Source organism: Parasteatoda tepidariorum, chromosome 8 (genome assembly GCF_043381705.1).
Source record: "Parasteatoda tepidariorum isolate YZ-2023 chromosome 8, CAS_Ptep_4.0, whole genome shotgun sequence".
Classification (NCBI taxonomy): domain Eukaryota; kingdom Metazoa; phylum Arthropoda; class Arachnida; order Araneae; family Theridiidae; genus Parasteatoda; species Parasteatoda tepidariorum.
In genome coordinates this window covers 55650142-55722230 of record NC_092211.1, presented here as the reverse complement: position 1 = coordinate 55722230, position 72089 = coordinate 55650142, and the positions used below count along the sequence as shown (strand labels likewise).

Sequence of the window (72089 nt, the reverse complement as noted above, 5' to 3'; positions counted from 1 at the left end):
ACCAACTAAACAGGGAGATAAGATATGACTAATTAATAAGTGAGATTACCATATTTATGGTTTCTTCTCGACAACGCCAAGGGGTGCCTAAAGCGTGAGTCTTTCCTGGAGTGCATCCCGGCTCAAGATATAATTAATAAACGAAATAGAAAAAAAAATAGTCATCATAGTAACAGAAACTGGTTAATGACTTGAGTTAACTAAATGCCTAATGTTTAATGGTTGGTTCTAATGCCATTTGCCACACAGGCAAGCCTGCTTGGTGAAACCGAGCAAATTTAACGCAGAGTGTGCGTTTCTTGTTTTTCAGTGGCGCCATCTATGGCCAAGAATTCGACTTCTGCCGCACCATACGTCGGACCCGTTTATAGGGTGGACCCATTCATACACAGATCGTAATTTTGACCTGAATCAGAGAACGATCGATCCAGTACCCCCAGAGGTCTTGATTTGTTATGGGAACATGGAGGACTTTTGCGACTCTACAGATTTAGCGTACATCAGTCACTTTACTACACGGGGAGTCTTCGGTCTGCGGGGTTCGAACCCATGAACTCTCGGACATGGGCCCAGCACCCTACCGACCAGGCTATCCTGGCCCTAAATAATTGCCTAATGTTTAATGTGTGCTTTATTAAACATTAGGCATAAATGCCTAATGTTTAATCACGCACACTAATGTCAGTATCCTCGCTAGCCAAACTAGCATAACATATTAAAAACATGCTTCTGAATTTCTGAAAAACATAATTAAAATCTTATTTAATAAAGAAACAAACTAACAGAAATAGCAGGACTGGGGTAGCCTGGTTGGTAAGGCGTTAGGCTAATGGAATTCGTGAGTTCGTTTCCCATCGGCAGAAGACTCCTCGTGTACAAAATGGAGACTGGTCCATGCTAAATCTGTCGGGGTCACAAAATCCACCAGGTTTCCATAACAAATTAATACCTCTGGAGGTACTGAATCGGTAAGTGATCGTGCTCTGGTCAAAATTACGATCCGTGGATGGATGGTGTGTGAATATGTCCTCCTTGTAAAACAGGATGTAACGTATGCGTTTGGCAGAAGTCGAATTCTTGGTCATAGATCGAACCACTGGAAAAACAAGAAGCCCACCCCTCCGTCTTTAAATAGGCTTGTCAGTATTGACAAGTGGCATTAGTAGGGGCCGCTGCGCGGCCCAGGTGCCCAATTTTAGCTTAATAAACATAACGTAACAAGTGGCATTAGACAACATAAATAGCCACATATTTTTAATGATTCTGGCATACATTTACTTTTGTAATATATTATACTCAATTATATATAGTTTAACTAAGTAGTAAACCTGAAAACCTGACAACCGAAAGCAATTATTTAAATTCGTGTACGCAAAGTAAACATATTAACAAGCACATTAACTGGACTTAATGTTCGAGATGGTGTTTATAAGCTAATTGAAGAGCTTCTCCTCTGAGTTCTAACTTAATGATATTTTCATAGTTTCTCTTAACGAAATTTAAGTGACATGAAATGTATCTTATAACCACAAAATGAGGAAAATTTGTCCCTTACGTACCCCCACAACATTCATAAAATTTTTATTATTTTTTTGTTTTTGTTTTCTTAGTTTGTTCTCTATTTTAATATCGATGCAAAAGCTTATTATAATATATTTCAAAACAAAAATTTTAACCTAAGAAAGCAATAACAATTTCAGCCATTTTCTTTTTAAAAAAATTTTAAAAAACGTATTTTGCTAAAAGGGGACAGTTTGGAATTATTGTGGATTTGCAATGTCTCTCAAGAAATTAATAACAACGCAATATTATTTGATTAAAAAACTTTATTCGCGTCAAAGCTAAACAGATTGGCAATAACAATCGAGGTGTTTCAAGCACTCAAAAATAAGCACCCGTTTTCAAGACTTACCAAACATGAATAAGAAAATACAAGAGAATTGATTTGAAATATAAAGCTTAAAGTTGCCATTTTTGAGAGCTTAAAAGATGTCAAATGTCATTTCTAATCTGTATATTTTTGAAGCGAATATCATTTTTCAATCAACTAATATTTCCACTTCAGATTCTTGGAATTCTTTATCTAAAAACGCAATATGTTTTAGTTTCAGTTCATTCAACTTACGCTATCTTTCGTAAGATCCTTAAATAGTGTTTTGTTAAGCACTGTTCACAGGTCACCGTTAAGCACTGTTTGATCACTGCTTACCTCTTTGTTAAGCACTCTTTAAGGGTCACTATTAAACACTGTTTGTTCACTATTTAGCAATTACTTTGTTTACCATAGTTAGACCGTTTTATATTACTATCTGTCATTCCAAAAATAGCCAAAGGTTTGAAAATACAATTTAAGTAAAACGGACGGATATCGAATTGTCCGGCTAGCTGCTTACTGCTTAGTGAGCGAGATATTTATCCTCAACAAGTTTCAAAAATAGTTACAGATTTCATGTTCCAAAGACACTGTTAACTGATAAAAACTATAAAGCAATATTTCCTGCTGCAAGCCAGGCTGTTTAAACCGAAATATTTTCACTCAAGATTTTTTTCATATTTGATCGTTTATTACTCTTTACCTTTTTGAAACAGATCATAACAAAATAAGAAAAGTGCTTGTCCCCTTATAATTTATGCTAAAATAGGAAGTTTAAATATAAAATGGTAACGCAAACGTGCTGATAATGATGGCGAATATTTATTTTTTTTTTTTTAAATTTTAAAACAATTATAGATGTGAGGATTTTATCATTTTACTGAACACCAGGTTCAATTCTCAGCGGCGGCTGGTTGATACGAATTCAGCTTCGCAACTAACCACGACGCTGAAGTAAAATATTATCATTGGTAGACGGATCATTGGTTAGAATACCCTAGCCATCGGGCAATCCGTGGAAGGTTTTCGTGGTTTTCACCTCCTTGTTACGCTAATGCGGATTAGTTCCATCAAAAGGTTCTTCCATGAAGTTTAGTTTGTCCTAATGCTTGATCCCTTGCCTTTTGGGTTTTGTTCAAAAGTGCAAGTCTACGGAGTTGAACATTAACAATCGTAAACTCAGAATTGGTATTGTTCGGAAAAAAAAAAAAAAATTTCTTCCAATGCTGTGCAATCCGTCAATTCAGGCATATATAGGGCGATTTTGTTGGCCTCTCTTTCAGGAGCACCATATTTCGTCGCTCCCAGAGTGAGGACAGATAGTACAGAGAAGGAAAGAACATCCATGTCTTGCCCGGGATTCGAACCCAGAACCTTTCCGATGAAAGGACAGTCTCCTGTCCCCTTCACAGGCCGGTCGGCTTGTTCGAAAATGTATTGTTTCTTAACTTGTTTAAATAATGTTTCACTAAAATTTAAAATGTGCATTCGCATGTTTTTTTTTAAAAACTATTTCCTTGTAACTGACTTCAACCATATGATCTAAAGGAGATATAAAATTCTAATACTTATACGCATAAGTGTGTTTTTTTTTTTTTTTTTCTTAGTCGAAAAAGGTTTTCAAACTTGTTTTGTGCCAAATTAAGGAAAAACAATTTTTTTAAAAAAAAAAAAAAACTACAGTGGTGTTCTTTTAATGAAAAAATGAAGTCCAATAAATTTATTGTATCCGAACAATAGTGAAAATTAACTCAACTTACAAAAGAATAATGAAAAGAAAGAAAGATCACAATTTAACGCATTGATTCTTCCTTAGATCCTTCTCTCTAACTCCAATGATTTAAAACAAAATATCTGATTCTCACACAATCCATGATTTTTCCAATAAAAGCGTAAAACAATTAAATCCTCACAAATTCTTTTAGACATGATCAATAAAGAAACTCAATATCAATCAATAAAAAGAAGGAGAGAGAAAAAATATCATCTAAGCATTCTAAATTACTTTTTCTGGAAGCGTATCAGCTATTACAAATACCCTTCAATCACAGTTAAAAAAAAAATAATAACTGGTAAAATTGAAAAAAAAAAAGTAAGGGTGACACACGCATGAAGGGGTGACGCAGTACCCAGATGAAAAGACAAGTTAACTCCCCCCATTGATTCCCGTTATCGCTTGCTATTGACAAAGTCATAGTCAACTCATGAATTAATGCTACCTTCAAAGCTTGATAAGAGATGGCGTCTTTTCTTCTGATTCCGGAAACTCAGAAAGCCTTATCGTCCAGCATCCCCCTATCCGGGCACCCTAACGTCCGGGCATGCTCTTGGTGCTCCCCTCTCTCCTCTGCCTTACGCCGGTCAAGCGTACCCGGACATATGAATCACAGTGAGTTGACCGTCAGGCAAAATGATAAGACCAGTACTTTTTATCGGGTTTGGGTTCTATAGGGGTCGACCAATAGAGAAGTGGGGAGAGAATTAAGAGATACCAGTAATCTCTTTTTTTTTCTTTTTTTTCTCCCTCTTCGTCTTCGGGCAAAGTCTCTTTTATTAGTTAGTGAGGGATAAGATTGGAAGCCGAGTATCTAATTGGCGGCCGATTGGTTAACGGGGTGACTAAACGCTGAGTCGTATAGAGTATCAGCCATGTTTGTCCACGTGCTGTTAATGGAATTACGTATTGTAAAACGAATGCAATGCTTTATACCATTTTTTTTTCAATATTCGCGGTATTGGATGTAAGGAATTGTTACGCATGGATTGTTTTGTATCGAAATACTTTCATTATTAAAATTTGCTTATCAACCTATATGTATTTCTCATATTAAGGCACTATAAATTCGGGTATTCCTCTATCTATTGGCAAAACTATAGTTATTATTAATTTTATTAGATTCGCTCAAGGGATAATTCAAATAGTGTTTAAAAAGTAGATGTACGTTAAGTATCTATTTAGATACCTTTTATTAGGTTGCATTAGGTTATTAGGTTAGGTTTTAGTAGGTCAGTTAGGTTTTGTTAGGCTATTAGGTTTTTTTTGGTAAAGAATTTAGGTAGTGTTTAATCTATACGTTAATTATTCAGAATGATTTTGTATTTTTATAGAAATAAAAAACTTAGAGTAATCATTTAGATTTATTTTTTTAATCTTTTCGAAAATGACTTTTTAAGTATTTAAACAAGCATAAATGATGTTGTGAAGCTATATGTATTATGATGTTATATATATATATATATATATATATATACTCAACTTCATAAATAAAACTAACGTTTATCCTTTAAGCGAAAAGTAACAGCAACTAAACCAAAAAAATTTTAGCTTATTATTAACAGACAGAGAAAGAAAAAATATGTAAGTGTTTAAGTGTTACAAATAAAGGGATATTTTTGTTAAACATTTAATGGCATTATCATAAACATAATTTTGTTTTAAGCCATTAGAGAAATAAGTTTCAAATAGTACTCTAAAAATGTAATTTGCTTTCAACTTTATACAAGTAAATCAATCATAAAAGGCTCAATTTACTCATCAAATTGTTTCAAAAAGACCGTTCTTTTAAAAATAACAACGAAACGACCTTAAACTCGCCCCGAATAAAAAGTAAAATTTGTTTGCCTACGGCCAATTTTAAAAGCTGTTCCCTTAGAAAATTTAACACACAAAATAAATATTTGTCATTAGATAACAACCGGTATTAACATGAGAGGGTTCGCATACTAATTTGCCATAATAAAGTTGTAACGTGTATTACCAAAATTTATAACCCTAATAGAAGAAAACGTATGGCTCGTGTAACTTTTTGATTACATCTAGTCACGTGAAATTATGATCAAGTTGTTTCTCCTGTCTGTTGGACCGTTCGCCGTTTGTCAACAATTTTCTATTCCCTAAGTGCCACAATGGATAATCGTTGGTACAAACAGGCTAAATTAGCTTGAGGTGAAATTGGACATTGTTTGAATTCAAATACAAGCTCTCACGCAATAAGCAGACCAGTTGCTACGGAACATTTTGTTTCAGACTAATATATTTTCGATAAATGACATTGTTGTCAAACTTCAAGACAGAAATATTTTAGATTTCATGTTTGTTGAGCGCGAATGAAAAATTTTTAACGCTTTTAGAAAGGAACTGAAGTTGATTGATTACATAAGAAATTTTGCTTAGCATTTCTAAAAGTGGAAAAATAATTTTTTTTCTTCTTATTTCATGCATTTTATTTTGTAAATTTAGAATGAAACAGCAATAGTCTGATTTACAAAGCCTTTTATTCATTTTTTTTTTCGATTTTTGTAAAATAGGTATATCTCTCTATGTGGAATAGATTCTAAATATTTTTAACAAAATATTTCATGGGAGTTTGCAGTTTGTCAACAATTTATTTATTTCCTTAGTGTCACTATAGATAATAGTTGATCCAAATCGCCTAAATTAGTTTGAGGTGAAATTGAAAAATATTTGATTTCAAAAACAAGCTCACATGCAATAAGTTGACTTGTTTGCTACGGGGCACTTTGTTTCTAACTAACTTAGTAGTCTAACTTTTCGGCGGAAATATTAATGGTTTCATATCTTTTGAGCCGATAGGAAATATTTCGACTCGTTTCAAAAAAAAATAATTGAACTGAAATTCGAAAAACACATTTTATTTAGCATTTCGAAAAATGTCAAGAGCATATTATTTCTCAATTGATTTCTAGTTTTATTTATTTATTGCATATTTAAATAGTAAACTTAGACTGAAACAATGAGAATCTGATTTACAAAATTTAGAATACACATAAAAGGCACGTAAATTAGAATACACATAACACATAATTTAGAATACACATAGTTAATTAGATATTTAATAATCGTGCAATAATTTATTTATTAAATATCTAATTAACTAATACCTTGACGAAAGCTTGATGAAAAAGCAAGAGTCTTTTTGTGGCATTTGAAGTTTACATTAAACTGAAATTACTATTGAATTGATTTCTATGTGTAACTTAAAACAACTTTGACTGAAAAAATAAGAATCTGATATACAATTACACCGTAATATACACCGTGAATTTATTTATTTATTAAATATCTAATTGAACTTGAAATATTTTTCCCAAAATATTCAATGAAATTGGCAACACTGAAAGGATTTGAACACACCTGATGAGAATACCTTGATGCAAAAGTAAGAGCCCTTTTCTGGCATTTGAGGTTTGCATTGAACTGAAAGTACTATTAAATTGATTTTTAAATGTTATCTTTAAAAGTGATTTATATCAAATTTATTTTCAAAATTTATTCCTATGAGATTCTGTTGTATGCTTAAAGCCGACCAGGAAAAGAGACACTAAGATTCAAGGAATTAATTATGCAATTTGTTTTCATTTCGTCAGAATTATATATATATTGATGTAGAATAATGAAACTGATTTAAAATTTTGTTGATTTATGTATTAGCATCTTGATCCGCCAAGAAACAATGATTTTTTTAATATTGATTTTTAAAATTGAAAATTTTTCCAGTCTAATTTCTAAGATAACTGACAGTAAAAAATAGAAGAAGATTGAAAAGATTAAAAAAAAAAAAAATACTGACTTCAGGAACAAAAACTTTTACTAAAACCCTTCTTATTACTGCCCATGTCTAAAGCAAAGCCTTAAAGAGGATTAAAACTGTCATCGTGATTTGACCATGAATAGGATTGGCTGTCAGTACACACGTGATCGATGATGTCTTAATGACCTAATGAGAAATTGGAACACTCTTGATCTCCACAATTTCAATGGAATTCATGTTGCTAAATCCGGCGTTTTAGCATCTTAGCAAACTATTTAAGAAATTTCGGTAATGAGCCATGATAAACACAAAATAGGAAAACTGTTGAATCCATGGGAAAAATATTCAAAGTCAAATGGCGCTTTCCTATTTGAACAAATAGAAAATTTACGTGAAAGCGAAGGATTAAATTGTAAAAAGATGAATAGAATATTCTTTTAGAACTTTCTGGGTGGCTCTTTTCTCATGTTCTTAAATTTGGTGCCAAATTGGAAAAAATGTTTGAAAAGATTAAATGGTTTCAATAATACATTGATTGATTGATGGCAGACTAGATTTTTTTTCCTTTCTACAAGTGCTAGTATGCAGTGTTAAATGGCGCTAAATACACTATTAGAAATATTGAAACGCGCTTAACTATAATTTTCTGTATTAATATTGTTCAAAGTTAAACCATATAATCGGACTTCTTAAACTTATCTTACACCATATCTTTATATAATATAAGAAGAGAGTGAAATGATAACAAATATCCAATCACAGAACACTTGCGGTTAATAATGCACAAAACAGCCAATTAAAATTGAGAACGCATGTGTGTGTGTAAAGGTAATAATTTTTAATAATCCAGTTTTTCCTTATTCATTTCAATATTGTTTTGGATGTCATCAGTATAAAATTAACAAAAGTCGTAAAGGTATTGTTTTCCTTTAAATACTTTTGCATCCCTAATTTAAAGTTATTTTCCAGTACTGCTATTATTAGCGAAAATATTCAATTATGGTTGTGAACTCATCAAATTCGTTTGAACAATATAATGTTATAAGAATATAAATGCTCTTTTAAAAAATGATTACTTCGAAAAATCACTTCTGTTCTATAAGAGATATAAATGTTTATAATACTAATAGATAGTAATATTTGGACATGAGAAGTAGAGGCATAAGTGAATAATTTTAACTTTAGTAGAAAAACTGTTTACTGTCAAGAAAAGACAATTATTGCGAAGCAATCATCGGGGTTGGTCAGCGGCAGCGAACAGGGGACTTAACCCCCTAGTATATATATTGGTATTTCATGTATACAATCAGTTCAACTCCGAAAACTAAAAAATTTGAAGTATTCTTTATTTTGATTTTCTTAGAACTATTATTATCTGTTCTAACGGCACCACTTCCTAATGGCTCATCATTAGTTTTCCAATTGTGAAAAATTTTATTTTTGAATCCTCATATCTGTAGAAATCGTTTCAATGGTTACGGATTTTAGTACGGTTTAGTACAGATTTTAGTCGAAAATTTTATTTTTGAATTATCATATCTGGAGAAATCGTTAATTGGTTATGAATTTTAGTAAACGGATTTAGTACGGTTTGGTATGGAGTTTTGTCGAAAATGAAATTGTAAAAAGATGGATAGGAAAAACCAGAACTTTCTGGGAACGCTTCACTTGCTGCTTTAATATTGTGCTAAGTTAAATCATATTATCGTACTTCTTAAACTTGATTTCACCATATTATGATTAATATTGAACACAAACTCAGATTAACACCATATTAAATTTATAGGAAATTTGAACAGTATTGATTTTTCTGAGAATGTTGGGATTGATACTTACTAATGAAACTACGTAAGTAAAATGAAATAGAAGTAAAGAGTGCTAACTAAATCTGACGCAAGAACAAAACACTATTAAAAGAAAGATAGACGTTACGTAAAGTAAAAAATTACAAAATGTACAAATATATAAATGTAAAAAAAGATTAAAATTGTGCTCGTATTTACGCATCTGGTATTGCTATGCAAACAAGCGAGAGTAAAAAAAAATCATCGAAAACAATGTCTTACTTGTTTAGATAGCAATATCAGATACGTGTTATCACAAATATAACAAATTCTATATAATATATATATATATTATATTATATTATATTATGATTGATTGATGGCAGACTAGATTTTTTTTCCTTTCTACAAGTGCTAGTATGCAGTGTTAAATGGCGCTAAATACACTATTAGAAATATTGAAACGCGCTTAACTATAATTTTCTGTATTAATATTGTTCAAAGTTAAACCATATAATCGGACTTCTTAAACTTATNTTATATATATATTATATATATATTATAGTTATAACAAATTCTACAGTAAAACTTTAACTAGAAAATTGAAGGCATCATTATTTAATGTTCTTAAAAATCTCTTTAAAAAATTCAAAGTACATAAAAACTATTATAAATTTTAAAAATATTTTCTTAGAATTAGAGTTCATTTTTATATCATTTATTTATCTTTGATAAAAACAGATTTTGAAAGCAAACGTTCTTTTTTAAGAACTATAAATATTTCACATTTCCATCGGCATTTAATGACCCTAATGTTACTAAGTTAAATATACATACTTTAACAAAAACACGACGCTTTTGTAAAGAAGTAAAAAGAACATTATTGATATTCTATATTCTTGGTTCATAAATAGAATATTCAACTTCAAAATAGTTTCCCGACCTTAAGTTACGAATTAGGCTTCATAATGATCTTCTTTCCACTCATTACTGAAAATAAACAAAACTTAACCATTAATCGCATTGTTTACAAAGTAAACAAGGAGAGAGCAAAACGATATTATTGCCAAATAAGATAGGAGGGTAAGAAGTGTCGTGTGACGGTAAACTTTTGCGGTCACAGCTAGCCGAGCTCACGCGATGCAAAAATCACCCTATGTATCTTCACGAATTATATGAGTTTACGGCAAAAAAGTCCTGAAAATTCAGGGAAATGAATATTTTGCATTGAAAAAAGGGTAAAAAAGGATGTCATAAATTTTATTATCGCTATTCCACTTTTCTCTCTGGCATTTGTAAGTCGTTTTAAATAGTTGGTAACAGTTTCAAACATAACTTTCACATTTGAAAAGAATTTTTTTTTTTTTTTTAAAAAAAGGGGGGGACGTATATGGGTTATTCTCACAAAATATGACAATTTACTGTCCCTTGTTCCAAGATCTAATACTATAATACTGAAAGAACTTTCTTTTAAAAAAATTAATAAATAGCATTGCTGTTAGCATTTTAAAATGACTTTTGTATAGTTAAAAAATTTAACTGAACTTCAAAATTCATGTTTCTGTCATGTCACAAACAATGCTTCAAATAATAACTACCTTCAAAACTTCCCATAAATTTTCCAATACCTAATTTTTTTTTATCTCAATCGGTGTAAGCATTTCTAAAATATACGCAGAGGGTATTATTTACAAAAACTTCGTTTAAAATAATTTTCTCTGTCAATAATTTGCTTGTCCCATGAAGATCTGTCATTTTCCTGGCTACTTTTATTTAGTGATTTATAACCAAAATAGATAGCGCCAAAAATCAATATCTTATGTTGATAGATTGATTTGATACCCTCCTATATGAACACGTCTTGTTGCATGAATAAAGAACCAATTTTCTGGTTCAAAATATATTTCAAAAAGATTTTCAAGGTGAGTAGGTTTTTGTGTTGTCATTTTCCTGGCTTTTTGAAATCAGTAATAACATGAACTACATAGATTTATCTGAGTTATTTCAAGAAATCCTGTTGTTTTCTGCAGAATATAATCGTCTCAAAATATTAAATTAAAGTAAAGTTATATGTTATAAATGGCGAATTTGTGATTATCCTGGCTTATGAATGCCAAGACATTGAAGTGTTACCAGAATTTTTTTTTAACTGCTAATACTGTAAGGAGGAAAAGCAAATATTAACCTAATACCAAGTTTATGTATAATTGTAATATGCTTGGATGTAATCAAAGTTATTTATTTATTTAATGATTGATTATTATACACAATTTTATTCTGTACGTATCAGCTACAAAACATTTTTTGATTCTTTCTACAGGGGATAAAAGGAATTAATTTAAGCAATTTATGGTCCATCTAACATAAAGCTTTAAGTTGAGTTACTTACTATTAACTTAAAATGACTGTTTTTTAAACTTCTAAAGTAATATGTCATTTTCCTGACATTCAAGATTTGGTGAATTTCTATTTTTTTTTTTTTTCTCGAGCAAATGTCTATAAACTACACTGCTGTCTGTAAGAAGTGTATAAGTAACTAAAGAAGTATACAAAAAAAATTTTAGATTATTTTGAAGAATTTAAATTTGAAGAAATTTTTTGGTCCGAATTGTCATGTTTAAAAGGATAATCTATATATCAGAAATTCATTTCGATTTAAAGATTTTTTTAACTCGTGTGAGTTTCATATTACATACATGGAAACGTAAGTTTCATAATTCGCGAAGAGAAAAAAAAACAACACAAAACGTATTTTCTATGAATAAACATACCTTTTCTTCGACGGATTCAGATTTCTGACCCTCAAAATATATGGGTAGGGGGTAGCCACAATCATGGAAATAAGGTCTCAATAGTTTGGTCATAAGTGCGGTCCTAAGTTTGGTCTTAATGTTGATAGTACTTTTTTGCGTAATTTACCATATCTCGAGAATTGTTTAAGCTAGTTGAAAAACTTTTGCTCGCAATTGGGTATAATATAGCCTACGTCAGGTTGTGTTGTTCCTACTAAATTTAACCCATGAACGGCATTTTCTGCGAGCCTAACTTCAAGCCACAAATAAACAAACGAAGTGTTCGATCGTTTAAATAGCTGCTCGCCAGATTTTATTGCATTATAAAGAAAAGTTATTGAAACCAAATACAACTAAATAAACAACAACAACTAAAACAAATAACAACAACTACTAATAACAATAACTAAATAAACAACAACTAAATTCCATTCGTTTAGCATTGCGTCATATGTTATTCCTACTAAATCGAAGTAGTTGTGTTTTTTTCATATTATACCCAATTATATAATTCATTCATCCATACAAAGTAATAATAATAATTATTATTATCATTTAATTACAGTCGGAAAATTTTAGTTTAAGATGTACTAATTTTTAAATTATTTTAAACGATGTAATTTTCAGAGGCAAAACACAAAATTTGAAGGAAATCGATTAAATAGTTCGTTAAAAACCGAATGTGTAACTTTTTAAATATTAAAAAATTGGATATCAAACGCTTTTTATTTTCACGTAACTGTGACTTTTTTTTTTCTTTTTTGTATTGACGTATTATGACATTTTAATAATTCGCATAGATGGCGACTGTTGAAAATGGACAGAAATTGACCTAGTATTCATGAATATATGTTACAAACTCACAACTGCCATAAACATGTGTTATTTCACATTATTTCATCGAAAAATGCCTAAAAAGTTAGCTTAGGGAAAGGTAGGCATTGTAGTAAATTTTGTAATTGAACTTCAAATAAAGCTAGATTTTCATATTTAAGGCTGTTTTTTGATGGCTTCGTCGTAATACAACATTATGCTTCTTTGCAAATAATATGCTATTTTCATAACTGCTGTGAGTTTGCAACTGTTACTAATGACTGTTAAGACAAGTTAAGCATATCTGAAGCCAGCGCCCTCTATGCTTAGTCTGAAAATGGCGCAAAATGTCAAAAGGTAGAAAAGCCACAGTTTTGTGAAAAACGAAAGCGTCAGTATTTAGTATTTAATCAGTAATTTAGTTTTTGAAAACGTACTCCAATGCTGCGTTATCTCTACTCATAAAATTTTCCAAAAAATGAGAATAAGGTATTGATAGTTTTCATCTCTGTGGGAAAATGTTGCCAATATGGCGATTTCTAAAAAAGTTTTATAACTTCTCAAATATTTAAATTATTTGTCCGTTCTTCACTGCAAGATGGCATCTATAGGTTAAGATTATCGCTTTGCTTCAAGTGTAAGGCACTTGAACTATAGAATTTTTTATTTATTTTCCTTGGAAAAAACCGAAAGCTGATTAAGTCAATAAATACTTTGGACCTATTTAATGTTATTATGTGCTTCTTGGCTAATGAAAAGGGAAACGAATAGCTCGATATAGCTAAACGTTATTTTAACGTTGATAAAAAATTTGAGGTATAAAGGTTGGCTTAATAAATAAAAAGCCAATTTTGGCAACTGATTCCGCTATCATTCTCTTTCCCAAACTTAATTTGGACATATTTGAATTTGATAGTTGTTGCTAACTAAAATTTCTTTAAAACTTGGGACTTTAGTAAATAGGAAAGCTCTTTAGTGATTTTGAGGGGGTTATAAACCTGCAACCTTACTATCACATTCCAGGTCTTTGGTCTCTTGATTACACCAGATTGCAGTATTTTTTTTTTCTCAATAGTCTGGGTCATTTGATTATAATTTCAAGGTATTTTCATAAATTAGTTTACTAGTAATGAAACAAACAAAATTCTTTGTCGTTATTACATATTAATCGTGTCTGATATCATTTCTAAAAAACCTTCCAAAAGTATATTTTGTTATTTAAAATTTAAAAAAAAAATTTATAATACATGCACAATAAAATTATTTTAATTTATTACATTTTTAAGTCCGGTAGAAAAAAAATACAAAATTAAAATGTACAAAGTAAATCTAAATTATACATTAATTCATAAAAACTAATTGAATCCTAAGTTGACATTACTAATATAATTTAAGCTCTAAAACTTGTTACCACTTTTTAATTTGCATTTAAAAAAAAAAGTAACCGATAGATGCTTTGGATCTTAAATGTACCAGAATCACTATAAACTGTGTCCGCGTGGCCTAACGGATAAGGCGTCTGACTTCGAATCAGAAGATTGCAGGTTCGAATCCTGTCGCGGACGTCTGAGATGGTGATATAGACCACTCTTTGTTGTTTTGGACAAAGAGTAAAGATATTTTAATAATGGTAGAATAGTAATTTTGGAAAAGATATTAATTTTTTTATACAATATATTTTGTTTATAGAAAAAACAAAATAATCTGATCAACACTTTAGAATATAATTAGTAATTTTTTAACAAACTTATTTTTTATTAAAGTGTTCCTTAACACATTAAACTAAAATTTGATTATAAATGTAAAGCGTAAAAAATTTTGAACACCAATTATTTTTAATTATAGAGTAAGAAGAATTACATTTTTTGTTCAGATGAGCAAGAAATCAACATTGGTATCAGGTAAGTAAACTTTAATAAAAGCTGCATCTTAACTTCTCTATTTTCTAACTGCTGCATATCAATAAGGAAAGTTAAAGTTTAAAACTGAAATTTTTATTTTACGTGCATTTGTTTACGTTTTTTAAGGCATTTTTAGAGATTTACAGATCGGGACTTTATTTTTGAAAATTTCTTAAGAAAGTCAGTGAAAAAAAAACATTAAAAAATTATATATGCTAATTGTTTTCCTTTTTTTTTATTGAAAGGGTAAATAATTGTTCCGATATTTTTCAACCTTTCGTCACTTTATTATTACTTATATCAACTCAATAGTGTTATATAAATTTAAGAAAAATATTTATAATCTGTTTTCCTTTTTAATAACATTAAGTTTTTATTTTTAAAGGCGTAATAAAATCCTTATTCAAGTATTCATCAGAAATAAGGAAATTTTTATATCTGGACATTGATATATAGAAGGTCAAAGGTTCAAAACCTGTAAAATAACATATATTTTGCTAATTTGAACGTTTTTAGGATAATAAAGTATAATATTTAAAATTCAGTTTAAAAAATTACTTTTCGGCAACTTTAAAATTAACTACCAATTACCATACTTATCAATTCATGCAAGTACACCATTGTTAATTTTCCTCACTTGTAAGCAGAAATACGAAAACTTTTATGTTTGAACATTGTCTTATATAAAAGACCAAGGACTCAAAAACTGTAAAATCATGTGTAGTACTTGGTTGAATTTTAAAGTTTTTAGAATGGCAAAATTAAATGTTTAAAAAATTTAAGTGTCGGCAGCTTCAAAGTTAACTACAAATTACCATACTTATCAGTTCCTGAAATTACCCCCATCGTTAATTTTCTTCACTTGTGACTGCTATGTTATCTATCTTGAGTTCCAACAACCAACACCTATTTACTTTTTCTTGAATAAATGGTTCAGCTGCCTGTGACCTCTACTTCATCAAATAAAAATAAAAAAAACTCGAAAATGGCATAGATTTTGTTGAGTTTTAAAATTTTTAAAATAAAATATATGAAATATTAAAAAAATTTGCTGAAATAAAAAATTTCGTTTCGGCAACTTCAAAGGTGTCTGCAAGCCATACTTATCAGTTCATGAGAGTGCCCCATCGTCCATTTTCTTCACTTTGTGATTGCTATGTCATCTATCTTGAAGTTCTTACAGCCAGCACCTATTTACTTTTCTTTGAATAGATCAGCTGGTTGCAACTACTATAGCAAAGCTGATTTCCAAGAATGAAATACTAGTAAACAGAGGTTTTACTATTTCATTCACAAGAATTGCAAGCTGAGAGGAAATTCATTGTTCATGTCTAGCAGTCACTTGTCAACTTACTATCTAATTACTTCATTTTAAAATATGCCGCATTATGACTACAATACATTATTCTATAGCTATAGAATTTGATGTGAGAAAGAAAAATTTAACCAGAACTACGTGGTTGGTCGAAACAAAATACTTGGTCTTGATTGGTTGTCCAACGTACTTTTCCCCTCTCTTTTTTTTTTTCTATTGAGGAGAATTAGTTTATTTTTTGAATGGATAATTTTAACTTCAAATAATAAAAAAATTTGCAATTTTCTTAAAAAGAGAAGACTTATTTTTTTTTTTATAGAATATGCTTTTTTTTTTCAAACAACTTCTTTGAAGCTGAAGAATAACTTTAATTTTTTCCGAGTGAAACAAATGTTATTTTTAATAAAATTTCATTTTTGAATTTAATTAATTTAAAAATAGATTTTTGAATATTTTTTCGCATTCAACTTTAATAAATTTTTAATGAAGAAGTGTTATAAATAGGAAACAAAAAATTAGAAAAAAAATTACACATTGTTTCAGTGCAACAGCAGAAACTTTACTTTGAATTAACAGGAAAAGGCACTTCAACCTCATCTTCTCATTTCAAATATTTTCCCTACACTGGTACCCTTTTTTACCAACATTCTTACTGGTAAAAAAAATAGCGTAAATGGTACTGGTTTCGTACTGGTAAAAATATTAATGTAAGTGACAGCCGCGGTGGCTCAAAGGATAGAGCGTTCGCCTCACAATGAGGTAAACCGGGTTCGAATCCCAGCGATGACTGGTCGATACGAATTCCGCACCCGTCCCGCACCGCCCACAGTGCTGACGTAAAGTATCCTCATTAGTGCATTTTCCTTGCCATCATGGGTTAGAGTCCCTTGCCATCAGGCTAACCGTGGGAGGTTCTCGTGGTCTTCCTCTCAGTGTAACGCAAATAACGGGTTAGTACCATCAAAAAGTCCTCCGCGAAGGCAAATTTCTCCCGAATATTTAAATCAGGAGTTCCCTTGTTTTCTGTATTTTGTTCAAAATTACAAGGCTACGGAGATGAACATTAGTAGTCGTAAACCCAAAAATTGGGCCGGCTTTTCAACGACGTTTATAAAATAAAATAAAATACAATTCTGCAATCAACTGTTTTTGACAGGTAGTAAAAAGATGTACAGTTATCTGATTTTAGGTCTTTTATAAGTATCTTTGCTTTCATGCAATTAGCATTAAAAGAATTTTGCAGCGTCATCTAAATCGGTTTTCATCAGTTTAAACTGGAATAAAATTATGTATATATATANGTATGCATATATATATATATATATATTAAAGAAAATCTAAAAACTGAAATGAAATCACTACTTTAATTTACTTTCTAAAAACAACAGATCGCATAATTTTATTGCTTTAAAAATGTTGAGGAAAAATTCATAGAAGTTCTGAAAATTATAAAGTGCTAATAGTTTTGGGAAAAATACATTTTTCCCAATCTAATAAGCTGACATCTTTATTTTCTACCTTTTTTTAAAGGTATTGTTCTGATTAACAATACTATTGCACCAAAAGTTTGTTAGGTACAAATATTAGTTTAAAAAAAAAAAAAATTTAAATTAAAAACCTAACCAAAGTTCAAGAGAGCAAAAAGTCTGAGAGGCCTTTCACCTTCCTCATCTTGGATTTTAGGTAAAAATTTTATTTTATGGCTTCTTGATATTTTTTTGTACTTACAAATTTAGTATTAGAGCCGTAGTGGTTCAGGAGATAGCGCGTTCGCCTTCACATTAGGTGAACTGGGTTCGAATCCCAGTGATGGCTGGTCGATATGAATTCAACACCAGGATCGTACAGACCACAGTACTGTCATACAATATCCTCAGTGGTAGATGGAACATGGGTTAGAGTACCCTTGCCGTCAGACTTAACCATGTTAATAATTTTCCTCTTGGTGGAAAGATCTCGTCAAATTGGCGATTTTTAAAATAGTTTCATAAGTTATTTGCCCGTTGTAAAGTCGAAATTATTCTTTACAGCAAAATGGAGTATGTATCATACAATATCCTAGGTGGTAGACGGATCATGGGTTAGAGTCCCCTTGCCGTCAGATTTACCTTTGGAGATAGTTCCATCAAAAGTTCTTCACGAAGGCAAATTTCTCCTAATACTTAATTCAGGAACTCCCTCGTCTTTTGGATTTGGTTCAAAATTACTAGGCTGCAAAGTTGAACATTAATGGTTGTAAACTCCATAAATTGGGTCGGCTGTTCAACGACGATTATAAAATTAAAAAAAAGAAACTTAAGATTGTGAGGTGGCACAATACCTTTCAAAAAGGTAGTTCACTTGATTAGATTATTTGAAATAGCGCCATATAATTTTTCCAACTTATGAATCCTCCCTCAAAACTTTAAAGCAATAAAATGATGCGATTTGTAGTTTTTAATAAATAATTTAAAACCACACGTTTCTCAGTTCTTGAAATTTTTTTAATCTAATTTCATTACAGTTTTAACTGATGAAAATCAGTTTGATAAACGCAAAAAAAAATATTTTAAGGGTAATTTCATACAAACAAAGATACTTATGAAAAGTTTTAAAAGCAGGTAACTGATTGTTCCTTTGCTTGTATGGATGGTTCTTTCAATATGAATGTAAACAACCACAATCTCTAGCTCTTGACCTGTTCTATTTCCGGTAAGAAAATATACAGCTTATTCTGCAAGGCGATATTTTCTAACAGATAATTTTGATTTTAATAAAAGAAATAAATTATATAATTTCCGAGCTCAAATCTGCCGTATTTCATAAGATATTAAGCAATTCTGATGTGTTTGAAGTGAAAATTTGTTTTAGTTATTTAGAGATGTACTTTTAAAAAAAGTGACATTGTTGCTAGATTTAGAAAGAACCCGCCTTTTTGGCAGTTCTGATTTGGCCTCTTTTAATATGTTTATTACTGCTTGTTCTTGTTGGAAGCTTAGCACCAACACACGTTAGTTAGCATATTGTTCGAGCAGTGAGATTAAGTTCATTAAATAAATTATAATTTAGGTTTAAATTTCGAAGTTCGTATATTGTTAGCAAGGTAATAAATGATTTACAACGATTCTTTTTTAAATGACAATTCTTTCTTCAAATGACAATTCTTCCCTCTTGAAATGACAGGTCGACAAATGAAGATTCTTCCACCAGGCATCAGTCTCGCCTCGTGGCGGGCACTATAGTCACTAGGAAAAGTCACTTCGAGTGAATAGGGGTGTAGGGTGAATAGTTTTGTCTTAATCTTGGCACAGAGCAGCGAGATTAAACCAATCGTTACATGTTAGCTCAGCAGCAGACAGTCCAGACTTTTATCTGGAGGAGTTCTCCTCCAGCCGCACAGTCTGCAAAAAATACCACTCAAGAGAGTCTCAGAACACAATGATCTCGTTGTGAGCCAAATGATTTCAAATCACACCAAGAACAATAACCTGGAAGTATAGGCAATCAAAAGCTTGCAGCGCTCCCTAGTGTAGAAAACACCACCCATTGTATCTCCATAATTTTGTCAGAAAAATAAATCTAAAATTTGTTAATTCGCTACCCAAATTCTGTTTGGGAGGCAACCTTGCATTTTACCTGTATTGAAAGAAAATTATCGAAAAATAATATCGCATAGCTTCCAAAGTTAGGAGTCAAAAATTAGAAACACTAAACGCGACAAAATTATACGCACCAATTACGAGAGTAATACAAAAATTTAACTATTAACTAAGAACATTAATAAAAATATATTTAAATGCATTATGTAAATTAGTAAAACAAAACTATAAGCACTATTTTTTGTATAAAATTTACAATATCAATATCTTATTATTAGGAATACCAGTATAATGGTTTAAAAACTACCTTTACCCATTAATATATAATTATTCTTCTCCAAATTATGAAACACAGGTAAATATGCTTCATAAACAAATATTTCTGATGCAAGCTCTTTCATAGTGTTTAAATACTGCAGTGCATTTTTCAAAAAATAATAATAACATATCTCAGTAGAAGTTTAAGATTCAATTTAGTGAAATGGTCAGCAGCAGCTATTGGAAAAGTGTCTTCCAATAAAAAGCTACTAAAAATTAGTTCTACACAATGATCACAGAAATTGGCGATCAGAACAAAGGATTGGTTTCAGAGCATAGATATTGCAATTTTACGAAAATTCGGATAATTTTTATAAAAATATCGGATTTCATTTAAAAATTAGGAACGAATCTGAAAAATTCTGAACAGTTGGCAGCTATGATATCGTCAGTTAATTTCGCAAAATTAAATGAAAAGGATGAAAATCATATTTAGAATTTTCCCTTCCGACAAATGAATTTTAACGGGAGAGGAAGGGCCTCTTAAAATTTAAAAAAAAAAAAAACTTAATTCTTCATAATGCATTGTGTTTATACAGTGTAGTAAACAAAATATACAAAAACCAATTTAATAAAATTCAATATTTTATTTACACATTTTTTTTATTACAACACGAAAGAACAGTCGAAAACAAGGAACTACTAAGATGAATACAGTTCATAATTTAAGTAAATCTGTACATTAATGGAATAAATTACATAACTTTACATACAATTTATTTATAGAAAGCATTGTGGCTTTTAACAGTGTAGCAAAAAATAAAAAATAAAATGGGTATAATTTATCATTATTACATTTCTTAATTTCATTTTAAATTCCACCATTTAACTTGGTTTATTAATACCTGTCTAAACTCTTAAAATAAAAGACTCTGTATAAATTAGGCTTAATAGATAAGATATATGCATAGGTGTTAAATTTTGACTGAGCAATATAAATAGTTATTATGGCTGGTAAAATAAAAATAAAAGAAGTACAAAACAGAAAAAATTATAAACAAAATTTATTATGAATAAAAATTATTCTTAAAATATTATGCATAAAAATTATTATTAATAAATAATGTTCTTAATAATTTTTATAGTTAATAAATTCCAAATTAAACTATTTTAAAAATATTTAGCTTCAAATTGAACTCTAGCACAAAATATGAACTGTTGAAAAAAGAAATATCTAAGCACATTATTTAATATGTAAGCATTATTAGTTTAAGTTCGATTATGTTAAGGAACCATGCCATCTTATCTCCAATAGTTTTATCAATTCTCATCTATACTTTGAACTTAAATAAAAAGAAAAATATGGTCTTAAATATACTTTCAGAAATCATTAGCATTTTCAAACCCGTATTCAAAACGTACGAGAACTGTTTATTTTTATGAAAGTAGCTATGAACACACATAATATCACTTAATTTAAAAGATCGCACGAATCTTCGCCAAAAAATGATCACAAAATATATTTGGCACAAATTAAATTAAAACAAATATTTACAAACATTTCATACTAAATGAAATTTGACTTGTGCAAAAAATAAAGGTTAAAACATAACAAGGAATAAAAATTTAAAACACGCATAATGCGAGTAACAAGGAAAAATTCTTTCGAGTAACTGAACTGAAACTAGAATTCAACAACAAATTGGCGAGTTTGGCGAACACAAAAGCTCTAAAGAAATAAGTCATAAATTTTCATAATGTTTTCGATATGCTGAAACAAGTTATTAAGCTATCTATTAGGTTTGATTCAAAGAATTTTTATTTCGAGTGTAACGGAAGTTTCGTTTAAAAATAAAAATTGAATAAAGATAAGGATTTCAATAAAAAAGAATCTCAAGAAATATAATAAATTTACAAGTCTTAAAACAGCTTTTAAGTTATCGGAAAAGCAAAGAAAGTTATCGGTATCGTATTGCAAAATAGAACAAGGAAATAACCGTTTGGCACCATCTATGAAAATAAACAGGAATTCATTTCCTCCTAGAGAAAAATGAAATGGTATTTTTAAATAAATCTCCTTTCATTGGAATAAGAAAATCTTTTAAGAAAAACAAGTTAATTTCCTGTTCAAATGTAATTGAAAAACCCGCATTCGGCATCAGAAAGCTTTAGAGATAAATATGTAAGGAAATACTTTTTTTTTAAATTTAAAACGCGCCTAAAACAGGATTGGTAAATAATTCAAATAGAATTCGAAATTAATTTTAATCGTTATTTACGGCATTCTCAAACAAACAGTTACAGCAAATGGACGTTCTTCACAAAATAAGCACTTTAATAAGTACCATCAAGAATATTAGTGTGTTCTTGTTTGGTTTTTGCGTTCTACTCCAAACAATGTCTTTGATTACAAGCTCCAGTATGTGAAAATATAAAACCCAGTTGCCAAAACGCTTTGAGTTTCAGCTACAAACTGGTTTCGTTATGGAGCAAAACCACGTAAAATAAATCTGAGTTTGACTATGTACTTCCAAATTTTATGCTGTCCATTCGATGGAATTTAAGTCTCTGTCATACCTCAATTTGGCAGGATATCACTGAGGGCATGCAGTTACAATTGGCGAAGAAACGTTAACTGTAGGCGACGACGTATAGAATGGATAAGGATAGCTACCTAGGAAGGGTCTGGGACTGGCATTGGGTCCTATATGTGCTGGTGGCGGTAAGCCAGCCAGGAAACCAGGTCCACCAAATGCAAAAGTAGATAGCATAGGCCTAGACGTGGCTATCCTCAACTTTTCCAATTCGGCCTCTTTTAGTCGTTTTTCTTTGGCACGCCTGTTCTGAAACCAAATTTTAACCTGAGTTTCGGTTAGGTTCAGTGATGAGGAAAACTCGGCTCTTTCTGCTATAGACAGGTACTGCTTGGATCGGAACTTTCTTTCCAGAGATAGTAACTGTTGGGTTGTGAAAGGAGTTCGAGGCTTGCGGTTGCTTTTGTGCTTTCTCAGTTGGCATTTCATGGGTAGTTTAGGCATTTCTCCTGGTTCTAAAATAAATATGAAGGAACATATTTAGTAAAGAATCATCTTTAGTTAAGGATCATATTTAGTAAAGAATCATATTTAATAATGAATCATATTTAGTAAAGAATCATATTTAGTAAAGAATCGTATTTTGTAAAGGATCATCTTTAGTTAAGGATCATATTTAGTAAAGAATCATATTTAATAAAGAATCATATTTACTAAAGAATCATATTTAGTAAAGAATCATATGTAAAGAGAATGTTTATATGAAATATATTTATAAATTATAAGACTTTACATATTTGCTTGTTGATTTTATTTAATGTCACTTTCTTAAAAGAAAAAAAAACAAGGTCAAATTTTTTTGTGACAAAGAATTCTATTTAGTAAAGAATCATATGTAAAGAGAATGATTATGTGAAATATATTTATAAATTATAAAACTTCTCATATTTGCTTGTTGATTTTATTTAACGTCACTTTTTTAAAAGAAAAAAAAAACAAGATGAAAGTTTTTTGTGACAAGGGAATTTTCATGATAAACAGAACTTAGTATCATATGCAAGAATTTTTCATACGCCTTTTCCTGTCAGAAAAAATAAACGTCACATAACGGGACTTATGTCCTCCTAAAACAATTTTCAATAGCCCTTATTCATTGAAGCTACGTGCCAATGACATAATTTTACTAATTTCAGGTCTACCACTATGCGTATAAAATTTAAGAGATTCAAACTACAACAAATAGGCACTACACTTGAGGCAAATTATGAAAAAAAATTGAGGGATTTATAAAATATTTTATATAATATAAATAAATATATTAAAAATACTGAAAATAAATCATGTAAAATCCAAATTACTCAGGAAAAGGAAGTTATTATTTCGAATTCTACAAAGCTGCATAACAACCTAGCGAATTTTTCAACTACGTAAAATAGAAAAAAAGAAAAAAAAAAACCATTAGCCAAATTTATAACAAAAGTAAAAATAAAAATAATTTTCAAAAAAAAACTTCAAAACACCCCATGAATATTTTCCAGGAATAATAAAATTAGAGCTTATTGACTTCCTTTGCTAAATTAGTTCTTCTAAATAAGACATACAAAACTCTAGCGAACATTTTTTTTCTTCTTTTATTTCAATCAAAAGTTGCAACCCCATGTTGGGGTTCTTAGAACTGTCAAGAGGGTAGACCCCCAGCAATTAAAAAAGAAATACGAGCACTCCCCCGGTTCGTTCGACCATTGCTTTGTAAAGATAAACTTTCCGAAATTGAGCCATTTGACTCCGCAAGTTTTTTCTAGGCTTTACCGAAACGAATTCGCTTGCTCCCGAATACGACTTCCAGCAGAGTCGAACAAGATAAGGTATTTCTCACCCCCTAAACCAAGAAGGGTTGTTTCCCCCCTCCCCCCCCCAAAAAAAAACTTATGAACTACGTAAAAACAAAAACAGTTTAGGCAAAATATTATTCTGTCCAGTATAAATTTTTACCATGAAAGAATAGTTTTCTTACAAGGATATTGGCTTAAAGAAGAGATTATGTCTATTAAAATATTCTAATAAAGTTCATTAAGTAAAAAAAGAAGTGCTTAAGCGCTGTAATGATCGTAAGTAAAAACAAAAATGACGCTCTTGAAATCTAAAAAGCAAGATTGAATTATTTTTAAAAAACTAACATGAAATCTAACTAAAAAGGGGAGATATGTGGCAACGTATGGCTCAAAATCAGACAGCTAATTTTTTATTTAAAGGTGAATAAAAGGTTTGGAAAATAAGCCCAAATTTAAAAGCTAATTTTTTTCTTTCGGAATAAAAAAGGGCTGTGTGCTTCCTTGCCACTTAGATTTGAAAGAGCACTCACTCATCAAAGTTAAAATTTCTCAAAACGTGTAATATAAAGTAATAACTGAATTTTATCCTTAATTTTTAAATTACCCTCATATAATATATAATGTGTCACAGTAATGCACTCGTTATCAAAATAACAGAAAAATTTGAAGCCTTTTAAAAATAATTAAAGGCAAACTAAAAGATCTCTGTGCATAAATTAACTTCACATAAAAATAAGAATTAGTTGATAAACAACTTGAAAGATTTTGCTATATTTTAAACTGAAAATTACGAGAAAATAAACATTCAAATGTTTTATTATTATTATTATTTTAATGAAGGATACTTATTTAAGGAAATAATAATAAAATTTTAAATCTCGGAAAAAATCATAAGTATACCCTTCCTCTAAATAAAAGATATATCAGGGGATAAATATCATGCGCAACTAAACAATTTTAATTTTATCTACATAACTAAACAATATAAGAAATATCGTACTAAAATGAAAAAATGAAATTAAAAATTAAAGTTAAATAAATATAAAATTTTACAAAAAGGGCAAAGAGGACGCGTTTATAGGGATAAAGAGGCAGGCGAGATGGTCAATAAAATCAATAATTTATTATTCATTTTAAAGCAAATTTTTAAATTTACATTTTGTAAAATGCAAATTTAAAATAAAATCAATAATAAATTAAATGAAAAATAACAAACTTTTTTTAATGCAAAACCGTTTTAAAAATTAGCTACAAATATGAATATTTCAATTTATTCCAACTGTAATTTGAAAAAACATTATTGCAAGAAATATTGCGAAAAATATTTTTTGCACTTAAAGTAATTTTAGAATCAATGCCGTAAAAAATTTTGTCTTGTAGTTTGTCATCCTTTTCGTTGTTTTGAGGGTTACATTTTTCAGTATAAAACCGTAGTGATTGCGTGAAAATATATATAACACTGACAAAATTACAATTGTTTGAAAGAATCAATGCAAATATATCATTAAAAATGTTCTTGATTTTAAACGAAATGCTTTTTCAATGAAGCCATAAAGTGATTCGAATGCTTCTGAAAATATGTGTTGACAGTAAACAAACACCGAAAAGGTGAATAAATAAAACTATAATTGACCACTGTTTAATACGAAAATCATTAATTCAATGATATTAAAATCGCCTGAATAAGAATTGTGATATTAGTAGATTATTATAGGATTCGGAGATATTGCGATGTTCGATTTTTAAAACACGTGAATACGAAAGAGTAGCTTTTAAATCTGGTAAATATGAAAATCGATGTTTTCTATTAAAATCGAGTGAATAAGAAATGGGATATTAACAAATTATGGAGCAGTTCCAAACATTCAATTTGGCGAAAATCAGCCAAAGAAATAAAATCTAATTGAAGGAAGAATCAGATTAAGACGCAATTCTACGGAAGAATGTATCTAAACGTCTTGTTAATAGGATTTATCTAAAAAGCTTTTGATTTGCGGAAGTCTGCAAACCAATAGTCTTGAGATACGTGGAATTCTGCGATATTCGTTGAAAAATAGCTTTCTAGTTTTTAGACCAGGGCAAATGATACGAAAGAATGATATACCCCAGGATACAATCACCCCTGCTTAATAAAATTAAAATTGATGATTTAAAACTAAAACAATTTTAAGTTCGAATGTTTTTATCTGAAAGTAAGGAAGATCGTAAAGCAAAATTAATCTTAAAACACTCTCTAAAAATTGGTTGATCGTTGAACCACATTATTCGCGTCTCGAAATATAGTTCTGTCCCTGTTTGCTGCATCCTTAATAAAGGGTTAAATTGGATGATGATTCCGTGAAATTTATCTAAGCATCGTGTAATCAATTTTAGCCATTATAATATGGTTCAATGCTATTATGAATTCGATAAGTTTTATAAAAAGTTGCCGAGACTAAGCACCTATGAATCTTAATACACTTCTGAAAATTAATCTAAATGAAAATTAATTAAAGCTTCCTAAAAATTGAGTAATTTTTAAATAAAATAATAGTACTTTGAAAGATAATTGCACATTTGCTGTCACCTTAATAAGGTGTTAAACGATATTTCTGTACAGGTTATAAATCTTAAATCCTAATACACTTTCTAAAAACTGACTCATTGCTGAATATAATAATGGCACATTTGCGGATTGAATCATTTTAATAACTTAATAAGGTGTTAAACGATATTTTTATACAGGTTATGAATATTAATAAGCTTTCCAAAATTTGATTCGTCGTTGAATATAATAACGCTACCTTGTGGAAGTAAGATTGTGAAATATTTCGTTGTATCTTGTGATGTATCTTTTAAAAGTACGATAATGTAGTTCTACTAGCCGCATATAAAGGTAGCAGATGCATATTATGAAGTTATGATTTATCACGCTTTAAAATTTCTTACAGTGAAAAGGGAGGGGGAAAAAGAGGGGAAGTAATTTTGAATAGCTGGAGTGAAAGACATACCAGAAAATAAACTTTAAATAAAAGCTGTAAAAACTATATTCATTGCATTCTCCAATTTTATTGCCGTCATTCTTTAAAATAATATTTTGTATCTTTCACCCGTGAGTGAAAGTCATTACCTTCCAGGAAAAGATTCAGCCAAAGTCAAGTCATTTCGTTCTTCTAGTGTACTAAAAGAAACCGCTCTTTAACAATCCATTCTTAAAATGCTTCATTTTTGGTGAAAGTTTAGTATTCCAGTGGAGAGGTAATCACTTTGACAAATAGTTGAGCTGTTGATTTATGACGGTGATAAATGCTGAAGTTCCCTGGGGGAGCATGCAAAGTACGCCAACTACGCCAGGGGTTGAAGGTGGGTACAAAGAATTTCCTGAGCACAAAGGTGGTCTTGAAAGCCTTCAGGGAATAAGATGACTTTTTTTTCCGTTTTATTCCAGGAAACCAGAAATGTGATTGGGCCGACCATAAAATTAACAGTTTGGTTTTAAAATTTACCAAAGGTTCAATGGATAAATTGAGTCGTTTAATACACCTGTTGGTAGATGGAACGCTTGAAAGAACTTTACACCCACCCAACACCTCAAGCTCAAAACGCGGAATTTTTTATGCATAAATCCACTTCTTTTTCAGAATTTATGATAAGTTTAACGTATTAAGTTAACCATTATTTAATGTGCTTGAAAAGCATGCTTAATGACATGCAAAACACAATGATCGAAATAAAAATAACAAGAATAAAAAGACACTTTAAAAGGACATTGATTTTTTTTCTGCAAACAGCTTTTTGAGGAGTTTTTTTTAAAAGCTGTTTTTCATTTATTCATTAAAGTAGAACTAAACAAGTTAGTCTACTAAGTAACTTCTCTTACTTGTGCTTTTTAAGGTTGACGTCCTCCAATGTGAAAGCATTAATAAATATAGTACAATGCGGTGGAGAAAAAAAACGGACCACCCTGAATAACTCGATTTATTGATACGATCGTCACGTTCTAGGACTCATTCTAAATGGTTCAAGGAGGGTGACCTCAAATATGCTAAATAATTAGTGAAGACGACATTTTAAGTTACGAAATGGGACACAAAAACGACATTTCTCCAAATAAACATACTTTTTTCCGACGAATTCGGATTTTTGAGCCTCAAAATATAGGGGATAGCCGCAATTTGGGAAAAATGGCCCCGATAGTTTGGTCAGGAGAGCGGGGTAAAGTTTGAATCCTTTAATGTTAATTTTACGTAATTTGCTATATCTCGAGAACTTTCATTGAAATATTTTTTCTCACAGTTATAAAATTCGTTTCTCAAAAGACAATTATGCGTAAAAAATAATTTTTAGTAAATATTTATTACAGTTTATTATTAAGTAATAGTTGTAAAGTATACAATTTTTTTACATTATTTTAGAGAATGTAATTTTATATCACAAAATACGAATTTTGAGCGAAATAGAACGAATAGTACCTGAGAAATCGAATTTTAAAAATACGACTTATAGTATATAGCAGTGTTTCCCAAAGTGTGGTACGTGTACCCCCAGGGGTACGGAAACAGTTTAACGGGGGTACGCGTTCTTATGCGAAATATCTTGCAACAAACGAAAATTTCAAAAAAAAAATTTTATAAACAAAGCTAGCCATGAAAATTTACGATTACATATTTTTCTATTGGCTATTTTTTGCAGAGTTAACAGTGAATAATTAGTGGTGTCAACAGCCAGTTGTGATTTTTAACTTTCGTGCAATTTTTTATAGTAAAAAATACATTCATTTTTTTATTAGTGGTAAACAGCGTTACGAAAAATTTTGAAAGGGTACACAAAAGTCATAAGTTTGGGAAACACTGGTATATAGGAAGCTTATAAATTAGCCTATCGCAACAAAAAAAATTTAATAAATAAATAAAATAATAATAAAAAATACTGGGTATTTTAAAGATAGGATTTGAACCGTGCATCTTCATAACGCTAATTCATAATCTTTAAACCTAACTTAAATGGTTACATCTTTAAGATGAACATAAACAAAACAAAATTGTATGCCATGCAAACAAATAAAATTACTTAAGTAACAATTAAAACCGTATTAAATTACTTGACTACCATACTAAATTATAACTCATTGCCATTATATTTACTAAGCAACTTCTCGAATGCTAATTTAAATTAAATTTTTACACCTGTATTTAATAATAATTGATTCATGTTCTAAAAGCACATTGTTCCTAAGAATAAAAATTCGAGTAAACTATGCGCGCTACAACTAAAATCACGCAGCTAAAAAGTTTATAAGTGTAACATATTACAAGCTATTTGAAGCTGAAGTTAGAAACCCCATTGTAAAAAGAATTGTATTAAATATTATTAAAATACGTAAATAACAGTTACTGACGTAATTGGTAAATATCAAATTTAATAACTAAGCGATTATGGTAATAGCAACGTACAGCGAAAATAGCTAGAAGCGAGTAAATAGCATATGAAGCGTTGAAAATTTTAACAAATATCCACTTAATGAGAAAATGAACAAATTAATTGATCATTAAAAAGTTAATTCGAAAAAGGAAGTTCCCCTTCAACTACTGAGGAACTTCGAAGACGATCTGAAGAGCTATTACCCTTAAAAAAAAATTTTTTTTAGCCATTTCCGTTAATGGAGAGCTCTTAATTTTATTGGAAGAAGTAAGCTCGTTTTTGCCATAATTAACGATATCAATATTGAAAGCTATAAAAATTATGTAATAAACCAAAACAAAAAAAATTTCATCATCTTCCTATAAAAATTAGAATACCTTGATATACATATAAAAAAGCTGTTATATAGATCGTAAATTAAATTGTGCATCACACGAGTAAATTCTTTTCATTTTGTTATAAAGCAATGATAAAATGGCTGCATTTAATTAAATGAAAAATTATTATTACAAATTTAATCTAAGACACGTTTTCATATGTGTATAAATATGAATGATGCATAACTTAACGAATTTTTAAGGCATAATCGAAGGACCTAATTTAATGAAAAGCCATAGTAGGGAATTCAGTTTAAGCCATGCTTTCATGCATGTATAATGGCATAATTTAATGAATTTTTTATACACAATTGAAAGACTTGATGAAAAAACGTTAAACGTTATAGTGAATTTAATTGAAACCATGTTTTTATACATGTATAATGGCATAATTGAATGAAATTTTAAAGCATAACTGAAGGACTTATTTTAATGAAAAAATCGTCATTTTAAATTCATTTAAAGCCATGCTTTTATGTATGTATAATGGCGTAATATAGAGAATTTTTAAAAGCTTAATTTAACGACTTAATTTAATGAAAAATCGCTATTGGGATTTCAATTAAAGCCATGCTTTTGCATGCTGCATGTATAATGGCATTATTGAATGAATTTTTAAAGCATAATTGAACGACTTAATGAAGAAAAAAAAACACACATTAAATAACATTTTGAGAGCTCTCAAATTTCTGGATTCAAGGAAATGTTACTCTTCTGTAAAAATAAAATAAGAATACTTAGAACAATTCTATAGAAAGTGGCAGCTTTATTAAGCATATGAGAACGACACGCTCAGAATATTTTTGCTCAAAGCGATACTACATTTACACTTGAAATACTGTTTTCTAGTTACTGATGGAAACTAAGATATAATAAAGGAAAATCTTAAAAATTATTAATTTTCAACTCATAGAATAAAAAAATAATAGATGGAAAGGACTAATGCAATTATTTCTTTTAAATAAATTAAGTAATTTAATTTATATAACTTTAATCAATTCGTTGCGAGGAACTTTTTTTAATATTTTAGCGACAGAAAATGCTGAAAAAGAATGCGTTACAATCAATATTTTGTTTCATTTAATATAAAATAATTCAGAAAGGAAACTGTATCGTAAAAATTTATACCATTATATTTTTTGAAGCAAATCTAGTTTTTATATTGTCAAATATATTTTCCTGTTTCAGTTTCTTGGGATTGCTCACTGAATTAAAAGGGTACTAAAGCAACAAAAAAAAGAAGAAAAAATAAAAAAAATTCAAATGAAATTACATAAATCGACGTACAATATTTCAGTCCTATGAACAAGTACCTTCCTCTTGCTTTTAAAACTAAAATTATAGTTTGTCAATTTTGTGTACTTTCATTTGTGGTTTATTCATGTCAAAAAACTAACTTATCTAAGAGCAAAATTGTACTGTAAGGATAATCATAAAAAAATCAGAAATGTCAACATTATAATGATATCATTAAAAAAAATATTTAATTAAAATTATTATCAGAAAGTATGCAAGATTGTATAGCGAAATTAAACTTTAAATATACTATCTAAAAATATGTTAATCGTTGAACCATTTTATTGGCGTCTCGAAATATAATGCTGTCCCTGCTTGTTGTTGTAACCTTAATAAAATGCTAAATTGAGAAGAAATTAATTTAATTCAATTTAGCACAATCAATTGCTAATAAGCCGTGATGGCTCAGGGAATAGAATATTAGCCTACCAATGAGGTCAACTGGGTTCGAAACCCAACAATGGCTGGTAGATACGAATTCCGCATCTGGCTTGCGCCGACCACAGTGCTGACTTAAAATGCCCTCAGTGGGACACGGATCATGGGTTGGAGTTCTTTGGCTGTTAGGCTAATTGTGGGAGGTCTTCGTGGCTTCCCTCTCCATGTAACGCAAATACGGGTTAGTTCCATCAAAAAGTCCTCCACGAAGGCAAATTTCTCCCAATATATTGATCCAGGAGTTCCCTTGTCTTTTGGATTGGGGCTCAAAATTACAAGTTTATGGAGCTGAACATTAGTAGTCTTAAACCAAAAAAAATTGGCTAGGCTGTTTAACGACGGTTATAAAATAAAATAAAATCAATTGCTAAATTGAAAATACTAAATTTAAACCAGTATTTGGTGCAAAGTTTCCTGTGATTCGAAAGTTTAATTAAATGGAAAATAATTTTATTTTAGTCACACCATATAAATTGGGAAGTATGATCGAGAAATACTTCCATGGAGCAACTGATTGCACCAAAATTTGATTAAAAAATTATTAAATTAAATAATTACTTTCCCACCAATTGATCCGAAATACCCAAATGTTTATAAACCCACACTGTTGCCCGTGGACATCTTTCAAGAATAATAATAAACCGTGTTGGTAATAAAGCCCTAAATAAAGACATCAAAGGCTCGCGTGATTGTCCCTAATCAAGGCTATTAGTGGGGGTCTCTTGTCGCCTTTTCTCGTGACCCCCGCCTAACGCCTTGCGCTTCCGATTTCCGTGACAAATTACATTTGCAGCAAATGAGTCATGGGGCGGCACTGCACACACATTTCCATGAGAGCCGGTCAGCTTTTAATAGAATGGGGCGCACTAAATGAGAGGTTCTTCATTGCCTCCTCCGCGCCCCAGCCAAGAAACGGTTTTCAGGATAAGAGGGCGGCGGAACGGGGCAGGGGCGGCAACGGATGTTGATCCATCGATCTGAGAGCGGAGTAACTGGCTTACGATTGGGGCGCAAGGAATTAGCAGAGGGGCTTTATGCGAATGAATTTTATCGGAATGGAGAAGGGAAAAAAAAAGAGAGAAAGGAATTGGAATTTATTAAAATTGATAATTTCATCGCGTAATGTCACAAAGGAAATTATTGGAAGCGATTCTTTAATTTTTGTCATAGCTTATCGATTACACTTTATTTAAATCAGGCTTGAAATAGTTCAGTAATTAATTATGTGGTGCTGATAGGAAAGAATATGCATCATTTGAGGATAAAAACTTCGAATAAAAAGAAAAGAAATTGTGGTTCTTAATGCAAGGCAACCTGAATTCGAACAGTGGCTAATAATTTCTTAAAGATCGGTTTTTATTAGATACCGAATTAATTGGAATATTCGAAGAGAGTAATCTGCAGAATACAAGAGCAGCTATAAACTGCCGTTGGCTAATGCTACGAAAAAATTGAAAAAAGTAGATGCTATACGATACAAACGCTTTTGATTGTAATCCTAAACCGAATTTACTTTTTTTCTATAAAAAAAATTACATCCAATATTTGAGGACTAACTTGGCAACAAAAACTACTCAATTCATTTTCAGAAACATCGAACTAAGACTTATTAATTTTTATCGCAAAAAATTTTTCATGTCTGTGAAATTATGTAAAATAAAGTATTCAGAATCAAACAGATTTTGATGCTATCTGATTGCTGTAAAAGAAAATTGATTGATTTTAGCAGCAAAAAAATTACAATTGAATTTTTTTTTTAAAAATTTCAAAAAATCTGTACAATATTATTTATTCAAAGATCAAAGATAAAAAGGACTGGACAAAAGATAGGGGATAGAAAAAATTGATACATGAACTTACTGTTCAATGTCAATCCTATTTAAATCTTTAGCTTGATTCTTTTATATTTAAATAATTAAGTTTCTGTAAAAATATGGCAACTGCGTATAGGACATTTAGTACTGTATTCTGATTTACAAAGAACTATATTTTTATAAATGAGAAGATCTAAAAGATAGTTAAGGTAATCGCAAAACTATTTTCTCTTATTCTGAAGGCTTATCGACAATGGCATAGTTGTGACATAAAACGGCTTGCACTCTTATTAGTGAAAGGTCATATAATTATAACCGAATTTAACTTAAAATAATATTATCTAAATTCAGTATCAACTACTGAACTGTAAAATTGATTATTACCCTCGACTGATATAATATAAGTAGAAAAAAACAAAGCAAATAAATTCCATGCGTTAAAATTAAACCTTATTAATCGTTATTATTATTCAATTTCAAGTAAATTTTTAAGTTCAAGAGTTTACCCATTTTATATCATTATTTATTATATTACCTGCTCATTTCGATATGTTTACTGAAAACATCATAAAGAAACATTTATTTCAGTTCATTAAAAATGCGTGAAATGTAGAAAAAAGAAATACGCATTGATATTATACTGAAAGTTACTGAATTTCTTTTAACCTGTGTGATCAAATCAAAGAAAATAATTATAGGAGAAAATAGATCATCATAACCTCATTTATCATCACGCTATTCCTTTTAACATTATAAATTTTATAAATTAGAAAACTTATCATAAATATTAGCTTTGGTATAAAGATGAGCAAGTATTTAAATGAAATTTCATTTACCTCGAAACACAGAAAATGAATTGTAATTATATAAAGAAACACCAAAGTGATGCATAACATTGAGTCATAACTTTCTTTCTTTGCTTTTAATAGAAAAATAATTCTATTAAATTATGGAATAAATATGAAACATTCTCCAATGAGGTAAATAATAGATACTTTGTTTAGTTAACGTCTGTCATTAGCTATAAAGATTGACTTACTATGATTGTCAATATTTTTTATATATATATATATATATATACGTACATATTTTATTGACTGTGCATACATGATTTATCATTAAATAGAAACGTTGTCATAATTTGAATTTTATCGAATGTCATTTTACCATATTAATTTCTGTTCACATGATAATAAATATTCAATACTAATGAATCAAAGATTCGTTATCGCGTTTTTATATGTTTGTTGACATTTTATCTTCGACGAAAATATAATATAGATTTATACTTGACTGATTGTTAATACAAATTTCAGAAGATAATCTAGACTTAGGAATTAAACGAATATCTAACCAATCTTGGCTGTTAAAATAAACAGTATGAGTATTGTTTTTAATTTAATGCCTATCAACTACACCAATAAACCTATCTACTTTTATTGATTAAGGTAGTTAAAAACAATTATAGATCGATAGTTTTTATTGACAATGCCAAAAAGTTGCATGGCTGTGTTTTGTACACAAATTATTGAAGGAAATGATTAGAAAAAAAATCTTTCGAATGAAATTCTACTATAGGAATAATGTAATTCACATCAGTAAATTTATTTCGAGTAAAAGATTTAAAAATTATAAAAATAGATTAAGATGGTTTGATATCACAAAATTTTTAATTTTACTAAAGCATTTACCTTTATCGCAATTTATATTCTTTAACACAATAAAATTCAATTTGTCATAGTATTAAAATAGAAATGAGTATTGAACTTACTGTGAACGGGAGATATTGACCTGGACACTTGGAACCAAGGTACACCCACACTAAGAGGTGAATTCCAGGACATTGTAGGAGAACTTAAGTTCGTATCCGGATGATGTACCAAAGTTTTAACTGCTGACGTTGGTGGTAAGTAGGTGGGTGGAAGTCCGGTTAATTTAAGTCCATGATGATCTAATAACCGATCTACACAGAACCTCCTTGAAAGCAGCTCAGATACATCTTGCCGACTAGAGGAACCATTGATTTCTTTAATTTCTTCAGGACTTGGAACCTTGAAATCAGGACTGGAGGAAGATCTTTTACTGCAATCTTCAGAAAGCAAGGATTCGACCGAAAAGGATATCCCTTTGGGGGTCTTGGAGGATATCTTGGCCTCGACGATTTCCGGACTTTTGGAGGGGGATCTCGAACTGTGTTGATACCTGGCGGGCATAGTCAAATGTGAAGTTAAAAGTCCTGGAGAAGTCCGTTGGTATTCAATGGATTTGTTTGGTGATGATTCGTGATTAATACTGGAGTCTGTAATGTTTGGTGAGCTTAGTTGCATTATTGGTAAAGTTCTAAATTCCCTAAATTCCAGATTTAAAGAATTCTGTAGGTATCTATTAAATAACAAATTAGCTTGCATCAATCATATCATGATTGTGTTAGAAAAATGGACCAGGCACACTTTACAAGAAGCTAACTTGTGGTCAACGTAATATTACTCAGGGACAACGTGCTAGTAGGTTGTATATCCTATCCTCCTACAAGTACAACTGAGAAAAGATCAACCACTTCTTAGTCAGATCTCGTTTATTCCTAGTCACTAAATGCCTTTCCAAGTCCTCTCGGAGGCACGTTGAATGTCAAAGTGGGTTGTTCCTCTTTCCTCCAATGAGATGCCTCCCTCGTAATAGGCTCCACCTATGTCGTCATGACGACGGAAGAAGATCAAGTAAAGGGGGAATTCAGAATGAAGTGTTCTTTTCCGCAGCATCCAACAGCTGTCTGTGCATCTCCTTTTATCGATGGCGATTTGTCAGCCTGACTGGTGGGATAATCGTAATCACTTCTGGACCTCGCGGCATCGTTTTAATAGCGTAGGACTGCCAGAATTTTCTCCTGATCGCCCCTATTCTCTCTTCATTGATATTCCTTATAGTCTCTATTACAGGGGGGTGGGGGTAGGGTCCATTTGCTCTTCTCGGTTCCGTGGAATGTTTAGCGGGAATGGGGTTTATTCTATACAATGCACAGCCTTTCCTGTTCTCATTTGCATTGAGAACAATCGCATTGTTTGTGTAAATTGTGAAGGAAATATAGTTAGTTGACCCTGTACTGATTGCGTGAAAGGAGACTGAGTTAATTAAGATCAAATTAGTCATTTATTTTTAACATTTCATGGATCGTGAACTTCAAATTAATAATTAATTAAATAGTTTTATTTTTAAACTGGAGTTTAAGGAATGTTTTTTAACTGCAATAATATACTATAGAGCAGTATTTGGGGGGGGGGGGTCAGGAGCCCCAGGTGGGCGGGAAAATAATGTCGGGCCCTTTAACCGGAATTTAATAAAATTAAATAATTATTCGATCATAAAAGAAATTTATTAAAAAAATAATTAAAATAGTAAAATTGATTATATCCAATAAATGTGACGTCCGATTTGATTCGGGAAGTGTTGAACCCGAATTTAATAAAGTTAAATAATTATTCGAACGTTATTGATATTAATTAAAAAATTAAATGAAATATTATGTTATTAGTTTACTAAACGTCCGTTTTGAATCGGGCAATTTAACTCGAATTTAATGAATTTTAATAATTATTTAATCGTAATCGATATTAATAAAAAAATTAATTAAAGGGTTAAAATTTTTGATAATTAAATAAATGTAACGTCTGATTTGGCCGCTGAAGCTGAATTTGATCAAATTAAATATTTTTTCGAACATAATTAATATTTATAAAATTATTATAACTTTATTATTATACATTTATTAAATATAAGGATTAATTTAAAACTAACGAAATGAACCTTCCCCACTTCACAATATGAAAGAAAATTGTATAAGCTCTTTCAGCAATTCTGAAATTGTTCTAACTTTCACTAATTACGCTTACAGGGGGTGGACAGAATAATGGAAGCACTTCTATGCTAATATATCTTTTCATGTTTCATCTAAAATAATTTCATAATCATTTTATAACTATTAGAATTTTTTAAATCATGCGATTTCTCATATATCAATGAAGTTTAAAACTTTTAGAGGTTTGCGGGTCCGACAATAAATTACAAACAGAAAATAATGCTTTTAACCACCCTATGTCAAAAAAAATTTAGCAATAAATTTGTAACTTCTGACAGTTATTTGAGTTAATGCATGTACAAATTTTCGTAAGCCTATCTTAAATATTTCTGGAGTTATAGACACTTTGATAAAAAATAAAAAACTTTTTTTTTTATTTACTTTAAAAATTATTATAATATTTTATTTTTTTATTAAAAAAAAGAAGAAAAAAAGCTTCTTTTTTTTCTTTTTTTTTTTTTTTTGTTGCTATAATTTTAAGAAGATTCAATAAAATTAAGCAAAATTTTTACAGCAATTTAAAATTAGTTGCAAAATGTTTGCTTTAGAATTTGAAAAAAAATTAAAACCGTGCAATATATTAGTATTTAAAGTAATTCTTTTATACTGAGCATGCTCAGAAAAAAAAATTCTATAATTTTGTAGTGAATCGTAGTTGGAAACGATTGGAATTTATCTAATATCTAATTGGAATTAATATCTTTGAAATTAAAAAATTTTCAGGCAATTTTCTAAGTAGTTTTCTTACTTTTTAACAGAAAGCTCAAAATGATAAGGGGCTTTCTACAAATATTATTTTTATCATAACACAGGATTTAACATCAAATGATAATAGCGTTTAATAAAGGTTCATACACCAAAATGTAATTTAATAAGAAAAGAATACAGGCGAAAGAAAATATACTTTAACTGGGGATGATCCCCGGCAATGCCGGGATCATTTTTAATATATCTTGTTTAATAGTGCAAAATGAAATATGTCGAAATTATTATTTTCAGTTTCTTTTAAAAAGCATGAAAACTAGATAGACAATTGCTTAAACATTTAAAAATTTTAAGATATGCAAGCAAAACTTTTTAATTAGTTGCCAAATATGATTCACTACAAAATTAAGGAAAGAAAAATTTACTCATGCGCATTTTAAAAGAACTAATTTAAGTACTGATATAATAAGCAGTTTTAAACGAATTGTTTACAAATTTTAAGCTAATAATTTTGAAATTAATTTTGAACTGTCCCAAAAGTTATGTTTATTTTTTTTTGAAATATTTTTAAAGTTATAGCAAAAAAAACGAAACACAAAAAATTTTGCTTTTATGAAAAAATGTCCGTATCTCCATCAATATTAAAGCTAGGCTTACGAAATTTTGTTTAATTATTGCATATAAAAACCAAAAAAACTGTCCGAAATTAATCAAGCGTCGCTGACATCAAGAATAGCAGGGCAATTTACGTTTCTCCTAAACGAATCATTGCTATTTCTCCAATATATTTGCTTCTTCGTACACAGCATATTTTTCTTTTCTTTTTTTTTTGGTTAGTGGGTATTTCAGAAATTAATCAAGCATCAATAGCGTCAATAACAACAAGGTACTAATTCTCCATTGATTTTGCCTTCGCCGGTATAACTTGTTTTTCTTAATTCAAATTATTTTGATCTTTAGAAACTCCTTTTAAAAGCCTAATTAAAATAAGAGCGTGATTTCAGGTAACTTCAGAAATACTGAATTTACGTATTCCGCGTATGCTACGAAGTGCTATTTGGTACTCGATGTGCAATTGATCAATGCTATTTGATACTCGATGTGCTATAGACACCTATGCTGTTGATCAATGAGTTTCTCTGTTATAACGAATAAAAATATTTAAATATTAAATAACGTGATAAAAACTCCTTTTTTTATTAAAGCCGTAAGCAAGTAGCAAACGTCAATGATTTACCTAAAAATATTTGAAAACGCAGAATAATTTATAATTTTAGAAAAACAATACGTTGTTCTTATCTCCCTAATGATATAAATGAAATTTTTGAGTGATATTTAGGATGGGGGGGGGAGCTAGAATTTCCCCTCTCACCCACTGCCCAAATTTTAAACACCATCAGGAACGGTTCTGCCTTAATAAGAGAAACACACAGAAAGAAACTTTTCATTTTATTATTATAAATAAAACTAATAATGTATTAAAATCGTCAATATTTTTAGAACCGTGTTGAAAACAGAAGCGTAATAACATTGTATTAAAAATATCGCCATTTGAAAATCTATGTGGAAAAAGCACCGTACAAATGATTAGCAACTGCTGTCCATAACAGTCGATGGAATATTAAAAAATCAAGCTAGTCAAAGATTGATTACTCCAATTCGAACTCGGGTGTCATAATTACATTTTATTTAGAAAAATCTGAATTTGGAAGGAAATATGTAGAAATGACAGAAAAATGATCGGAAAACGAAATGATTAACAAACGAAATAGTCGAAAATCAAGTATGTTAGAAAGCAATTATTCATATTCGAACTTCATGTGTCGTAATAACATCGTATTAAAAATATCGCTATTTGGAAATCTAAGAGGAAAAAGCACAGCACAAATGATTACCAACTGCTGTCCATAATAGTCGATGGAATAGTAAAAAAATCAAGCTAGTCAAAGATTGATTACTCCAATTCGAACTCGAGTGTCATAATTACATCATATTGAAAAAATCTGAATTTGGAGAAAAATATGTAAAAATGGCCGAAAATTTATCGGAAAACGAAATGATTAACAAACGGAATAGTTGAAAATCAAGTATGTTAGAAAGCAATTATTCATATTCGAACTTCATGCGTCGTAATAACGTCGTATTAAAAATATCGGAGTTTGAAAAACCGTGCTGAAGCTGAAAAAATTTTAAATAACTGTTGAAAAAGTGATCCGAAAATGATGTGAATATAAAACAAAATTGACACGAAAAGATTGAATCAATGAGTGATTCGTACTCAAATGCGAAATTCATGTTTTCTAACAACATCGTAATTAGAGATTGGAATTTTAGAGTTCATGACGAGATAGCGATAAATAACTACTGATAAAAAGATAGAAAAACGACCCGAATTTATGATGGAATCTTTGAGAATTCATTGAGCCAATAGGAAACGATGGAAAAACCAAACCAGATGTGGGTACGAGCAATTTTTGCGCTGTATTTATCTGCAACTATTAGCATTATTTGATTTTTTTTTAACAAGCAATTTGCTACTTGCTAGTCGATGAAATCGCTCTCTGAATAAAACTATTTTATGTATCGATACTAATCTATCGATTAACAAAAATACCTTAGGGTATTAAAATAAATGTTAAAGTATTTCAATTTGTTAAAATTTTTTAAACAAATAACTAGTTTAGAAAGTATTAATTTGTATATTATTACAACACAATACAATGAGTGTAATTATTGAAATTTAGAACGATTTTATCATCATTTCGATAAATAGTATGAAGACAGGAAAGTTTCTTTATATACTTTAAACAAATCCTTATATATTAATAGCTTTAAAAAATATCTGATTTCATTCTAATAAATACATTAAGTTCTAGCTCAACCACCCGAAATACATCAGTTGTTATTTTTAATAATTACTACCGAGGTGTTTTGCTTCCGGTGCTTTTTTTCCCCGTCCACCTATTTTACTAATCCCATATCTCAGAAAAGCTCGTTAATAAGTATTTTTGGCTCATTAATAATTATTCTTCATTACAACTAGAGTTAGTTTTTCCTCTTTTTCATTCAATTTTTTTTTTTTTTTTTTTTTTTTTTTTTTTTTTTTTTTGCAATTTCGTCTGAAACATCATATTATGCAGTACAAACATGAGCCATCTAAAAATATTTAGGCATTTTATTTATCATTTGGGTCATCTAAAAATATGTAGGGGAGAGGGGGGCACATGTGAACAAATTTTTTTATTTCTTCACTTTTCGAAAAATAGCATCAATTTTTCATAGTAAAAAAGTCCATATGTTTAAATAGTCTTTTCTTTGTCTTGTGGAATTTTTTGAGATTTTTCAATAAAATATTTCTTTACTTTATAATATTTTAGAAAAATGACTTCAATTGTTCACATGTGCCCCTATTGGGGGCACATGTGAACAGGCCTGGGGCACATATGAACAAGATTAAAAACACAAAGCAATCATCATATTTCAAAGAAAAAAAATCTTTAATATAACAGATATAGATACGCATTATACTGAGGGGGTTGTAGCTTACTATGTGAATTTAAATTGTACAACAGTACTGTCAATAAGAAAATAATTTTTCAGCTGTACAATAATTTATCCGTAATTGGGTTTTTCGCAACTTCATGTTCCACGGGTGTTGTAATGGGCCTTTTTCTTTCTTCTCTAATACTCTTTCATGCTTTTTTTTTATTTTTTCTATCTTTTCATTTGTAGCTTTAACAATTCTATTTTCTCAGGTGTATCAGTTAATATGCGTGATGCGCGATCAACCATTTAATAAAAAAAAATTTTTTTAAAGGAAAAATTAATAAATTAATTATGGAAAATTAAATAATGATAATTTTAAATGCATACATATTTTTTAAACTTATAATATCATGAGGATAATAATCTTAATACTATGTAGGGGCACTTGTGAACTGTTCACATCTGCCCCAGATGTTTTGTTCACAAGTGCCCCCATCATCCTTCTTAAACCTAACTTGAAAAATAAAGAACTTTTAATTGAGTAAAAAAAAAGAATAATTGTCATAAACTTACCTGAATGTTCATATAATGATCTGCAATAGTTAATTTTAGTTTATTAGTTGATTTATATTATGCTTTCACTTGGAGAAGCGAGCGATTATAATATATGCAACACCAGCTGATACAAAGAAATTGTCAGAATAGAACAACAAAATGGCTCATTGTTCTGAAAGTTTTGCAGAGAGGTAGGACTAGAACTGCCATCAATGGAAAATTTTTCAAGATTTTTCATTTTAAATCATATTGGTAAAACATACCATGTTCACATGTGCCCCCCTCTCCCCTAACAGTTGTAGATGGGGGAAAAAGACAAAAAAATTAGTTTTTTAAAAAAATGTTCATAAATATTTGAGTTAGGTTTACGAAATTTTGCGTAATTATTGCATATGAAAAACAAAATAACTGTCACAAGTTGCAAATCTATTGCTAAATCTTTTGGCATAGGGTGTTCAATAACATTATTTTCCGTTTATAATTCATTGTCGGTCTCTCAAACCTCTAAAAGCTTTAAACTTTATTGATATGTATGAAAATCCGCATGATTTAAACAATTATGAAGTTATGAAATAATTCGTTAAGCATTTCCGAAGAAATGAGAAAGAATGCATTAGTATAGAAGTGTTTCCATTGTTTTGTCTATCCCCTGTAGGACGTTTAATGTCATATTATATTCGAACAACTTTTAAAAGTAGTCTATTTCGTAATTTAAAAGTAATTTGCCTTAAAGTATGTGATTTAAGTATTTTAAGCCTTCCAAAGTTGTTTGAAATCTTATTTAAAATGAAATATCCAAAACATATTTGAAGATACTATTTATTTAAGGGCCCAACTCCGATTACTGCTGAAAAGTGCAACTTTTGCTACGCTCATTTGGCAACTGCTCAGATTCAAAAAGGCTGAACCAACATTCTTTGAAATCTGTTACGCCATTTTAGTGAAGGACTGGTCATTTCCGATCTTCTTTGGTAATTGGGCAAAAGATAACTTTTCAACATAATTCAGAAGCCAGATGTGTCAGCTTCACATTACAACGTCCATCAAAGATAAATGAAGTCAAAAAATCACGTCTTTTCCAGCAATTTGGCACTCCTTGAAACAGGACCCATTTCCTTGGAGACAATCTCCAGAAGCTGAACAACTTCATTGTCGTTACGGGGTTTTCACGCTGCGTAAAGCCACCCAATTACCCCGAGGATACCCGGTAAAACTCCACAGGGTGTCCACTGCCCCCTTTTTTTTTACGCTAAACATCCAGATAAACCTCCTTTTTATGATGGACTCGTTTAAATGTCCGTGACTTAACTACCATCCCGCAGAGAAGAAAAACAAAAACAAGCAGAGCAATAGGTTTGATTCTGGAGTCCGTGCCATTCCGCGCCAAAAGCAATAAAACATCGAATTCATCGTTCCTCTATCAACCCTGAATCAAAAAAAGAGGGCAATTGTAGAGATTTTTCGGGGCGATAGCTAGAAGCGCTGACAACAGTGTACAATCTATCAAACCCCGCTTTTAACAAAGGGTAAAGAAAGTCAAGCCCCCCTGCCATTTCTTTTTCTCCGAAATAAGATCTTAGCAAAAGGAATATACATATATCTCTGTCGAATTCTTTTATTAGAGGCTACTGTATGCTACTTGGCTATTGGATGGAGAAAAAAAAAGAGCTGTCAATAGAGCAGTATTCTCACACAGATTTAATTGGGAAAAATGTAGTAGGAGTGGCTATCACAGGTGGTAAATAATTGACCCTTTTAGATAGCCATTTTCTACGGCTGAATGGTCTTGTTTATTTATTTACCTTCATTAAGAAAGGAGTTGTTTAAAGATTTATTCGTGGTCATTAAAAAAAAAGCAATTACAATTAATTTGGTTTTTATAGTAAGAGCACAACTTGGAAAGATCAATATACAAAATGAATTGCTCGAATGTTTGTTTAAACGACAATAATTTTGCTTTTATCTGGCCATCTTGTACAATGGTATGATTTCCTTTATCTTATTTTTTTTTTTTTAGAAAAAAAGGTTATTTAAAAGCATGCTTATCACAATTAAAGAAAAGAATTGAAAATTAATTACGATTATTTATTTTAATCAGAAAGCATGGTAAAAGCATGATATAAAATTAAGATTTGAGTGGATTAAGTTTAAATACTTAGATTCGAGTTTCACTTCAACAATTGCAAAAATTTGGAACTAGTAAACCACAAGCAAAGGCTCTGTTGTCAAATGAAATACAACTTTTTAGCGAATATTTAGTGATTTTTTTATAATTGTTGTGAGAAAGAAATCGTTATTCAGGGCTGTTCATTTTTGTCCTCTAAGCTTGTTATAAAAAAGGCACAAAATGGTCATTTGAAAAAAGCCATAGATTTGTGAAAATTAAAGTGAATTTGATCCAATTATGTATCATATGAAATGTTATTTTAAGGCTGCATTGTTGGGTTTCATAAAATTACGTAAAAAAGAAAAGAAAGAAGGAATCTTACCAATTCAATAATTTTTTTTTATTTATTTATTTATTTATTTATTTATTTATTTATTTATTTTTTTTTTTTTTANTCATTTATTTTTTTTTTTTTTTTAAAGTTCAATAACTCTTTTCTTTTCCGTTTTTTATGTCCGTCTGGGTAAAAATATTTTAAACTATTTTTATGATATAAAAATGTTTATACGAATATTTTTATGACATGCGTGAGAAGTCTACGACAATTGCTATAGAGAAAGCTTCGATAATACTAAGAAATAGGTGATGGGAACAACTTTAGTGCTTGAAGTATTTTTAAAGTAAAGTTTTTAATAAAAGGGTAAAACAGTTAATTTGGACTACACGAAAGTGACGTACACTATTTCGTTTCCGGTTATTCGTATATGTGTTCGCAGGATCATGGGAATAAATTACGGGAACAAAAAAAAAAAAAAAAAACCGGGAAGAAGCCGTCAGAAAAGAACACCAAAAAAAGTATCAGGAAAAAAATTTTCCTAATTATTTAAGTTTTACTACCGACTTGTTTTGGACTGTTGAATCAAAATTTAATGTCATTGAATAATTATTCAAACTTAATTAGACTTTTTTAAAAATCTATGCGTTTGAATACTATGCTAAAAAAATACCAGAACAAAAAACACAGAAAAAAAAAAGCCGGAAAAAAAGTAGCTAGAAAAGAACACCAGGAAAAGAACATCGGGTACAAAAAAAGTCTCTAATTATTTAAATTTTGCTACCGATTTGTTTTGGACCGTTGAATCAAAATTTAATGTCATTGAATAATTATTCAAACGTAATTAAACTTTTTTTTAAATTTATGCGTTTGAATACTATGTTAAAAAAAAATACCAGAACAAAATACACCGAAAAAAAAAACCCGGAAAAAAAGTTGCCAGAAAGGAACATTGGGGAAAAAAAATCCCTAATTATTTCAATTTTACGACCGACATACTTTGGGCCGTTGAATCAGAATTTAATGTCATTGAATAATCATTCAAACGTAATTAGATTTCTTTTTAATTTTATATAGTTTAACGTGGAAGGAAATGAACTTTTTATTCAGCTATCCCCACTTAATTGCATATCAGATAATCGAATAATCCTTTTATACGAATAAAATTCATGGAATTAAACTATTATGTATGAAATTAACGTTATATTTCCTCATTTAAACGATTATTTATTGATGATGGTCCTCGCTTAATTACATATAGAAGAGAAGAAAAAAAAATGAAATGAAATACATTATTTTAAAGAAACATTACATTAACTAGGATGGAATTTCCGGTTTTCAATTAAGATTGCAATCCGTGATCACTTTGATCCAGACTTCCTGTCCCTTTCCCGCTCCAAATATAAGTTTAAGAATTAATCAAATCTTGTTATCAATTTTATAGTAAACGTAGGGGAGTTAACGGCCCTTTGACACTCGCACACAATTTAGAATGTTTAAAGGTTAACGTCCAGTTAATCGTGTAATTGTGTGTCAAACCAGCCTTCAGTTGCAATTTCTTCTGACGGAAATAAGTAGTATAGTACGTAAATTAAACTCCTTATTTGCATTGATTTGTTCTCGTAAATTTGAATGCTTATTTAAATTTTTCAAATTAAATACTTGCATTAATTAAAAATAAACACTAATTTAGTTACCGTACAATTTTTTTTTTTCAAAAATCTCACTTTGATTTGAACGCAATTACGCTCTTTTGCATTTTAAAACACTTTGAAACCAATTAAATATTATTATTTTTAATATTGTTTAAATAAATATGGTTGCTAGACTGATTCCTATAATGTCATATTTGAATTCTAATGATGTTGAGGACGTATGCCATTAAGGCAGAGGGGGTACGATTGTTCTTGTTTTCCAGTGGCGCCATCTATGGCCAAGAATTCGACTTCTACCACGCCCATACGTCACACCTGTTTATAGTTGGACCCATTCATACATACATTCATTCATCCACAGATCGTAATTTTGACCTGACTCAGAGAACGATCAACCTCCAATTTAGTACCCCCAGAGGTGTTGATTTGTTATGGGAACATGGAGAACTTTGAGATTCGACAGATTTAACGTGCATCAGTCACCATTTACTACTCGGGTAGTCTTCGGCCGGCAGGGATTGAACCCATGACCACTTGGACATGGGCCCAGAGCCCTACCAATCAGGCTAACCTGGCCCTTGAATTCTAATGCATGTGCGAAAAAGATGCTTTGTTTGAAATATTATTTTACCAACTGCATTTACTCGAGTTATTATCTCAACTAGTACTTGATGTAAAAGTGTACCCTCGCTATTAAATGTAAAGCACTTCCAGCTCTAATAATTTTTATAGCAATGTTGTTGACGTAAATATAGTTGTATCCTTGTAATTCAGCGCCTAAATTAAAACTTTAGCCACCCATTGAATGTTATTAATCGCATTATCCTAACCTTTCATTTTCTTAATGAAAATTAATGGAATTGCACCTTAAGAAAAGAATAATAAGAAACCAAAAACAATTAAGAAGAAATTTCACTTTTTGGTGTGTAATTATTAAACACACACACTTTTTTTTTTCCTTTTTTGTAAAGTTTAAAGCTTTTTGACAAAATTTTGGAAAGATTTTAAATCAATTAAGAAGAATTTAATACCATTAGAGTTTAAAGGTACAAGATTTTTTTTTTCAAAAAAATCATGCTAATTGAAAACTATCCATCCTAGATCATACAATATCAATTTTAAAAAAATTTATAGAAGTACTTTAGAAACGCATTTCTTCACCGTCCACGACAGGACTCGAACCTGCAATCTTCTGGTTCGTAGCCAGACGCCTTATCCATTGGGCCACGCGGACGTGCTTCGTGAGGTAAAAATAAGCCAAAACAGACTTACACACACGTAAAATAAATTATCCTATGTAAGTTTAAATTAATTTTAAGTAAAATTAGTTTTATTATTTTAGTGTATTTCTTTAGTATTATTTTGGGAGATTAGGTGCTGTTTTGATTTATCTGCTTTCTTAACACATTTTTTTATTTTCAGTTTCGTATTAATTTCGTAAAAGTTATTTATTCAAGTTTAATTATACTTGCACTTTGAAATATAAACGTTTTCCTGTGAGATTCGCGGACAAGGATTATTATCCGCAGCGTTAAAAGCAAAAGTCATACCAATATAACTTCTCACTCAGAAATATCACCAACAGCATTGAATCACGCCTCTAAGCTACTATTTTCTAATTCGAAGTAATCCGGGTGGAATAAATATGACAAAAGAAGCTTAAACATATCCATAAAACAAATTATCCTACGTTAGTTTAAATTAATTTGTAGCAAAACTGTTACTCAATTGCACCTTACACTTCAAGATCTCTAATATCCACACATGTGATCTATGACGTCAGCGCTAGCAAAAAGGCGTGCTAAACTTGAGCTAAGTTTCTCCTCACAAGTTAGAATGTTAACTAACGTAAATTTAATTAAATACAGTGCGTGTATCACATTTGCAATTTACGGTGCCGTATCTCAAATTTGTTGAAACGGAATTCTTTCTCGCTTACGTCTTTTACTTAACTCAGACGTATTACTTGTTTTTATTTGTTTATGTATTATTTATGTGTCAGCGTGTATTATTATTGTAATCGTTATATATTTTTGTTTTGTGTACCTGGCAACTTCGATGCATAATTGGTTTGTTTATGTTCTGCAGGGCTTCGTACCTTTCTTTGTGCTAAGTAAGAAACATAAAATGAAGGAATTGAAATCTTTGTGAAAGAATATTAAATGTGACACTCAAGAAAATTGATTGGTTTGGCTTACTCGAAATAAAATGGAAAGAGCAGTTTCTAACGTAAATAATTATCAAATTTTAACACCCAATCAGGATCGGGGGGACACCCACACTGCGTCAATTACAGGTACCCCATTTTAATGAATTATTTCAATAACAGACGCTTTCGACAACCCAGCTTGGTCACCTTTAAAAATTATCTTGTACAATACATTCTAATTAACACAATATATTACAATATATTCTATTTAAACAATATATTTACCAAATTTTTTCACCGTCTAACTGTTACCCGCGTGAAAGTACTTAGATTGGCAGCCATTAAATCACAGAACCACCTTCAGCTATCAATCAAGCCTCGACCACATAAATGGAAATACAGAGCTGTAAGTGAAAGCAAAGAGCTCGTCGCACTCAGCTACAAATCTAAATCACAGAAACCATCACAAATGTGTGATCGGGACATTTCAACGTTGTACACATCAAAAATATTAAAATTTTTTCCATCTATCGTGAGATAAGGTGAAAACTCTGCTTTCTACTATACTTTCCTCACACACAATTGGAACCATAACTCGAATATCGTATAAATATATATAGATATAGATATATAAAGTTTAAAATATAAAGAAAACATGAAAAAATATGTAAAGATTTTTAAAAAAAATTTATATATTAATTTTTTTTTTTTTTAAATTTCCAAAAATTCTAAATTTAAAATTATTTTGAAAATTAATAAAATGTATTACAATAAATAAAAGCCGGGAAAAAAAATAAGGAAGCGATAAAATCTTGTCATTAGTTCACACGATTATATCCGGAAAAAAAGAGTGCCCTAATTGTATATAATCCTGAGAACTGATGCCGAAATTACATCTTTTACTTATTTTGTTTTCCGGTATGTATTGTTTGTATTTATTTTACTTTTGTAATTTTTTTAATTTTGAAATTTTTCTAAGTTTGAAGTTTTTTTTATCAATGCTTTGCTTCAAAAAATTTAAATATTTTTTAACACGTTTTTCCTAATTTTTAACTTATTTTATGAGTTCCATATGCTTGCACCTTATGCGCAGTCAATAAAATGCGGCACCACAGCACTGTTTATGTTTAAAATTTCTACAGCCATTGCAAAAAGTATTTCTAAAAAATCTCTCAAACTTCTTTATAAATTCGCAACCATGTTTTTAACTCTATAAGAATGCAGAATTATTCTAAATAAATACTTAACGTGTAACTAAATGCTCAACACTGCTTACAGTTAACCTAACAAAATGAATAATAACTATAGTGTTGCCAATAAATAGAGAAGTACTGGAGTTTATGATGTCACATGAAAGAAATTTATGTATATAGATTATTTTGAGGGATAAGGTAAAAATTTTATTGCTACAATTTCTTAGAGTTTGTTTTCCTTATTTTTTTAGTTATGTATTAGCTACCAGGGTCATCTTATTCCTGACGTAGATTCTCTCTAATATCAGCAGCTGGCAGCACAGTAAGAGGCGTTTGTGACTTCCTCTTGATGATACGAATGCATTGTTTCACTAATCTGAGCTGCTATGACGTCATCGAAGGACTGCAAGACTTCCGGTTTGATTTGTTTGCTTTTGTATGATACTGACTGAATACTTGTTCAAGTTTAATTACACTTTTTCACGCGGTCCGTTATTGCCGTTAAACGTTTCTCAATAAGAATTAGTTAATGAATTATCGCAGAAATTTTACGTAAGTGTATCGTTATTGGAAGTAGTTCCACAAAGTGCCATCTGCTTCTATCACCATTCTTTTTTTATTTATTTTTTTTCTTATGCATGAGAATGCATATCCTTTTCAGCGATGAAAAATACTTTTGCGTACCAACCAATAATTTTACAAGTAAAAAAAAAAAAAGTCACGCCGTGTTTTTATTGTCAGAAAAGTCGAGAAAAAGTTCACCTTCGAGTCAGCGGAACAACTTTTCATACAAAATCACAACCAAAAGTAATTGGGGAACTCTATAATTCCTCATTCATAGTAGTCTATCGGGACTACATGTAGTCTTTGTGCGGGCGATACGCTCTTTTATGTCGCAGACTGAAAATGCCTTCGTCACCACAATAACATTCACAAGGAGTCGATCGGTTCCACTTTATGACCATTATTGTCAAGAGGCCAGGTGATACCTCAGCATTTTTATTGTTATGGATGTTGTTCATAGACGTCAACCCTCTCTCGTCAGTATAGCGTATCAAAGGTGTATCACCTCCTTTAAAAACGGTTCTGAGATTTAAAAAAATAATTTTCATTTTTATTTTCTTTTTATCTTTTTTCGTCGAAGAACTACTTTTTGCTATAATCGTTCAAAATAATATCTTGTTACTAGCCGTTCTTTGGACATGATGCCCCCAAAGAGTAGCGCATGTATTTGAAATCGTTTTGCTTTTGTGAGAGCTTAAATTTTCGGTAGGCGGAAATAACAACACTGGAAATGAAAAGAAGCATCGAAAGAAAAAGCTCGAAAAAAAAGCACCTCGTTTAGTAATCACACGAATTTTCAATGAATTCAATCCATAGGCCGGGATAGCCTGGTCGATAGGGTGCTGGGCTCATGTCCAAGAATTCGTGGGTTCGATCCCCGCCGGCCGAAGACTCCCCCGTATAGTAAATGGTGACTGATGCACATTGAATCTGTCGAGTCGCAATGTCCTTCATGTTCCCATAACAAATTAAAACCTCTGGGGGTACTGGTCCAAAAGTTTCCTTGTCTTCTGGATTGGTTCAAAATTACAGCTGTTCGACGACGGATATAAAATATAAAATGGATTCAATCCGGGCAGTTGAGCCAAAATTTAGTGTAATTTAAAACGGAAACTAAATATTTTTTTTCAATAAAATTCATTTTTATTGAGGATTAATTTAAAATTTACGAAAGTTATTCTCTATCACTTCATACTATTTAGCCAAATGATTAGATACAATAAAGATACTGTTATAAGGACTCGCAGGAGGAAAAACAAAACAAAAAATTATGCTAATAAGGAAACGAAAAATTGATGCTTAATTTTTGTGGTTTAAACCAAGCTCTCCCTGAAGATTGCGCTTATGGTTTCTGAAGCTAATCGATACTAATTAGCACTTTAAAAGTAAAGCTATGCTTTCTTTCTCAGTGTCATTCATCAATGGGAAAAAATTGCTCCCTTATTGTTGAGAGAAAAGTTGAGTTATTTCCAAAGTAGATCTTAATCATGCAACAAATCGATGCAAACATTAAAGGGTTGAAAATATTCGTCGTTTAGGCCGAGAAAAATGACGGAAAAGTGCTTAGGACCCATTTTCTTTGGCAGATTATAGATTTTAAACGATTTTAGATAGTAACTATGACAAACTTTTTCCACATCGGTCATTAGGAATATTTGACGTTCCGAAAGTACGGCTAAATCATATTTGGAAATGGTTTGCTGATAGCAGTTTTGTAAAATTTGATCAAAATCTGTCAAGAGGCAGCTTGGTTACATTTTTTTAAGGAATATATTTATTCAATATAGATGTAGAGCAATTATAGATAGATTGCTTGGTTTCTGTAGGAAATTTAAACTTATTTCAAGTAATTTAAATCATGTTATAGTAAATAAAAAACTTGTTTTTAAAATTAAATTAATTGATTGCGAATATTTCTAAAACTTTATTTGCTATACAATAAAAAAATAGTAAGAGTCATAATGTTCTTTTATTTATTTATTTTTTTTTTTAAGTGAAATTTTCATAAAATTTTAAGATTTTTTTTCTTTACTATTTAAGAATTAAGCGTTACTGCTTGTAAATCTTCTTGAAATTTTTTTCAGAACAACATATTCTGGTAGTTAAAGTACAAAGTATATTCCTTGCTACAAATATCTGCTTTAAAGTATGCTACAAATATCTGCTTTAAAGTAACACACATTTAAAGTTTCGTTTAAAAACACAATTTTTATTTAGTTTACTTTTATTTAATTTACTTTTATTTAGAACTCATTGGAAAAAAATAAAAAGAGAGTAGAAATAAAAGCAAAAAGAGGAAGTAAAAATTTAGAAACAAAATTAAGTGTTCTGAGCTATTTCTTGGCAACGAATATTAGTATTTTGTCTTGTCAGCATTTTGGGAAAAAGTAATAAATGATAAATAAAATTTTTTAAATCGTAGTTGAGTGTTATAAGCTATTTATTGACTACGAGTTCTAATATTTTGCTTTGTCAACGTTTTGAAAAGTAACAAATGAAACATTAAACTGTTGAAATCAATATATTGAATATCATAGGCTATTTAAAGACTACGAGTATTAATATCTTGTCGAATCAGCTTTTTAAAAAGTACCAAATGAGACATTAAATTTTTGAGATCGAAAGAGAGTGTAATAAGCTATTTGTTGACTAAGAGTACTAATATTTTGTCTAGTCATCTTTTTGAAACAAATTAGACATTAAATTTTTGAGATCATAATTGACTGTTTTAAGCTCATTGACTACTTTTTGAGACAAATGCGACATTAAATTTTTGAGATCATAATTGTGTTTTAAGCTAATCGATTACTTTTTGTGACAAATGCGACATTAAATTTTTTAGATCATAATTGAATGTTCTAAGCTCATTGACTACTTTTTGAGACAAATCAGACATTAAATTTTTGAGATCATAATTGTGTATTTTAAGCTCATTGACTACGAATACTAATATTTTGTTTAGTCAGCATTTTGAATAATAACGAAAGAGAAATTAAATTTTTGGAGCCATAATTGATTGTCATAAACTATTTGTTGACTATAAATAATAATATTTTGTCCTGTTAGAATTTTGAAATTAATAAATGGAAATAAAATTTTGGGATCGTAATTGAGTGTCATTTGTTTTAAAGGCAATAAGCAGTCATTTTGAAGGACTGATTGGGGTTCGATTGCTCATAGTGGCTTGGCCTCTAGTTTCAGATTGAAAGGTACCAGCTTATTTGAGAAGTAAATGCAGGTTGTCTGAAGTGCTGACCATTTTGCTACAATTACTGCGTAGGAGCGTAGGTCTCGAATTCGGAAATTGTAAAGCCCAAACCTACATAATTTCAAGAAAGGGCTGCTGCTGCTGCTTGAATACTTTAAGCTATTTGTAATGATTTAAGCTGTTTGTAATGATATATTTTGAATACTCACCAAGTAGTATTTGAATACTCACCAAGTATTCAAATTTTCCTTTTAATTTTAAGAACTGCAGCTCAAATTAAACATTTTATTCTTTTTTTCAAAAATTTACATTTATTCAATTTGCAGAACAAAATCATATGAAGTTTTGTGTTTGTTTTCTTTTTTTCTTTTTTTTTTTTTTTTTTTTTTTTTTTTTTTTTCATTTTTGTTTGTTAAAGCAAAAAAAAAAATCATTTATTCTAATTTGACTTTTGATGATATTAATACAAAAATTTACAAATTAAATATTTTCTTAACCATTAAACACTATTTAAAATTTCAATAAAGGTTTTTAGAAAATATTCATATAAATATCTTCCATGATAGATTTTGAATACTCAATTTTGCTTAAATGAGTACATTTTATGTGTAATAGCTAACATTGAGTATACCAATACTCTCAGAAAAATCGGTTCAACGTTAGACCACAACACGATGCAATTTTTAATCATAATATGGTCAACCTCATTAAGATCTTAAATTCAACCATATTTCCAGTCAAACTAAATTTTAGTATCATGCAAATCAAGTTTCAGAGGTAGTATAATATGGTTCAACTTATCACCATATTAAGGTATCATCAAATTAGAACGAATTTATGGTTAGAAACATTAGTTCGAACAGGTCTAATCAGAACCATTTATTCTATTTTACACATCATAAGAGATTAAGAACTATAGTTTACCAGAAGGGTATCATTTGTAGACCAAAATGACCCTAACCCCAATATCATTATTACAGAACTCGCAATTACATTATTTTTTGCCATTCAAGCCTGCTTATAAATATCATAACTCAACGATTTTTCCTACTATTTTTTTATAACCATTTTATGCCAAATAACTAACATTGATTATACCAATACTCTCAGAAAAATCAGTTCGACGTTAGACCACAGCACGATGCAATTTTGAATCATAATATGGTCAACCTCATTGAGATCTTAAATTCAACCGTATTTCCATTCAAACTGAATTTTAGTATCATGCAAATCAAGTTTCAGAAATAGTATGATATGGTTCAACTTATCACCATATTAAGGTATCATCAAATAGAATGAATTTATGGTTAGAAACATTAATTCGAACCAGTCTAATCAGAACCATTTACTCCATTTTACACGTCATGGGAGATTAAAAAATAAAATTTACCAGAAGGGTATCATTTGCAGACCAAAACGACCCTCACCCCAATATCATTATTACAGAACTCGCAATTACATTATTTTTTTGCGATTCAAGCCTGCTTATAAATATCATAACTCAACCATTCTCCCTACTATTTTTTTTTATAATTCAAATAAAATATGAAATATCCATCCTCTTCTTCCCATCAAGGAGTCTATCGATTTGTGTAAAAGTTTGTCCTATTGAATGGGGCTCTATTTAATAGAGGGGGCGATGGACGGGAGCGAATGAAACGCATCCGTAAACTTTCAGAAATCGATGTTACACGCTATAACTATGGCCATTGAGAATAACAGTGTAGCAGCTGCAAAGCAAACTATTACTTTACTTCCCCCCCCAATTATGATGAGAAGGACCCTCATTTATATCGACTTCATAATTTAGGATACGGTTGGACGGTCCCCGGAAATCTTAGTCAAAGGAGCACCCCTCTCAATACTCCTGATTTAGTGGATGGTTTGACAAGGCATTTGAGAACGTTCGGCATCGTTTTTGATGATGTTCACACTACCTCACAAAAGGCATGGTCCGTGTCGGCACCAAACAGGGGATTCATCCCCCTTGGTTTCCCTAGCCACTTCTATTATGTTCGACTTTCGAATTTTATTATTGCAATATTGAATATGCCTTTCTTTTTTTTCTTCTTTTTTTAAATTTGGGTAATTTTGAGGACATGGAAGAAATGACGTTTTTCAAACATAGGTAATATTCACCCTTTACCTTTTGGCTATAGATATCATGCATGATTCGTACTAGTAATTCCCTTTGTTATGAGGACAGAGTAGGTACACTGAGCACGATTAAAATTCAATCACTGCCTTACCTACTTCACCTAATATTTTATTTCTCAAGCTCAGCTCCTCAGCCGTAGGACGCAAGTAGTGAAATACGATATAATTACTCTGAGCACGATTAAAATTCAATCACTACTTTACCTAATATTTTATTTCTGAAACTTAGCTCTTCAGCCGGAAGAAGCAGGTAGGGAAATACGATATAATTACACAGAACACGGTTAAAATTCAATCGCCACTTTACCACCTCTACCTAATATTTTACTTCTTAAACTCAGCTCTTCGGTCGTACGAAGCAGCAGTGAAATATGCTATAATTAGCATGGTTTAACAGCTTTGTGGACTGGAGTGTAGTGAGTGACTGGTGCAAGTTAAATCTGTCGGATCCCAAAGTTCTTAATATTCCCATAGCAAATTAATACCTCTGGGGGTACAGAATTGGAGACTGTTCGTTCTCTGGGTTCAAGTTAAAATTACGATCTGTGGATGAATGATTGGATGTATGAATGGGTTTGCCCTATAAACGGGTGTGACAGAAGTCAAATTCTTGGCCATAGATAGCGCCACTGGAAAACAAGAGCAATCGCACCCCTTGCCTTAATGTCCTACAACAACAACAATTCATAAATACTGATATTCTGTTCTAAGGATATGATGCTGCGAGCAGTCACTAAAGAAAAATAACATATGTCCAGACAACTGAAAAATTTAACCAAAAATAAAGCCAAAAAGAGTGAATAACGCGTGTTTTATCGATTAAATAAACCACCTATTGCAACACTTCAGAGAAAGAGAAAAGATAGTTTACCGACAAGAAAAATATGAGTAATGAATATATTGTAACCGGAAAAAAGAAATTTACAAAGGTTATGAATACGAACCACTCCAATTCCCTGCCGTTTATTCAATACACCTTTCTAATTCTCAATAAAGAAAGAAATTGATATTTCCTTATCTTTTTTGAACATAGATAATACCATGGACCGCCTAGGATAAGAGTTGGTGGTCCTGTCACGCTTTCTTCATTCATAGAAAATTCAAGATGTTTCACCAGTATTGAGCGGTAACATCAAACGAAATGGTGTTTCTAATCCCATTTCCTGGAGACTTTTGATATTCATTGACAATTTTAAAAAAATTTAATTAGGAAGTTAATTGAAGAAAAAAAATTGAACAAAATTTCGATCGTTATATTGGATTGAACAGTTAGTACGTTCTAATGGGTTTTCAAATAGTATTGCGTCTATGGAGTAGCAAATAGGGCTTTATGTATCAATCGTTATAATGGAAGAGTCGCAATAATGAGAGAGTAGTCGTACTAAAGAGCATAAGCTGTATGAAGGAACTATCTTTACATTCAAATTAGAGAGATTTTGTGTTTTCACGTACTATCTCGTGAGGTTCGGCACTTGGTTTCAGCGCAAACACTTTTATATTTGTAACACAAATTAACTAAATAAGATTATACTTGCAGTGCGCAAAATAAAAACGAAACACCCTTAATAACTTTTGATCTAGTGATCGGATTTTTAAGTTCTATGATTCAATCTTAATGATTTGTAGGGTTGGTCTCAAATATGCTAATTAGTAAGTGCAGACAATATTTTAGGTTACGAAATCAGACACAAAAACGTGCTTTTTCTGAATAACCAAACAATTTTCTTTCCGGCGGATTCGTATATCTAGTCCCCAAAATATAGGGGGTAGACGCAATCTATAAAATATGGTCCGGGCAGTTTGGTCAAGAGAGTAGTCCAAAGTTTGGACTTATTATTAAATTAATTTTTTGCGTATTTCGTCATATCTCTAGAAATTTTTAAGCGAAATGAAAAATTTCGCACACAGCTATAAAATTCATTTATCCGAAGATGCAAGAGATAACTTTCAATAAATATTAAAATTTTTCTTACTTTATTTAATATTAATCAAAATAATTTTGAATTATAGGGCATAAAATTTTTTTACATCATTTTAAAGAATATAATTTTTCATGGCAAAATACAAAATTTGAGTGAACAGCTCGTGAGAAATCGAATTTCTAAAATACGACTTATTTGAAATTTGATTTCTCAGGAATTATTTTTCCGATTTCACTTATATTTTGTATTTTACCATGTAAAATTATATTTTTTGAAATAATGTTAATAATGGCATACAAAAATTTTAATAATGGCAGTTCAAAAGTTTTTAAACTGATATTAAATAAAATAAGAAAAAAATTATAAATATTTACAAAAAGTTATTTTTTGTATGGAAATATCTTTGGATAAACGAATTTAATAATTGTAAGCAAAAAATAATTCATTCGCTTAAAAAGTTCGCGAATATGGTGAAATAAGCAAAAAATAAAATAAACTAAGGTTCGAAACTGAAGACCGCTCTCCTGACTAAACTATTAGGGCCATATTTCACAGGTCACTGCCACCCCCGAATTTTTTGGGGGTCAGAAATCCAAATCTGTCACACAAGAAAGTTATGTTCATACAGAAGAAATACGTTTCTGTGTTTGATTTCGTAACTTGAAATATGGTCTGCACTAATTAATTAACATATTTGAGCTCAGTCTCTAAAATCATTGTGTCCTAGAACATGAAAATCCGATCATTAGGATCTAAAGTTATTCTTGGTGGTCCTTTATTTTGAGCACTGCACATAAAAATAAAACTATCGAGATAAATGAAAGACTTATCTCCGAAACCTCAGTTTAAATGTCAAAACTCTCAACTTTAAAAAATTGTTATTTAATTGTTTTGTTAATAAGCTAAATTTTTAAAAAATTCATACTGAGAGCACCTGAACTCAATCTTTTTCTATCGGACGACTTAAAATTTTATTTTATTAGCTTTTATACAATTTAAGAAAGTATTTGATAGAAACTTTGCAGCAGTGTTGTTATTTTTGAACTTGTGGTATTTAAAAAAATGCACAGAAAATATAAAAAAAATAAATAAACTTATAAAAATAGAAAACAATCATGACTTAAAAAAAAAATCTCATGCCTACACATGTAGAAAACGAAACTTTTTCAACTACACAGCACAAATCTTACTTGCGTTACAAAAATTAATGTGCGTAAGCAAAAATAATCTTCAGTGAAAAAAAAATGAAATAAAGAGCGAAACGTACTGGCCCGATATAGTCGATGGAGGATTAATTAACGTTAATATTTGTCTATTTTTTTAATTAATTTAAAGGAATAAAAAGAAAAAAAGAAAGAGCCAGTGTAGAAATTTGTCAATATATTTAGCAGAATAAAATAAAAAGGTGGGGGGGGGGACTCCAATCCATTCGCAACTACCATAAAAAAAGTCTGGTACTTTGAAAAAAATATTCAGCATTTAGTAATAAAAATGATTTACAATGTCTGACGTGAATTTTAAACGAGAAAGTGGGAGAAAAAAAGAAAGAAAAAAAACAGTATCAGAAAAGAAAAATTTTCCAGTTCTTAAAAACCATTTGACTACATAAAATTTGATCGATATGAATTTAAACTTGACGAGCGAGGATTAATTAATGTTAATATTTTTCGATTAATTTAAAAGAACAAAATAAGAAAATCACAAATCTTAGCTTTTCTCACTCTAGTATCATAGAAAGAAAAAAAAACTTTTGCAAATATAAACAACCAGCAGCAACACAGTGCAAGGTAGAACTTGGAGGACCCATTCACATTTTAACCCCCCCCCCCCAAAAAAAAAACTTTTAAAAAAGATTATCCATTTATTAGACTCCTTTTCTGCTTCTTGAAGAGCGTTAAGATCTCCTTTTCTTCGCGAACCATCTACACATACTACATTGAAGTGACTTTTTACCTTATATATTCCTCGGCAACAATAAAAGTGCGGAGGAAGAAAAAGAAAAAAAAAGCTGGCGACGACTTCAAGTACAGAATCGGTTTTTCTCCAGTATATTCGAACAAGAATTAAGTGAAATCGGAAGTCTATCGGTTGGGGGCTTGCACAATGTGCTGAAGACGAGGACTTCTTGTCGGAAGAAATCGCAACCCCCTTCTTCTTCCACGGATATATTGAGAGAGAGACCCACCTTTTTTTGCTGATATCCTAAACGCTTTTGAGTGGTTGTCATAGTTTAGTATTTTCAATCATACTTCTCTCGCAGCTGAAGACCATCAAGTTGAATACAGTGGCAACAAAGAAGAATAACATCGGTCGGTAAGCACGGCACAAAGCCTCCAATCCGATTGCTCTCTTTTAATACGACATGGATCAGTTGATATTCCATGGTTAGGTGACCATTGTTGAAATCAAGTGACTTTTTGTTGGGAATTTAAAATGGGAGTCGAATACGGAGAAATACGGGGAAGGAAATTGTGCTCTGACTCGGAAACTAAATTGGAAAAGGAAGTCGTTTTTATTATTGTTAATGTATGTATGTATATATTTTTTTTATGAATGTGGCATTTATCAATGGTAATATTTGAACACATTATCATACAAAAATGAAAAGAAATCACCTTTATACGAAAATAATTTCATTTAATCTCGATTAATACATTGCTCTTGATTGAGGCAATAATGGTTCATCAAATTGGAAAAACTCAACTTTGAGAAGGAGCTGACTCCAACTTTTAACGGCGATTTTTGAAATGCCACGTTATTTTAAGCCTGGTTAGACGACGTGATAAGTCTCTGAGCTGGTACCCCTTTCTTTAAATTTCCCCATACCGAAGAGAGAACTTTCAGCCACGACAGATTTAAAACGTACACTTTGTTTCCTCCTACACATGTTGACTGAGTCACGGTGGCTCAGGGGATAGAGTATTCGCTTCACAATGAGGTGACCCAAGAACGAATTCCAGCAATGTCTGGTCGATACGACATTTTTTCCCAGCTCGCACCGACTAGAGTGCTGATGTAAAATATCCCCAGTAGTAAATTGATTACGGGTTAGAATTCCCTTGCCGTCGGGCTAGCCATGGGTTATGTGGATTCCCTCTCCGTGTAACGCAAATGTTTAACAGTACCATAAATAAAGCCCTTCACTAAGGCTAATTTGTCCCACTGCTTGATCCAGGGGCTCATTTGTCTTCTAGGTAGGGTTCAAAATTGCAAGGCTAAGGAGTTGATTAATAGTAGTAGTAAACTGGAATTGGATCGCATGTTCAACGCCGGCATGATAAAATAATCAAATATACATGTTGACTGCCTAGACTAGTTAAAAAATTAACAGACTTGAGCGTGAGCCAATTTTTTTTTTTTTTTTTTTTTTTTTTCTTCNCTCTACAGCATTTAGTATTCTTATCATAAACAACTGGAATACCTGAAATGAGAAAAACGCAGAAAATTAATAAGATTTATTAACTGCGCATAAGTTGCAAGTATATAGAACACATAAAATAAGTTAAAATATTGAGAAAATGTGGAAAATAATAAAAAATAATGACAAGAGAAGAAAATTATAAAAAATATTTTAAAAAATATTTTTTTTCCAGGTACGCGTAAACTTATTTTAATTCGCTCCTCACTATATAGATTTTCTTTCGTGTACTGTTCTGTAATTTCTTCAAATTTTATTTTCTGTTTTTTGCTTGATATGTTTTATCTCGTATATATTTTTTACCTAATGTGTTCTATTTTCGCTTCAATATTTTTAGTGCTCTTCACACTAATGTATTGATATATTTTGCTTTGACTATATTGGTACAATATTAGAAAGCACTACTTTTTTCCGGATATAATCGTGTGAGCTGATGAAAAGATTAAGTCTTTTATTTTCCGGATATTTATAAATTTTTTTATTCTTTTTTCGGATATTTTTTTTACGGTTTGTTATTTTTTTTATTATTATTCCCCCCCCCCTTTTTTTCATATGTCTATAATTTTCCTTTGTTTTATCTTCATTTTGAACTTTTATATATATATATATATATTTATAACCCGCTTGATAGCTAACTTATCATAATAACAGAAACATGATTCTTAAAAATTAATCGTAATCCTACCGTTACATGCCTTATATGATATTCAATCAAAAAAGGAAGTCCATATTTATTTCAGGCTATCATGCGCAAAAAATTCGCGAAAAGTTATAACGCTATTTACGATCCAGAAATAGTTATCTTAATACCCTCGTAATATTTTATGCTTTGCTATTCATGCTTTTTTTTTTTTTATCTCAATTCAAAATTAAAGACTTGTAACTTAAAGTATTTTTTTTTCTATTATTATTATTATACCGTGTCAAGTAATTGAACTTCTCAAGCTTATCAACTTATTATGCAAAATATGAATTTAAAAAAGGTTTATATAGTTACAATAGTTAGGTTAAGGTATTTATTTTTTAATATGTTACATTGAATTTTAATATAAATTCTATGAAAGACTGTGCTATATATATTTAAACAACCCGTATTTACAGTAAACATCTTTAATTAAAATTCAATATTATGAGTTAATTTTTCCAATGCTCACCCAATTTCTCGTAGAATATTTAACAAAATTTTATTTAACTGAATTTTTAATCAAACACTTGTTTATGGATAAAGTTGGAATCGTAACCAAGTAAAATGATCAGTTTTGAATTTTTATCCCAGTAGAATTGGAAACTAAAAGTGTAGAAACAAATTTATGTTAATTCTAAAAAATAAAAGAGATGAGATTTTTTATTTGAATAATTTTTAATTTTAGATGTAACAAATCGTCATCGCCAAGAAACGAAAATTATTTCGAAACAATCGTAAAAAGTGTTATGCTAATTGGGCGGTGGACAGAAAAAGAGCCCCGGCAAAAAAATCACCGGAAGTAAAAAGCTGAAAAAAAGTTCAGAAAAAATAAGCACTGAAAAAAGAGCACTGGATAAAAAGCGCCTCGATATAACCGATTCAATTGGAGAGGTCGCATCAAAATTTTATGAAATTAAATAATTATTTGATATAACTGATTCACTTGGAGCAGTTGAATCGAAATTTAGTGGATAAAAAATTATTCCATATAACCGATTCATTTGGAGCGGTTGAATCCAAATTTAAGGAAATCGAATAATTATTCGATATAACCGGTTTAATTCGAGCGGACGAATCAAAATTTATTGACATTAAATAAATATTTGATATAACCGATTTAATTGGAGTGCTTGAATCAAAATTTAGTGAAATGAAATAATTATTCGTATAGAATTAGATACTCTCTTAAATAATTAACATACAATGTTTAAGCTGAAATTGAGTGAAAGAAACATTCATTCTGTTTAACATATTGATTTGGATTTTTAAGTAGTTCTTAAATTGTTCTAAACTTCAATAGTTACATTTATTGTATTGCTATATAATAATATACTAATAATGCTTTTTCAACAAATTATTTTTTTTAAAAAAGAGCACCGAGAAAAAATACCGAATGAAATAGCTCGAAAAAAGTACCTCGTTAGTAATTACATTTATGAATTTAACAGCCTATTCAATTCGGGCCGTTGAGTCAAAATTTAATTTACTTAAATAATTATTCGAAAAAAATGGATGTTTTTATTTCTATTTTTTTTTTTTTTTTAATAATCAATTCATTTGGATAATTTATACAGTTTACGAAAAGGAACAAAATACTGTTAACTTCATGCCATTTAACGAAATGATTAAGAATCTTAAGCAGTTCTAAAATTGTTCTAAATTTCAATAATTTTACTAATTGTATGAATAATATACAAATTATACTTTTTCAACTAGTTACTTTTTATTAATAATTACTTGCTCATTAAAATATTTTATTATTTTTTTTTAAGTCTTTTAAGTTGAAATATCTTATCATTTTTGTTAAAATTTTGTTTTCAAAAGATTACTCTCAATGGAGACTATTATTAATTGATGCATTATTTATAACAATTCTCAAGTTGTTAGATAGCTGCATTAAATATAAAAATCTTCTTTCAGTTAACTTTATGTTAAACTTTGAATACTAAAAAGTTTCTAAAAAATACTTAACTGCATTCGAATAAGTATATAATTTCATTAAATTCGGGTTTAATAGCTGAAATTAAATTAAACGTTAAATTTATAATAGTAAATGGGGTGCTTTTTTCGTTGCTTTTTTCCCTATTGTTTTCTTTATTGTGCTGTAGAAATACTATATTAATATTTTTAAATTACTGAAATATTCATCCCCTGAGAAACTGCTGCCAATTGATAATTATTCATAAAATTACTATTATACATTTTAATAATAAAATTATCATTAATTACATTCTGTATTATGCAAAATTGCACCTACATTAAAAACATATTAAATTATTAAAGGAGTCTTTCAATCAACTTCAAATCAAACTTTGTTTCTCAACCCTTCATAAATCTTTTTTTTTTTCAGGTCAAGTTTTGTTAAAATGTTTATGGGATTGAGATTGATTTATAAAAAGAAATTCATTTAGCTTATTATCTGATATTATAATTTGATTCTTAGGACCCTTTTTTTGAAAAGAATGCTTGTGGGATTTACAGAATTTTACCTTCTGTAAAGAATTTGCCATTAACTTGTACTTCTGTGCACATAAATAACTGAATCTATAAATTCTGTATTTATATTTACAAAAAACTAGAGAAGAAATAATCAAATGAACAAGAGCACAATGCACATTATAAAATAGTGGTCTCCCTTCTTGACCCCTCGCAAACCTTTACTGCTCTCTACATTTATCTAAGCAAAGCCTTTCATTGATAATTTTTTCTTAGGTTCATTGAAGTTTTTCAGAAATAAAGCGCACAGATTATAAGCGAGGAATAGGGGTTTTGATTATAGGGGTTTCCTATCGACCTTAAAAAATTAATTAAATTGGTAGTAAGTATACTTACCGCTGATTTACAATCGGTTAATTAAATATTTAAAAAAATATCTAATAACAATCGAATACTTATTTGATTACATTTAATTTTGATTCAACGGTTCGAATCAAATTTAAAGTTAAATTTATATGATAGTTAGTGGGTTTTTTCCGGTGCCTTTTCCGGTGCGTTTTTTCCTGTGCGTTTCTCGAATGTTTTTTTAAGTGCGTTTTTTTAGTAATTTTTCCCAAGCTTTTTATCGAGTCCTTTTTTTCCCCGTTTACCCTAATATAAAATAATAAACTAAAATAATGCAGTTAGGAAAGTTTTACCACACTTACCAATCTTTTTATTTATACTGTATAGTAACCATAGTTTATACGCTGAGAAAAAAGTATGATCAGAACTTCAGAGCATGGTGAAATTTACTGTGTTTCTGGCTTTATGGGAACACCAAAAAGCTTGGTAATTTTTGCCGAAGAGCTTTGGTTAAAATATAGTTATATTATATGTGATAAAAATTTGTAAATTTAGTAAATTTATCATGATACCTTAGACCAAGGCACAAAAACATTTATTTAGTTCAAATTTACTTTTCAATTAAGCATTTTTTACTAAATCTGTGGTAGTATGAACTATAATTTTGAAAAACACAATTTCCGGAAAACCATTACCATATGAATAGAAAAATTACCAAATGAATGGTTTAATTACCATACATTTTAATTTTATTAAACAAAATTATGTTTTTTTATTTATTTATTTTATTTACCAGAAATGTTATTACTATATAGGACGGTAATTTTACCAGTATTTTTTCTCCGTGAATTACAAAAACGTATGAATTAAATTAAAAACTGCTACTGAAAACAAATAGGAATTAAGGTTTATGCTGGCATTGACTATCATTGCTATCTTTAAATAAAATATACCCTTAGTAATTATAATGCTATACGTATTTTTAATGCATTGGAAGAAAATGCACGTAATATGTTTTGAATAATTCCATTTGATTCTTGCTTGAATTGAGAATTTTAAATTATTTTTCAGACACCCTCAATCCTTCGAAGATTAACCGTCTTTGACCTAGCGTCCAAAATATATTTCAAAATTTGGTATAATTTTATAATTAGAATAATATTTATTTATTTATTTATTTATTTATTTTATAACTTTACAAAACGATTGTGTAAAAATATAATTTGTTTGCCTTCGTTACTATGAATTTTTAATTGCAATAAATAATTAAAAGAAAGATAAAAAAAGAGGAAGAAAAAACATTATTCAAGTAACTTATTGGGTAGTTTTATGGCATGCAAATATCTTGTTTGAGTCAATGGAATGTTATTTTATGTCCAAAATGTGAAGAAATTCATTATATGATACTGTCCGATAATAATGTAAGAAAGCTAAAAATTAAAGTTTATCCTTTTTTAAGCAATGAAGAAAAATAAGTAAAAAAATTTATTAATAAATATTAATTAATTTTTTTTAAATATTTCATTGCATTTATGAGTATGTTTCTTCTAAGCTGCATATTTCTGGTTTTTTCTGCAATTATACAAAGCTTTAAAATGTAACCAAAGCAGATAAAAAAAAAATTTAAAGAAAGCCTTCATTAATCATCGCTTTGCATTCACTTCTGAAAGTTTAGCTTCAAATTTTGTCATTTGTTTGTAATCGTTTGACTACCTTATAGATGAATAGTAGTGCCAAATACTTTCTTTTCTTCAAAACGGCGTGAGAATGGCGATGTAAAAAGGAACCCTTTTTCGTAAAAAGAACTCTTTAGTCACATCAGATTGATTCTTAAGTATAAGAAGAGCGTGTCTAATTTTTCTCGAATAGTAGAAGGATTTTCTCTCAGATGCAATTTTTGTCTTAAAAATTCGTATTCTCAACTCTTCCCACGCTAAAAAGAAAGAAAAAAAAATTGAAAACAAAAATTTTGAAAGAAAAAAAACAACTGTTTTATGGTATCGTTATAAATTGGTCAATGTATATCCAATAATGGGCTGAATTTTTGACTATCGTAAATTCAACTTTTTTTGAATTTTAATTTTGATTAATGAAATTGTGACTAAAGCTCAGTTTTCTTTGAAATCGTCACATTAAAATATCTCTCACCGTCATGTTTCCGAACGATAAAATTACGATAAAATCCGGATAAAAATATGGTATAAAGTACCTGCACTTTGGGGGCATCACCCGTAAAATCCATTTCACTTTAGAATCTATTTTTTACATGAAATATACCGTAATTTTTACAGTAATATTTATTTAATTTGAGTGATTCAATGATTTTACGATAATTATTACCGTAAAAAGTACTGTGTATCAGATTTTTGTTCAGTAACATGTTGCAATAAAAATAGTTTTTGCGGTAAAAAGTACCGGAGCCCTGAGTGCCGGTACTTTTTATTGTAATTTGATCCAGAATTTCTTACAGTGTGGGTAATTTTGTGCTCTTTTAAATTATTACAATCTACAGTGATCCCAAAAAGTGAGCACCCTGAAAAATTTAAGATCTATTGATCGGATTTTTACGTACCACTACTCAATTTGAATGGTTTGGGAGCCTAACATTAAAATACGCTAATTTGCTTGGGCAGAAGATATTTCAAGTTACGATATTCTCCTCACACCTACTTTCCCTGAATAAACATACCTTTATTCGAAGGATTTGGATTTTTGACAATCGAAAGACTTCTGCATATAATTAAAAAGAATTATCCCAAGATGTAAGAAAAATACTTTTTAATATATTTTTTTCTTATTAATTAATAAACATTTCGAATTGTAAGGCAGATAAATTTTCAGCATGTAATTTTAAACGATAAAATTCCTTTTTGTAAGTGGAAAGATGTGCAATTTTAATTAACAAAATTTATGCATGTAAGAAGAACGATATAATTTTAAATAACAAAGTTCATATATGTAAGTAGGAAGATGTTATTTCAAATGAAAAATTTGAGCTAAATAAGTAGAATATTTCTAGTGAAATAAAATTAAAAAAGTATGTTATTTTAAATAAATAAAAGCCTTTTTTTTCCTATATATAATTCCACCTCCTGCCATCAACTCTGAAACTGCATGTTTAATTTAAAATTTTTGAGATATTATTCTTAAAAATTAAATAATAAGTAAGATTTGTCAGCTCTTATTTATTACTATCCCGTGAATGTAAAGATCAGACTTAGTTTGGAATTACTTAAAAAATGGTTTTAGTAAACGAAACGAAAGAAGAAAAAAAGAACTAATCCGAATTATGTTGCTGTTTTTTTCATCACAAAGGTCATTACCATACACTACGGCAATTTTGCCAGAATTTTTTTTTCCATGTAGTGTATTTAAGGTTCTTAAAATTGATCGACATTTAAAGTAGGACTTTCATAGTCATAAAGGTATTGTTTTCCTATAAATATTTTCCTATCCCTAATTTAAAGGTATTATTATTATTATTATTATTAAGTTTTTGATTTTGTTTGTCTTCTAAATTAAGATAATTGTTTTTTTATTATTATTATAACGTAATTCTACGTTACATTTTAAAATAAAGTTATTTAAGTCGATGTCTGATCTTATCAGCCGTTTTACAATTGTTATTTTTCGGTACAAATTACATTAATATCCCATTATGAATTACGGTTAAAGAGATTCGTTAAATGATTTGGAACTTAAATTTCAGCTTCATGCGCAAAGTGATGAAGGCGAAAATTGTATTTAAAATATACATCCGTTCGTTTGGTATCAAAAATATCAAATTACAGGTGGAAACTCACCAAATTATGTATTACAAAATACTTTTAATTTTAAATGTTACTTCAAAAAATGATTGCTTAGAAAATGGATTTATGTTCACTAATAGATTTTAATAGTATCACAAGGGAAATATTGGCAAAAGTGCTTTCTTTAGTACATATATTTTTAGTTAAATAATTTTAGCTGTTTCATGCCAAGAAACGACAATTATTGCGAAGAAATAATCGGTGTTGGCGAGCGTTAGCGGACATGGGCTTAGCCCCTACCGGCAAAGTATGACTGTGTTACCGGCAAAGTATGAAGCGCCGGCATTCTATAGAATGCTTAGGCATTGTATATAATGCCAGATGCTTTTAGGCAAAGTATGAAATGTGAGAAGCTTTACATACTTTCCCTAGGCATTGTATATAATACCTAGGCATTCTATTGAATGACAAATGCTATTTAGGCAAAGTATGAAAGAAAACTTCCTGATGAGGTTATTATGTAAATGATGTGCATTTCTCAAAAATATAAATTTTATTTTGAAAAAATAATGAGAGTGCGATTAAAAGAAAAAAAATATTCAAAGTGCATGAAGAAAAATGAAAGTTGTACAAAACATAATTTATGCCTTTCTTATTAAGGGAATATTATTTTTCTTAATATATTATACTATCTATAATATTATACTTTCTTATTTTTTTCATATATAAGAAATAAGAAATTAACCTACTTGTTGCAACATGGCAGGCTTGAATAACATTTTGAATCACATTTTTTGCGAAACGAATCGGAGATGTATTTTACACTTTGTCGGTTTCTCATTTGGCATTCTATAGAATGCCTAGGTAATGTGTGAAATATAAATTATTTCATGCATTGCCGGCTAGTTTCAGGCATTATATACAATGCCTAGGCATTCTATAGAATGCCGGATCTCAAACTTTGCCGGTAACATATATACAATAAAGGTAAATTCTAGATTTTTGTAAAGAAAAACAGTTTTTAAAATAGTAACACTCTGAATATGCAAGCGTTATTAATTGACAACACAGAATATCCAAATGGAATTAACCATAATTTTCCAGCAAAATATACTGTTGTAGACATGACACGTGTACCCTACCACCAACCATGCCATGATATCATTACATTTCAGGACCATGGGAAAATTTAAAATATTTTTCTGTAAGCCTTTTCTGCCCGCAAACACCGGTGATACGCAATTTTCTTCTACTCCACCCAATTCGCTAAGCATTACTTCTATTTTGTGGTGCAATAGCTAAAATTCTCCAAACATAATTTCTCACGCACCTGAGAGCACCTCCTCTTGAAACACCATAAATTCTTACGTCAACTAACCTTTAGTCCCACAGCTATTAGAAAATTACACCGTAAACAATTTAAGAATAGACCCATTATAGGATGGAATCGCTTCCTGTGTTACGAAGAGGATTTAAGTTGTGAGAAACAACTGTGGGTGTTGAACACTTACGTTGCAACACTCATTGTTGATGATCTACAAAGACTCAACAGTAACAAAGGCATCCATCAATAAAATAAAGAATGGAATTAAAATTTATCTTGAGTGTTCTCATAATACAATGATTAACTTAATTTTATTGTTTATTACAGATTTTTTTTGAAAAAGGTAAATAATGAATAATGTTTAAGAGATATTTAAAAATTAAAAAATATTTATAATAATTGACATGAATATAATATACTTTCAAGTTATGATTAATTTTAAGAAAATAGGGATGCTTGCCAGTTTATCAAATCAAAAATAAAAGGACCGTTCAAATATTGCACAATCATGCCTTCCGGGATTTTGAACATCCCTTTGTTAACAAAAATAAGCAAATCCCGAGCCCCCTCCTATGCTTATCGATGGAAATTACAAAAACAATCTTACTCTATGTTTTTTTTTTTTTTTTTTTTTTTTTTTTNGTGAATAAAAATTTTTTTTTTTAAATAAAAAGTAAATTTTTTTTAGTGTTCAGATTAAATTTAAATAAACGATGTAACTGTAACTTTGCATAAAGCGAAATTTATATTCAATTGAGTTTATAAAATTTCGAACAGAATTTTCCTTAGAAATTTTACATCTTTTCTTCTGTGCTAAAAACTTTTGGCCTCTGAAACTCTTCACAGAATTGTTTTTTAATCTATTTCTTTTCCCAAAATCAACCATCAACTTTTATTCTAAATTTGTAATTTTTTTACGTGCATTTCTCTCGTTATTCATTCATTCATTCATTCATTCATTCATTCATTCATTCATTCATTTAGTCATTTATTTATTTATTTATTTATTTATTTATTTTTTTGAACGAAAATTTTGAAAGCGAGGAAAATTTTGAAGATTTTAATGTTGTGCCTAAACATTCCTATGACCTTTTTTCCTCCTTGTCAGCGAAAGTTAATCACATGCATTCATAATGCATGTTAAGTTAAGTAAGTTAATCACATGCATTCATAATGCATGTTAAGTTAAGTAAGTTAATCACATGCCTCATAATGCATTCTCAATGTCAGGTGCTTACTTAATATTTAAGCGACCCCAAAAGATTTTCCTCAAGAACCAAAAGTCTTTTTGTCCAGACCCAATTATAAAGCAGCTTTCTTATCCATTAATTAAAATCTAAATATTAATAAATAATTAATTTTTTATCAAGATATTTCTTTAATGAATTTCATTTTAAAATTAAAACCTTGAACTTTTAATAATTACTATTTCTTTGAATGAAATTATCTTCGCGTAAACGAGTTTATATAATTTTACGCAAAATGCCTTTGATTCCACCCAGGGACTAATATAGGGGACCTTTATATCTATGACTCCACCAGAGAGGTTCCGGATTCAAATCCCACTTGGAATGATTAATTCGATCTCGAATTTTTTTTCCTAAAAAAGAGGATACCTATTTATTATGTTTTATTAGATTGTTAGGACATCTCTACATATTGGATGACAACGAACCAACCAAGAAAGTGAATTTCTCGAAACTAAATGGAGCCCGCAAGAGAGGCTGACCACCCCTCAGGTGGCTAGATAGGGTTGAAAAAGTCTCCAAGTGATCGGTGCTGGAAGATGGAAGACAATGGAGACTATCAGGGCAAAATGGCAAAAACTTATTGAGACGAACTTGGCCTGTCCTGGGTCGTAGTATCGAAGAAGAAAAAAGTGTTTTTATTCAAATATGATAAGCTTTTGCAAAAGTTTATAATTTTGCAGCTTAAATGATCTTTTCATCACCATTGGTTGCACGACAGCCCAGGATGAGTCTTGGTTTTCTTTAGGAGATTTTTCCAGTCCACTTCTTTGCAGGCAACTGTCCTCGAGTTCTTTACTTTAATAGTAGTACTAGTTTTTCAATTTAATCTTGTTGACTGATTAATTAATGTATGTTAAGATCAAAACTATGACTAAACATAACAAAATAACCTTGAACTGAACGATTGCATCTTTGTGCTATAAATCATTCAGCAATTCAAAAGATGTTCAGAATGTAAATTTTTAATTATTTAATAAATTTCAAAGGATGCAAATTGTTTTAAATTGGTAGTTTATTTGTTGTATTAAATTTTTAAAACTTATTTTAAGTTATTTTGATAGATAGCATATAAATCATACTGAACATCGGAAGGCAACCTTAAAAGTGCTGAAAAAAACTATTAAAACGAATGAAGTTGGTTGCAAGAGGAAGGAGGAAAAAAAAACATTTGGAAGAAAATCCAGAAAAAGCAGCACTGGATAAAAAGCAATGGGAATAAAAAAGCTCCGGAAAAAAGTACCGGATAAAAGCACCTCATTAGTAGTTATATGAATTTAATAACCAATTCAATTCTGTCCATTGAATCAAAAATTAATGTAATTAGATATTTATTCAAATAAAATTGAATATTTTTTTAATTAATTAATTTATAAGAATTAATTTAAGTACTAATATTAATATATCGTTATATATAATATATAATTGAGTTAAAAAAAG

At 29.9% G+C, this 72089-nt stretch overlaps 1 protein-coding gene and 2 non-coding genes across 3 annotated transcripts; 1 reads left to right on the top strand and 2 right to left on the bottom strand.

Annotated features, from left to right (window-relative positions):
* Window positions 1-14306: 14306 nt before the first annotated feature.
* On the top strand, window positions 14307-14379 carry TRNAR-UCG (transfer RNA arginine (anticodon UCG)). Its single transcript has one exon. It is a non-coding gene; the product is annotated as a tRNA-Arg (tRNA).
* A 6114-nt stretch (window positions 14380-20493) lies between these two features.
* LOC107447678 (homeobox protein MSH-B) lies at window positions 20494-36159 on the bottom strand. The gene is made up of 2 exons (XM_016062649.4): window positions 35329-36159; window positions 20494-22915 (listed from the first exon to the last, which is right to left on the bottom strand). Exons 1-2 carry the CDS (start codon window positions 35963-35965, stop codon window positions 22461-22463), a joined length of 1092 nt encoding a protein of 363 aa, XP_015918135.1. The 5' UTR covers window positions 35966-36159; the 3' UTR covers window positions 20494-22460.
* An 11254-nt stretch (window positions 36160-47413) lies between these two features.
* TRNAR-ACG (transfer RNA arginine (anticodon ACG)) lies at window positions 47414-47486 on the bottom strand. The gene has a single exon. It is a non-coding gene; the product is annotated as a tRNA-Arg (tRNA).
* Between the last annotated feature and the right edge of the window lie 24603 nt (window positions 47487-72089).

Coding starts and splice junctions, on each gene's coding strand:
- LOC107447678 (XM_016062649.4), bottom strand. CDS start 35,965: ATGCAAGCTAATTTGTTATTTAATAGATACCTACAGAATTCTTTAAAT. Junction 22,916..35,328: donor GTCAATATCTCCCGTTCACA/GTAAGTTCAATA, acceptor TATTTATTTTAG/AACCAGGAGAAATGCCTAAA.